Below are 72089 nucleotides of genomic sequence, written 5' to 3'. Positions count from 1 at the left end.
GCGCACCTAAAGGAACTTGAGGGAGAGCAACAAGAGCACCCCAAACCCAGTAGGAGAAGAGAAATAATAAAAATCAGGGCAGAAATAAACAATATAGAAACCAAAAAACAGATTAACAGATCAAAGAAAACAAGAGTTGGTTTTTTGAAAAAATAAAATTGACAAACCTCTAGCCAACGTTCTCAAAAAGAAGAGAGAGACCACTAAATAGACAAAATCATGAATTAAAATGGACTGATTTCATCCAACCCCTCAGAAATACAAGCAATTATCAGGGAATAGTATGAAAAATTATACGTCAAAAATAGGATAACTTAGAAGAAATTTACAAATCCCTAAACACACACTACCAAAATTCACACAGGAAGAGATAGAAAATCTGAACAGACCCTTAACTAGTGAAGAAATTGAATCAGTTATCAAAAATCTTCCAACAAGTAAGATCCCTGGGCCAGATGGCTTCCTGGGAAATTCTACCAGACATTTAAAACAGAATTAATAGGGGCACCTGGGTGGCTCAGTCGGTTAAGCATCCGACTTCGGCTCAAGTCATGAGCACAGAGTTCGAGAGTTTGAGCCTCACAACTGGTTCTGTGCTGAGAGCTAGCTCAGAGCCTGGAGCCTGTTTCAGATTCCATGTCTCCCTCTCTCTCTAACCCTCCCCTGCTCATGCTGTCTGTCTGTCTCTCTCTCGGAAATAACAGCAAAAAATAAAAAAATAAAACAGAATTAATACCCATCCTTCTCCAGCTATTCCAAAAAATAGAAATCAAAGGAAAACTTCCAGAATCATTCTATGAAGCCAGCATCACTTTGATTCCCAAGCCAGACAGAGGCCCAGCCAAAAACAGAGAACTACAGGTCAACATCCTTGATGAATACGATGCAAAAATCCTCAACAACATACTTGCAAATCGAATCCAACAGCACATAAAAAGAATTATCCACCATGATTCAAGTGGGATTCATTCCTGGGCTACAGGGTGGTTCAATATTCGCAAATCAATCAATGTGATACATCACATCAACAAAAGAAAAGATAAAAACCATATGATCCTGTCAATAGATGCAGAAAAAGCATTTGACAAGAAACAGCATCTCTTCTTAATATAAAGACCCTCGAGAAAGTTGGTATAGAAAGTAACTTAAACATCATAAAGGCCATCTATGAGAAGCCCTTAGCTAAAATCATCCTCAATGGGGAAAAACTGAGAACTTTCCCCCTGAGATCAGGAACACGACGGATGTCCACTCCCACCTCTGTTGTTTAACATAGCACTAGAAGTCCTAGCATCAGCAATCAGACAACAATAGGAAGTAAAAGGCATCAGAATTGGTAAAGAAGTCAAACTCTCACTTTTCGCAGATGACATAATACTCTACATAGAAAACCCAACAGACTCCACCAGAAACCTACTAGAACTGATCCATGAATTCAGCAAAGTTGTGCAGGGTACAAAATCAACGCAAAGAAATCCGTTGCATTTTTATACGCCAATAATGAAGCAACAGAAAGAGAAATCAAGAAACTGATCCCATTCACAATTGCACAAAAAAAAAAAAACCATAAAATACCTAGGAATAAACCTAACCAAAAATATAAGAGATCTGTATGATGAAAACTATAGAAAATGCATGAAGGAAATTGAAGAAGACACAAAGAAATGGCAAAACATTCCACGCTCATGGGTCGTAAGAATAAATATTGTTAAAATGTCATTACTACCCAAAGCAATCTACACATTCAATGCAATTCCAATCAAAATTGCACCAGCATACTTCTCAAAACTAGAACAAACTATCCTAAAATTTGTATGGAACCACAAAAGACCCGAATAGCCAAAGTAATATTGAAGCAGAAAACCAAAATGGGAGGCATCACCATCCCAGCTTTTAGCCTCTCCTACAAAGCTGTAGTCATCAAGACAATATGGTATTGACACAAAAACAGAGACCTAGACCAATGGAATTGAATAGAGAAACCAGAATTAGACCCACAAATGTATGGCCAACTAATCTTTGACAAAGCGGTAAAGAGTATCCAATGGGAAAAAAACAAACAAACAAAAAAAACACAGCCTCTTTAACAGATGGTGCTGGGAGAACTGGACAGCAACATGCAGAAGAATGAAATTAGATCATTTTCTCACATAAACTCAAAATGGATAAAGGTCCTGAATGTGAGACAGGAAACCATCAAAATCCTAGAAGAGAAAGCAGGAAAAAAACTCCTTGACCTCAACCGCAGCAATTTCTTACTTAACACATCCCCAAAGGCAAGGGACTCAAGAGCAAAAATGAACTACTGGGACCTCATCAAGATAAAAATCTTCTGCATGGCAAAGGAAACAATCAGTAAAACTAATAGGCAACTGATGGAATGGGAAAAGACAGTTGCAAATGACATATAAGATACAGGCCTAGCACCCAGAATCTATAAGGAACTCACCAAACTCCACACCCAAAAAACAAATAATCCAGTGAAGAAATGGGCAGAAGATATGAACAGACACTTCTCCAAAGAGGACATCCAGGTGGCCAACAGACACATGAAACGATGCTCAGTGTCCCTCATCATCAGGGAAATACAAATCAAAACCACACTGAGAACCACCTCACACTGGTCAGAGTGGCTAAAATGAACAAATCAGGAGACTACAGATGCTGGCAAGGATTTGGAGAAATGGGCACCCTCCTACACTGTTGGTAGAAATGTAAGCTGGTGCAACCCTTCTGGAAAACAGTGTGGAGGTTCCTCAAAAAATTAACAGTAGAACTCTCCTATGATCCAGCACTGCTAGGAATTTACCCAAGGGATACAGGAGTGCTGATGCATAGGGGCACATGTACCCCAATGTTCATAGCGGCACTCTCAACAATAGCCAAAACATGGAAAGACCCTAAGTGTCCATCAACGGATGAATGAATCAAGAAGATGTGGTTTATCTATACGATGGAATCCTACATGGCAATGAGAAAGAATGAAATCTGGCCTTGTGTAGCAACATGGATGGAACTTGAGGGTGTTCTGCGGAGCGAAATAAGTCAGGCAGAGAAGGACAGATACCATATCTTTGCACGTATAGGTGGATTAGGAGGAACTTAACAGAGGACCATGGAGGGAGGAGAAGGGGAAAAATAGTTGGGGAGAGGGAGGGAGGCAAACCACAAGAAACTCTTGAATGCTGAGAAGACACTGAGGGCTGATGGGGGTGGGGAAGAGGGGAAGGGAGGATGGGCATGGAGGAGGGCACTTGTTGGGATGAGCACTGGGTGTTGTAGGAAACCAACTTGACAATAAACTTTAAGAAAAAAAAGAAGAAGAAAGGTAAAGGAAGAGAGAAGATACAAATGAGAGAGAAGGGGAGAGGAGTACAGATAGGGGAAAACAAACTAGAATAAAATCGGCCTGGGAGACAGGATCAGCAGATGCTCAAGGAAATATATAATTAATTAATTAAACTGGTTTTGTTAATCTTGGCCTCTCTTTTTATCAGTGGGCACTACCTGTTATCACTGCTCTTTGAGATGCTGAGTAGGTCTTTAGCATGGAGTCATTAACTAGCACCTGGAGTCTTTAACTAGCACCTGGGTTTCCTTTAAAAAAAAAAAAAAAATTAAGCTCTGAATGGGTTCCATTTTCTCTTGCTAAGGCACAACATTACATCTGCAGGAGGAAATGATTCTCTTAGCACCCAGGCCAGAGATTACTGGAAGCAGTAGTTCTCAATCATGGCTGCATGTTAGAATCACAGGGAGAGCCTTAAAATAAAATACTGATGCCCTCTCTACCTTGGATTAATTTAATCAAAATCTCCCAGGAACCACCCCAAACAAGGAAATCTTATGTGCTGGGTGAAAAAGATTCTTATAATGTAGAATGGCTTCTGGAGCACAGGTACATAAAATTTTTATATAATTACATTTTGTTTTGTCTCTGTTTTCAGCCCGGTTCCACAGGGAACAAATGAGTTTCTAATAACCAAGTGTAGAGACATGTTCTCTTTGTAGACTTGAATGTAACCTTTTTTTTTTTTTTTAAATATAGTATCAGCATAAGAGGAGCCAGGCAGCTGAAAAAGACATGCTGTAGCAAGAATTCTACATGAAATGAAACTTAAAGCATAGTTTGGCTTCACTCTCTCCACTGCCAGGCCCATGCCAGCAGTACGACTTCTTGCTTGTGATGCCTCTGAAGTTGTCATTTTGTGTCCAACAAATGAATTTTTCAGGGATAATGTGAAGGTTTCAGAGAGACTAAATTGTACTTGCTAAAATTATCAAATTGGGAGAAAATAAGTCTTTCAGGGAACTGCAAGCCGTCAGAGAATTTTCTTTCAAACTGACCCTCTGTCCTCTCGTCTCGTTTGAAAACTCCCAGAGGCTAACAGGCAGTTACTGCTGACAGGACCCAACACTGAAAGAACCATGACGTCTTTGAATATTAACTGTACAATGTTGGAATCAACAGGCATCAAGTTCAGTTATCAGCTCTAGGCCTGGTGTGAAGATTTTCAAAGAGACAAGGTTCAGGAAGGGATCTCATGCAGCCATGTGGTCCTTTACTCTGCCTGTTTGGAATTAGTTTTATTTGCTTAACCATCACTAGAGCTTCACTCACTAACAGGAGACATGGTTCCTGCCCTGGAAGAGGTTCAAAATTAGAAAGAAAAACCAGAAATAGGAGCGCCTGGGTGGCTCAGTCGGTTAGGCGTCTCACTTTGGCTCAGGTCATGATCTCACGGTCCATGGGTTCGAGCCTCACATGAGGCTTTGTGCTGACAGCTCAGAGCCTGGAACCTGTTTCAGATTCTGGGTCTCCCTCTCTCTCTGCCCTTCCCCAGCTCATGCTTGGTCTCTCTCTGTCTCAAAAATAAATAAACATTAAAAAAATAGAGATGAAATAGAGATAAAACAGGTAAGGCATGCTGTCCCCAGTGTAAAGAATGGAACTGCCTTTTGAGCTTCCATCAGAGGTTTCAGGTGAGACTGACTGGCACTCTCAGCCATGGCAGATTCCTCTTCCAAGAAGTAAAACAGGTGTTTAACAATTTTCCTGAAAAATTTTTTTTTTTAATGTTTTATTTATTTCTAGGAGAGAGAGACAGCGTGAGCAGGGGAGGGTCAGAGAGAGAGGGAGTCACAGACTGAAACAGGCTCCAGGCTCCGAGCTGGCAGTCAGCACAGAGCCCGACGCGGGGCTCGAACCCACAAACCGCGAGATCATGACCTAAGCGAAAGTCGGAAAGTCGGACGCTTAACCGACTAAGCCACCCAGGCGCCCCTGAAAATGTTGTTTAAAATAAATGTGGATCCCAAACTTTCCCCCAACCCATTCCCTTCTTGAGCTCAATGAAAGAAAAATAATCATTAGCACCGATTGTCTTCTTTTACCCCCAAAGAATGCCTCTTAATCCCTGACAGGAAACTGAGAAATGCCATGTTACAGCCCACCAGAAGGAAATGTCTCAATATGGCTGAAATCACATGAATTTCTTAGAAGGGGGCAGGACCGGGCATCTGCTCTGGCATACTACAAACAGCAGAATGTTAAGTGTGTGGGAAGGGGGTTTTAGGTGAAGCAGACCCATGTCTACACTGGAGCTAGTTAATTTCTCCAAGCTCAGGTGTCTCATCTGTAAAGTATATACAGTATGATTATTTAAATGAAAGGATCATGGTTGAATATGTTCAGTTTAATAACGAATCCAAAATGCTCATCACAGTGACTGGCACAAAGTTAATGTGCAAATTATTCATTCATTAGCTGAGTATATAAAATGTCCTACGGGCTTGGATAGTAAACCCAATAAACAAAAACCCCCGGCCTTCATATTGCTTATCATCAATGGTTAAGTAAATTGTTTTAGATGGTGACTTGCTATGGAGAAGCTAAAAGGCAAGAGAGCAACAGGGAGTAAGAATGATATGCAATGCTAAATAGACCTTACTGACTGGCAGTAAGGTTTTTTACATACGAGTAAAAAACTGAAGAGATGAGGGAATGAGACATGCCGAGGAAAAAGTCACTGCAAAGGCCTACAGAAAGAACCCGGTCTGGTGTGTTTGCAGATCAGCAAGGAGGTCAGTGTGGCAGGAAGAGGCAAAGTACAGGGTGGAGATGAGCTCTGGGGGGGTGAGAGTTTGGAGACTAGCTAGGGCTCCAGAGCATGGCTTTTACAGAGTGAGTTGGGAAGCTGCTAAAGAGGTCTGGGAAGACAGGTGACATGATCCGATTTATGCTCTAAAAGGATCACACCAGTGCCTATGTGCAGAAGAGACGGAGCAAGGGGAGGTGTGTGCCAAAGCAGAAATAAAGGAGTTTAAGACACTACTGCAGTACAAAGGTGTGCGGTGATGACAACTTAAAGCAGATGGCAATAAAGATAGTGATATGTGGTAGGATAGTCTGGATATATTTTGAAGGTTCAGCCTATAGGATCTGCTGATGAATTAGATGTACAATGTGAGAAACAGACATCAAGGATGACATTTAATATTTTAGACTAAGCAATTCGAAAGACTGCCTTTAACTGATGGCAAAGACTCAAGGACAAGCAGATTGAGGGAGAACAGGCCTTCAGGAATGTAAGGAGCTCAGTTTTGAATGCCTTAACTTTTATGAGCTTTCTGCATATCCAGTGGAGATATAAAGTGAACAATAAACTATCTGAATGTAGGACAGAGGGATCAGGAATGGACGCAGATGTAAACATGGTCATCACCAGTACACAGATGCTCTTGGAAATTAGGCGATTAGATGAAATCATCAAGAAAATAAAAAGAAAGGGAAGTCCATGAGATGCCCTGGGGCACCTCAATGTTTAGAACTCAGGAAGGGGACAAAGGACCATCGAGGGTGACTAAGAAGTGGTGGCCAGTGGAAAAAAACATACAAGATACGTAAAAAGTGAATGTATACAAAATATGTACAAATACACACAAAACTGAAATTTCCTTTAGATCAAATCCATTCACCTATTTGTGCATGTATACACACATCTATTCATCTAGTGTGGCATAACATTTTAGAACATGGATGTTAGAGTGAAACATACTTGGATTCAAATTCAGATTCTTCCACTACACAGCTCTGTGATCCTGGTAAGTTACTTTAACTTGCTGAGTCTTTACTTCCTTGACTCTCAAATGAAGAGAGTAACACCAACTTCACTGGACTGTGAGGAATAAATGAGACATTGCCTATGAAGTATACAGTCTGGTACTCCAAAGTTTCAAAAAAGAATGGCTACAGTTTCTATAAGTATTGCTCCTTGAGTACTTTTTGAGCACACTCCCAGTGGATGCAAAAAACTCCATGTCAAGCCCTGGATAGAGAATAAAATCTAGCAGAGTAGAAGGTGATACATGAAAATTTAAAAAAGAGTATATAGGCCAAGGTCCTGAAGACAAGCTCTTTGGGAGCAGTGACCTTTTCTGATTTATACCATATTGTTATTAACAAGTGGGACAAGCACAGCCTCAAGTGTTTCGTGAATGAGTAAGACTAACATGAATTGTCACAAAGTTTGTGGCAGACCAATCACTGCAAGTTGTAATGAACAGAAAACACTTTACTCATGAGATGGGAAGAGAAGTTTTTGGTGAATTTTTCCCAGTGAATGAACCACAATTTACACAAACAGGCCAGATGAAAAAGGAAGGAAAGTGGATTACTCAAATTCATGGCAGCTGAAACTACTGAGCAAGTCTTTGAACCTAACTAGAGAGAGGATCCTGTTGTCTTGCTACATCTTATTTTAGGGAGGTTTGTTTTGTTTCATGTTTGTCATTCACAAAATGCAGCCTCCTTAATGAGGGGATAATAAGAATATAAACAAGCAGTTGTTGAGGTCTGACTGTTCCAGGCACTCCTGTAAGTTACATATATGCAGTTACTGATCAAAAACGTTCCTACAAGATGAAAGCTATTATTATTTCCACTTAAATGATGAAGAAGTTGGTAAAGTACAATTTTAAGTGGTAAAGCTGGGACTTGCACCTCTACCCTGCAGCTGAGGCCCTAACAATTCCAGTGCATCCTATAGAGACCCTTATGAGTCCTTAGGCCAAATACTGATAATTTCCAAAGAACCTGTTAAAGTAAGCCATAAAACAGACAATGTAGTCAAATTAATAATAAAGATAATAATATAATTTTTCGGACTTGATTTCAAGTAAATTGCATTACTTAGAAAGTTGGTTTCATGGTTCAGAAGAAATTTGTGAATACTTGAATGAATGAAATAATCCAACACATTCCTCAAGTTTCTGAATCTCTGAGTGAAGCTGAGTGTGTCTGTCCCCACACTATGTAACATCAGAGCTTCTCTAGGTCTTTCTTTTCCATAAAGGATAGGAATCATTACTACTTTTGAAGACTAAATGGACATCGCCATTTGTTAAAAGGACTTTGAAAAACATTTGCAACTGTTTTGGTAAAGCAGCTTCTATACAATACTACATCACCTTATAGCAACACATAGTGACTATTAGTATACATACAACAGGAAAAGAATAATATAAAACTAATGAAAGTAACTAAGCAAAAAGCCATACATATCTGTTTTCCCTCACAGTAATGGGCCAGAATAAAGATGCCACACCAGCCAACTCTGCACAACCATTGGGAGTTAGGGCAGACTATGCACATGTATGCACTGCCTCTAATAGCATGTTCCTTGGTACATTATCTTTCAGGTAATGGTCCAGAAGCCCAAGAAGGTGAACACTGCCTACTTACTAAGTCTTAAGACTCACAGGAAGTTTTCTTTGAGGTGGGGAGTAATTTTTCCCTAACGACCTACTAAATGTGCAGATTCATCAAATACATACTACAATGCCAGCATTACCTGGATTCCAAAACCAAAGACACCATTGAAAAAAAATGAAAACTAAGGGCCAATATCCTTGATAAACATAGATGTAAAAATCCTCAACAAAATTTTATCAAATCCCATTCAAATATTCATTAAAAGGATCATTCACCACAATCAAGTGGGATTTAGTCCAGAAATGCAAGGATGGTTCAATATTTGCAAACTCAATCAACATGATACACATTAACAAAATCAAGGAGAAAAATCATATCACCGCCTTAATCGATGGAAAAAAAGAATTTGACAAAATTCCACATCTTCTCATGGTAAAACTCTTAACAAAGTGGGTTTATAGAGAACATACCTCAATATAATAAAGGCTATTTATGAAAAACCCACAGCTAACAACATATTCAATAGTGAAAAACAGAGCCTTTCCTTTAAGATCAGGAACAAGACAACAATGTCCACTCTTGCCACTTTTACTCAACATAATATTAGAAATCCTAGCCAGAGCAATCACACAAGGGGAAAAAAAAAAAGAAAAGAAAATATAAGACATCTGAATTGACTTAGAAGTTAAAGTGTCACTCTTTTCAAATGACATTATACTATCCAGAGAAAGCCCTAAAGACTTCATATACACATATATGTATATATAATGTTATATATATATTAAAATAAATGAATTCAGTAAAGTTAGAGGATACCCAATCGACACCCAGAAATTGGTTGCCTTTCTATACACTAAGAACAAAATTGCAAAAAGAGAAGTTTAGAAATTCTATTTAAAATTGCACCAAAAAGAACACCTAGAAATAAACCTAACCAAGGAGATAAAAGACCCATACTCATGTAATATTTTGTTAATTTATTGTTAAGTTAGCTAACATACAATGTATACAGTGTGCTCTTGGCTTTGGGAATAGATCCCCATTATTCATCAATTACATATAACACCAAGTACTCATCCTATTAAGTGCCCTCCCTCAATGCTCACCACCCATGAAAATAATTGAAGATAACACAACAGATATTCCATGCTCATTGATAAGAATTATTAAAATGTCCACACTATACAAAGCAATCTAGATTTGAGGTAATCTCTCTATCAAAATGCCAACAGTATTTTTCACAGAACTAGAACAAATAATCTTAAAATTTGTATGAAACCACAAAATACCCCCAAATACTGTCTTGAGAAAGAAGAACAAAGCTGGAGGTATCTCAATCCCAGATTTCAAGATATACCACAAAGCTACAGTAGTAGTAATCAAAACAATATGGCATTGACACAAACATAGACACATAGATCAATAGAGCAGGATGGCAAGTCCAGAAGTAAGTTGATGCTTATACAGTCAATTAATCAATGACCAAAGAGTCAAGAATATACAATGCAGAAAAAGGAGTCTCTTCAATAAATGGTGCTGGGAAAACCAGACAGCTACACACAAAATTAATGAACCTGGACAATTTTCTTGTATCATATACAAAAATTAACTCAAAGGATTAAAGACCTAAATGTGACACCTGAAACCATAAAACATAGGCAGTAATTTCCAGACAGAATAAAACATAAATAAAACATAAGCAGTAATTTCTTTGACATTAACCTTAGCAACATTTTTTTTTTTATATATGTCTCTGAAGACAAGTGAAACAAAACCAAAAAGAAACTATTGGGACTACATCAAAATAAAAAGCTTTTTCGCTGCAAAGGAAACCATCAACAAAACAAAAAGGTAACTTATTTGATGGGAGAAGATATTTTCAAATGATATATCCATTAATGGGTTAATATCCAAAACATATACAATTCCACACCCCAAAAAATAATCCCATTAAAAACGGACATAGGACTTGAATAGACATTTTTTCAAAGATATAGAGATGGCCAGCATATACATGAAATGATGCTCAACATCACTTATCAGGAGGAAATGCAAATCAAACCCACAATGAGGTATCACCTTACACCTGTCAGAATGGCTTGACTCAAAAACACAAGAAATAACGAGTGTTGGCAAGGATGTGAAGAAAAAGAAACTCTGGTGCACTATTGGCAAGAATGTATTTAAGTTGATGCAGCCACTATTGATAATAGTACATAAATTTCTTTAAAAAATTAAAAACAGAACTACCATATGATTCTGTAAGTTCACTGCTGGATATTTACTTGAAGAAAACAAAGACACTAATGCAAAAAGATACGTGCATCCCTGTGTTTGTTGTAGTATCTATAATAGCCAAGATATGGAAGAATCCCACGTGTCCATCAAAAGATGAATGGATAATGATACAGTGTACACACACACACACACACACACACACACACGAATACTACCTAGCCGTACAAAAGGATGAAATCTTGACACTTATGACAACATAAATAGACATAGAGGGTTTTATGATAAGTGAAGTAAGGTAGAAAAAGACAAATACCATATGATTTCATTTACATGTAGGCTCTAAAACACACAACAAATGAGTATAAAAACAAAATTCAGCAAAAGACCCACAAATACAGAGAACTGATGACTGCTGGAGGGGAGCGGTGTGGAACGATGTTGAAAATGGGGGAAGGGTAGTGGAAAATACAGACTTCTAGTTATAAAATGATTAAGTCGTGGGGATAAAAGGTACAGCATAGAGAATAGCATCAATGGCATTGTAATAGAGTTGCTTGGTTACAGATGGAAGCTACCCTTGTGGTAAGTGTAGCACAACAGACTTGTCCAATCACTGTGCTGTATACTTGAAACTAATGTAACACTATGTGTCAACTGCACTTAAGTTGTTTCAGGTTCACAGCCTTAAATAAATTAGCAGCATTAAATAGTTTCTGATTTGAGAAGTGATACATGTGCACAATAGAACATTTGGAAAATGGAAATAAACACAAAAAGATGTGTCACCCATATTGCCACTAGCTCGGAGTAACTCCTTAGATTCACAAAAACTTTAAACTCCAAGTACAAATAGGTGAAACTAGCATCAGTGATTTGGAGAGAAGCCAGGTGTGGCACAGTGTACCATCCTTTAGTGTTCTTTTAACATTGCTATAAAGTTTTGTGAGTCTCTTTTTAATGGGTAGGAAGATATCAAGGCTCAGTCCTAATTCTTCCTACAATGAGAAAATGACAGCTCAAAGAAAGCGAAGGACTTACTCAAGATTAAACAGCTGCTTGTCTATCAACAGAACCACTGCTGGGCTTTCAAGGCCAAGTTCAGCAATAAATTCTGTCTATTAAACCATGCAAAGTGAAACCTGATCTTTACAGACCCATGACCTTTGGTCTGTATGGTGTTTTGTTTTTGTTGCTTTTCAACAGTTTCTTATAAATTGGAATTATCGTAGGAAGGGAGGAAGAGCTTCAGCTTTGAGTTAGAAAATTTCAATGAATATTCTTTCCAGACACAGGCCCCTCATGGGAGCCAGAAGACAGTGACAAGTAATGCTTGCGAAGGACCCTTGGTATCCTCCCCACTTTCCTTTAGACCTTGAAATCTAATTATCAACGATTTATTGAGTGCTTAATACATGTCAGCCACCATACAACACATATGTTATCTAATTTCATCCCTATGATAGCCTTGTGTTCTATTATCATCTCTACTTTTAGAGGCAAAAATAGAGGGAGCACATTCCCAAGTACCCTAAAAAGTAAATGCTGAAATTCAGACTTGATCCTAGGATGGAAAGCCTAACTCCACAGTCTCTCTGCTTCCTTCTGGATGCTGAGAAGGATGAACTCTTCCAGTATCTTCTACCATGAGTATCCTTAAAAGCCTTTTAGTATTGAGTTACTATTGATCACTATGGGGAAAGCAGTACAAAACCAAAAACCACCAATAGTGCTTGGGACCTATAGAGTACTAATTTCAAGGTTCAGCAACCCAATTTAGTAGCTGTACATCCTCACCTTTGGTAAATCACTTGAATTTTGGAGCCTAATGTCCTTTTCTGCAATTATACCTTCCTCAAAATTCAATAGCCTGGAAAATGCATCATTTAAGTCTGTATACTTTTGAAAGTGAAAGGGAGTACTATTAATTATTAATAATTTTGGTGGGACAATAGATATAAAATAGGACTTGCAGGGACCAATCAGTATATACAATTCACTGTAGATAACTGTGTTAAAGAACCTGGTCCACCATATGGCATATAACTGAGAGCCATGGTAATATAGATTCCTTTCTTTTCTGTACAAATGGAGTATCAAATAGCACAGATGTTTCCAAATGGGGGCAATTTTGCCTCTTAGCTTTCTGCAATGTCTGGAGACATTTTTAGATGTCAGAAGTGCATGCTATTGGCATCAAGGGGATCGAGGTCAATACCCTATACTGCTCAATACCCTATAATGCACTGGACAGGCCCTGATAAAAAAGAAAAATGAAAAAAGAAAAAAAAAGGCAGCAATCATACTAAGGTTAAGGAACCCTGAAACTGCAGTTTTCATTAAGGCAGAAAACAGAGTGAAGAAGGTCTGATATCAAAGAGAGAAGCTTAGTTTGCTTCTTGGTCTTACCTTGGATCAGCCCAAACATGGTGCTAATAAAATCAGTCCCCTTGGAATTCAAGTGAAATCGCACATTTTTTGATAGTTTAACTACTATAAACAAATTTACAAAGAGGCCTGTCACCACTCTGAAAGTATCATCTCATATCTCCAAGGTAACTTGCGATGCAAGAAAAGAGGCCAAGTCCCATGTACATAACGCAATCTGCAAGCATTCAGAGAACAGTCGCTCGTGTGCAATCAACACAGGTGTTTCTCTAAAGGTATGAAATCATCATTAGCAATAATAAAGCTTTCATCTGACTTGCCTTCCCTGAGCCTTGCTCACATGATAAAAATAGGTTGAATTTTTAAACCTTCTGCCTAAAATCAAGCGACTACTTGGGGGACCATAGTTTTTTGAAAGAGAATGAGCAATTATCCACAACTGTATGAGCCATAATTAATTGATCATTCACTCACATTTTCACACTCTCCAATAAGCATGAAAGAGATATTAAAGTTTTAAAAGCTCTCTTCGGATTGACACCCCTCCCCTACTCCCACCTCATCAAGTCAATAGTCACTATTTAACGTTGTACCCACGATGTGAGGGCTGGCTCAAGAGACTGGCTCTAAAACTGGATGTGTAAATACATTTATCTCAACTCTTACAGAAAATGTAGCTCATTAAAATACAGTTGCAAGCAAAACATAATCCCTGTTTCTCTGTAATAAAGGCAGGTTGCAGCTTTGGGTACCTTTTGGAAGGCCTAAAAACTCCAGGAAAGAAATATAAAAAAAAATTTTTTTTGAAGTCCTAACTTTTCCTCTATACTACTAGCCAGCAGATCCCTACCAGAAAGGATTCTTTTCCCTGATCATCTTAAGGGTGAACCAGATCAAATATCTCCACAGATCACTGCTGTTTGATAGAACGTCCAGCTGGTCTACTGCATGGGCTCCCAGGTTAGTGGTCATTTTTGGGCTTCTTACAGTGGTATCTTTTTCCAGGCAGGAAAGGGATGAAAGGTTCATATTCAGAGGCCCTCCTACACAAAGATATCTTTTCTGACACAAGTCTAGTTATTAAGGCATACAAGTGGAAAGAGATGAGAAGGAGTGACGTCTCCCGGCCATTGTGAAGCAGTGTGTTTTGTGTGCCTTCCAGCATGCAATGACTCTACTCTCCCCATTCTTCCATCAGAGTAAACCATAGTCCTCCTGGAATGGTGGAAATTCCTAACCCCCAAACCCCACATACACACAACCTTTCTTCCACCACTGGATCCTAGCAGGAAAGGATGCAGTGTCAAAATACAGCAGTGTTGTACTCACTGCTTGGAGGTCTATGTTCCCTGTGTAATGGTTCAATCATTTAGAGGAAAAGAAGTACTGGATCTAGTTCTAGAAAGCCTTTAATCAGATTAACATACCCCAGGAGGTAAGAAGACTGATTATAATCATTCTCATTTAAAAGAGCATGAAGATGAGACTCAGAAAGGTTAAGTAATTTGTCCAAAGTCGCACAACTAGTTTGTGGTAGATCTAGGACTCGGGCCCAGACATTTTACATCAAACTTTACTATAGCTCCCTCCTATGCCCCCATGGGAATAAAGCTTTCCCAAGACCAATTAAAGCAGAAAGTAAAGTGAAAACTTCTCAACTGCCTTCTGATGACAAAGTCATCTTGAGTAGAGAGTGGGAGATGTCCAAACACTGGCGATACTTGAAATCTAATACAAGAGCTGAACTGGAAGCAGCCTGTGCAAATGAGAAATGAACAAGGATCGTGCCACACTTCATCCATCTCTAACTCATACCATTTGGTAAATAATAGATCTAAGCATTCCTGCAGTAACACACTCGCTAAAAATTTCTAAGTACAGCTGAAGAGTCCCTAAAAATATACATCTCCTCTTGCACCAGCTTGTAGGGAAACAGCATCATATTGCAAATGCATTGGTTTTACCTTTATGTCAGCAGCCAAGTAGCTCTTTTGCTACCAGGCAGTCAGGATCTCATGTGCCTGCCAAATTGAAACAGCCAGTGACAACAGCCAGACTGACAGAGTGGAAAACAGCATACCCTAAAGAATCCAACAGTCTCCTAATCAGAAAGATCAACCCCAAACATCACACAACTACTAGAGCCATAACAGCATTAACAGCTTGTTTCCAGCCACTATCCGCTTAACCGATCAGTCTTTGTACCCACCGGCCAAAATATTTCCTATTGTTACGTGTCCTCAGACACAGCCTTTACTAGATGGCAGGACCTGAAAGTGTTTGATCATTCATTTATTGAATGTGTATTATTGAAACCTATTCTATCCTAGTCCCTGGGCTAGAGATACCAAGAAAAATTAGAAAAAACATGTGATCCAAATATCTTACATAATTAAGGAAAAGACAACATGCAAATATTTAATTTGAATACTCTGAGGTAAGTATGGTAAGTTCAAAACAGAAGTTAGGACAAAGAAAGGAACGACTGTGCTTAGGATGTCAGAAGGGATGATGTTTAAGCAAATATTAAAACAGAGAAATTAACCAGGTGGGCAAAAGATGGAAGGATCTTCCTAGCAGATGGAACAGCATGTGCAAAGGCACATGTTCTAGAATTGTTAAGAAGGTCAAGAGGCTTACAGCACAGGCTATGAGTGGACAAATGATCTATCATGGCCAAGTTTTGTCATCCACTCCACAGAACTATTATCTTTTCACACTTTACCTAACAGATAATGGAAGCTATCAATAGTAAGGAGAAGATAGTCAAATTTTTGTCAGTCAGTCTGGTAGAAATGTGAGGAACAGGTACAATATGCAAATAAGACAGAAGAAAGAGAAAGTTGCCAAGAAGGGTGCCTAGAATGTAGTAGAGTTCAAAGCCTGAAAGATGTGGAAAACACACACAAAAATAAACTAATATAGAATATGTTCAAAGAGCTCTGGGTATATATACATTTTTTCATTTAATGCTATAAGGCAGGCAGTATTATTATTTGCATTTAACTAATGAGAATACTATATCAGGTATGAAAAAGAATTAGAGATGTTCATACAATTTGGAGGACTAAAGCAGTACAAGCTAAGATGATCTCAGACTATAGCAGTAAAGTCAGTTAGTTCAGAAGCTCACCAGGAAACGACTCAAAGTGTAAGAATCTCTGGGTAGCTCCTACCATTGCCTGAAGCTACAGCAGCAAACAGGTCACTCTCAAGAGCTTATTGGAAAACTGCTGTGGCTTTCACCTCCACCCAAGTGTCCACTATAAATGCTTCTGGAAAACAGTGGCTTCTCCTCTCCAGCCTCTCAACACTTGTACGAGTGCCTGTAATTGGCTGCTTTTACCCCAAAATCCTACAGAAAAAGGGAATTTGGGGAAAATTTTCCTTCTCTGTAATATGGTGAAGATAGGGCCTTTAGGAGGGGCTGATGGTACTGGTGCCAGGTCTACCACAAAGAATCCAGTGTAGAAAGTGAGGCACAGAGGGGCACCTGGGTGGCCTGGTCGGTTGAGCGTCTGACTTCGGCTCAGGTCATGATCTCAGTTTGTGAGTCTGAGCCCCACAATGGACTCTATGCTGACAGTTCAGAGCCTGGAGCCTGCTTTGGATGCTGTGTCTCCTCTCTTTGGCCCTCCCCCACTTGCACTCTGTCTCTCAAAAATAAATACTACATGGCAATGAGAAACAATGAAATCTGGCCATGTGTAGCAACATGGATGGACCTTGAGGGTGTTATGCTGAGCAAAATAAGTCAGGCAGAGAAGGACAAATATCATATGTTTGCACGTATAGGAGGATTAGGAGGAACTTGACGGAGGAACAAGGGGGAGAAGAAGGGCGGAAATGGTGGGGGAAAGGGAGAGAGGCAAACCATGAGAGACTCTTGAATGCTGACAAAAACTGAGGACTGATGGATGTGGGGGGAGGGGGGGATGGGCATGGAGGAGGGCACTTTGGGGATGAGCACTGAGTGTTATGTAGAAACTAATTTGACAATAAACTATTTGTAAAAAAATAAATAAATAAATAAATAAATAAATGTAAAAAAATTTTTTAAAAAAAGAAAGTGAGGCACAGAAAGTTGAGGTGACCTTATGGAGAATTAAATAATTTTCTCAGGCTGACACAGCTCATTGGACCTAGGCATTCCAAATACAAGGTTTCCCTATTTAACCACTATGCTGACATGAGAAATTAGGGAAGAGACCAAGGACAGCTTGCAGGTTTCAGATTGAGTAACAGCTTTACATGCTGGTAAATTAAGACTGTTTTAATGTTCGTTTGCCCACAAAAGCCATATGAAACAAGAAAGAAAAAGTACTTACAAGCTACACAATCTTCACCTTAATGGGACGTCAAAAAGCACTTAAGTAATGGTCTCTGGACCTTGAAATTGGTCAGCACACCTGCGACTTAGTGACCTGGAGAGAGTGCCAAGACAAACCAATCTGAAAGCTCCCCTAAAATCTGCTCAACAAGGGCACAGCAGAGGTGTTAGGGTCAGGGCCTCGAAGCTATTCTTTCCAATCTCAAGGAAAGGTCACCCTACCAGTTCCAGAATCAAACAATTTTCCAGTAAGATTACTGTAAAATATTACTGCTACTACTAATTATACATTGAATAGGATATTCCTACCTTTCACAATAATGTGGTTTTTCCATTTCACTGTCCTTTACTCAAAGCTTTCACCTTGATCAAATGGCTAAGGGACATGAATTTTAAATGCCTCAAGGCTCAAGGAAAAACAAAGGAAATAGATTGCTGTAGGCTTTTCATAAGTTTTGAAATAACTTATCATAAATAAATCCAGTATTTATACTCAATTGGGATCCCATATAACGCTTCATTCATTCCTGCAGTGACTGCACTACACCAGACAGTGTTGCAAGAGCCAAAGCTACAGAGACAACAAAGGCAAATTCCAAGAGACCAAGGAGCAACAAACTCTTTCTGTAAAGGGTCTGACAGCAAGTCAGGAAGCCTGGGTGGCTCCATTAGTAACTGTCTGACTCTTGATTTCCACTCAGGTTATGATCTTACAGTTTGTGACATGGAGCCCCGCATCAGGCTCTGCACTGACAGTGCAAAGCCTGCTTGGGATTCTGTCTCCCTCTCTCTCTGCCCCTCCTCCACTCTTGCACACACCCTTTCTCTCTCATACACACACACACACACACACACACACACACACACACACACTAAATAAGTGAAAGCTTTAAAAAATAAAAGGTCAGATAGCAAGTTATTTTTGGCTTTACAAGTCATGATCTCTACTGCAACTACTCAGCTCTGTCACTGTGGTATGAAAACAACTGTAGACAATGTAAATGATATTTTAATACAACATATTTAATGATAGGTAGCTGGTTAAATTTAGGCAGGAGGCTGTAATTTACCACACTGGTCCAGACCACTAGTTTTCTTTCCTTTTTCCTTTTTTTAATGTTTTTTTATTTATTTCTGAGAGAGAGAGAGACAGGGTGAGCAGGGGAGGGACAGAGAGAGAAGGAGACACAGAATACAAACAGGCTCCAGGCTCTGAGCTAGCTATCAGCACAGAGCCCGATGCGGGGCTTGAACCCATGAACCATGAGATCATGACCTGAGCTGAAGTCGGGCACTTAACCGACTGAGGCACCCAGGTGCCTCAGACCACTAGTTTTCAAAGTATAAACCTTCAATAAGAAATGTCAGCATCACCTATGAACTTATTAAAAATGCAAATTATCAACCCCTTCCCTAGACCAACTGAATCAGTAATTCTGTGGTTGAGCTCTAGAAGTCTGTTTTAATAAGCCCTCCACATGATTATGATACAAGGTAAAGTTCAAAAACTACCGTCTAGAAGAGAACTGTCCAATATGGTAGCAACAACCAACCATTTAAAATTCCAGTTCTTTTTGCATTTGCCACATTTCTAATGTTCAACACCCACATGTGGCTGCTGGTTACCATAATGGACATATTCCCCTCGCTGCAGAAAGTTCTATTGGATAGCACTGGTCTAGACAAACAATTTGCCAGGTATCATTATACATGCAACAAGGTACCAAACAGAAACAAAGCATGAAGTTAGGAATGGTTAATTCTGCATAGGGGAAAGGAGAGGGTCACTGAAGGTTTAATAAGGATGGGTCTTACGTGTAGCTTGGAGTTTTTTCTGCTGGTAATACAGAGTGGGAAACTACAGTGTGCAAAAGTAACTTAAGGTAGGAGCACAGCATGTAGAAAGGGCATGTTTTGTTACAGGAACCCAAATTTCTTCACCATGGTTAGAACAAAGAGTGCTTGTGGGTGAGAATGGAGAAAGGAAACTAGAAACACAGTGGAACTAAATCATGGCACATCTATGTGCCTTTCTTAGGGATTTGGGGACTTATTGGCTACAAAAAGTATGATTGGTTGGTGTTCATAAAGTGATCCCAACCAATGTTTCCAAGGCCTAAGAAAGTGTAAGCGATACGTTTATTTATTGGATATATCCGAAAGCTTCTCTAGGTAACTCGTTTATCCTTAGCTGTTGGAACGGAGATAGTCTGTGAATTAAGCCAAAACTGATTTGTCCTTAAAAAGAATGTAATTACATTCACTGTGCCCTGAATGGCCCTGTCAGTCCTAACACACAATGTGACTAGAAAGGTTAGGTTCTGATATATTATCTGGTATCTATCTGTTAGCGTCCAGTAAGGCCAATAAGCACCAAAAAAGGAGAGCGTCTTTCCAATGCAGGATCTGCAGGGCACAGTTACTTTCTGCCAATACTGGGAGCACACAGGCAGACTCGTACAGGATCCTACAGCTTTTGTTCAGACACAAAAGCTCCACACATTATATCCACAGAAATGAGGCCTACATGGCCATTTATGTAACCAAATGATCACCCGGAAATGGTGACATTGCCAGCTTAGTTACCAGGAGGTTTTTGGGAATGGAGAACATACTGTGTTTCCAACAGGATGTGCCTGTGTAAAAGGGGCCACTGTCATGTTTTACTTAAATGCAATGTTCACACCTGTAAAGAAGAACCATTTAGAGGAAAAGCACAGATGGGGCTCTGGAATCAATTCTTCTTGGGAGGGGAAGGGGGAAGGGGGGTGGAGGGGGATCTTGAAAATGGGCTTTACATTCCATTACAATCCTAAGGCACTTCAGAAGCTACAGACCTTTTTGCAACCACATTGATTCATCCACAGGACAAAAAAAAAAAAAAAAAGAAGAAGAAGAAAAGAAAAAAAAAAAGCTGTGAAGCAAATAAAACCACCTCCGAGCAACAGGTTATGGCATATCGTGAAAGGAAAAAAGAAGCATGACCTTCAAAAGCTAATATATTGTCAGTCCAACACAACCTGAACAGGTATTTATCACCAAGGTCGTTCCCAAGTAGGAACTGCTATCACCACAGGAAAGCAAGTGCTGATTTGCAGATCAAGTCCTGAGCCCATGATCTGCTCATACCAAGTTACACCAGCAGTGAATTTCAACAGCAGGAACAGATATCTTCCTCCCCTTCTGGGCTCCTCACTGACAACTTGCTTCATTCACAGTTGGGTCTCAGAGGCTTGTTCACTCTTCATACAGACATCCAGCAATAAATAGAACTAATATATTCATCAAACCCCTTGATGTTAAAGCTTGAAAGAAACTGAGCAACACACTCCCAGAATAAGAAAAAAGGAGGGGGAGGAGAAATGAAAATGGTAAACAGAAAGAAAATTGTTCAAAAAATAGTTACCATAAGACAAATAGCACTGATATAAAAAGAAAAGGTATAGAGATCTGAAAAAAAAAAATGGGAAAAGTTCTGACAAATGTAATGTGAAAATTCAGCTACAGGAAATGAGACCCAAAATCAGAGTTCTTTTTTCAAAAGTGCTTCAAGAGGTAGATAATAAAATATTACAACATGGGAAGGAAGGGGGATAATCTAGGACTTTCCTTAAATGTGTTTTATTATATAAATTGATTGTAAGATTTTAAGTTCAACACACTAGGTAAACAAATTAATTGCTTTTCCAATCCTGACTTCTTAATTAAATCAATGATGTAAAGTCTCTAATACAGAAATGTGCTAGACAAAGGATTCACAAATATGTATAGAATATAGTCTCTGCCTTCTTGGAGCTCACACTCTCCTGAGATTAGAGCAATCTACAAGCAAATAATTACATAAATAGAAGTACTCCAACCAAGAATTATGCATACACTGAATTATGGGTTCACCAGCCCCATGAATGTAAAACTTACCTGGGAAGTAAGCCTGTCTAGTGCTTCGTTAGAAAAATTTCCACCTATAACACTAGCATTGTGGGGCTAAGGAAATGGTACATTAAACTACATTTCTTCATTAATCTTGCTCCTAGGGAGGCTCTTTCCTAGTTGTTCAAACAGAATTTACAGTGTGAATAGGGAGAGGAGATAAGGCAACAAAGTGAACAAGCTTGACTCTACTCCAAGAATTTCCATGTGTAGAAGCTAGAAAAACCTGCAGGGGACATGGCTTGACACATTCTGGCAAGTAGAAGAATCTAATCATGGTCAAAGGCATTGAGAGCACAGGCAACCCCTGCTCAGAACCCCAGCTGCCTATTTTATCAAATCCAAACAAGTCATTGAGTTGATGAAGTTGAATCAAACTTAAAATCCCTGTCACTGTAGCCAACTGAGAGCTCCCATCTGACAAAGCTAGAATGATTAGAGCAACCAAAAAATGTAGTACTGGATTATAACCCAAAGTTTAAAGATATATATCTATGAGTCTTCTTCCCCAAACATATATCCCTAGTCTTAAAATGAGACAAATATCAGAAAAGCCTCCAGTGAGAGACAGTCCATGAAAAACCTGACCCGTACTCCTCAAAACTGTCCAGGTCATCAAAAACAAGGAAACTATCAACTACTGGGGCTTCCAGTCCAAGATGGTGACATAAGAAGCCTCTGACCTCCCCTGTATAGAACATAACGAATCATACCTATTTATAGAGCAATTTCTCCCGAAGAAGAGCTGAAGGCTGACAGAACAGCTTCTGCTCAATACAAGAGAGACTGCGACATGGTAATGAAGAGGCACCCCCCACCCCTGATGCTGAGAACTGCAGCAGGAAGGGTTAGTACTGAGGGACTAGGAACAGATTTGCCTGTCCTTGAGCACAGAAAAAAAGCTAACGTCTGGAAGAGCAATGAGTTTATAAAAGAAGCATCCCTTAAATAATTTCAAACTGTGGAAGAACCACTGGAACATGCTGTGGGTCAGAAGGACTGGTGAGCAGCATGCTTAAAATTCCCCCTCCCTAATGAAAGCAAACACCAGAGCAGTAGCTGGATGCCATGGCTGGGTTGCCAAGTCAGCCAGTGCTGGGTCTCTAAGTCACACCAGCCCTGTACACTCTTAAAATATACAAGAACTACTATATAGAAAAGCCAGCCCAGGGGTGCCTGGGTGGCTCAGTTGGTTAAGCGTCCAACTTTGGCTCAGGTCATGAACTCACATTTCATGGGTTTGAGCCCCACATCGGGCTCTGTGCTGATGGCCAGAGCCTGCTTCAGATTCTGTGTCTCCCTCCCTCTCTGCCCCTCTCCTGCTTGCACTCTCTCTTTCTCAACAATAAAGATTGAAAAAATTTAAAAAAAAAAAAGCCAGCTCTAAAACTCTGTCAAATGGCTGGGAGCTGCTGGAACTTCCTCTGGATGAGAGGGGCTGGCAAACACAATTTACACGTACCATCCACCTGGAAAACACACACCAGGGCAGGATGTAGGCACCCTAATCAGCCTGCTGCCTTAGGGTCCACGGTGCCTAACCCATACCAGGTCCCAGCCTTCCCAACAAGGTGGCCACAGGGCAATTCAGACAAGATATCCCTGATCAGCACTCACCAAAACTCCAACTTTCAGTGTCAAGGTGACACAGGAACCCTGGAACATTCGAGGACACACCATTTCAGCTTCAGATGCTTGTAGGGCACCCCTGGAACAAACTACTCCCAAAACTCCCAGCTTACACCTGAATTGGATCCAGGTGTCCTGTCAGGGTGCCACTTGCATGGGGCACCCCAAGAACACCCAGCTTATACCTGGTTTGGGTCATGCCAACCTACCAGGAAACCCCCAGCACAGAGCACCCTAGTACACCACTGCCTGCACTAGCCTAAGTTCCAGTTGTACTATGGGACACCTCCGCCTCCACCCACTTTACCTTCAGTGGTCTCACCAAGGAGCCTCAATATGCAGAGTCCCAAGACACCCCAGCTCACATCTGCTTCATCTTCAGCTGTTCTGCAAGGGCACACTTTGCACAGAGGACCTATGCACCATATCAACTCATGCCCACTTCATCTTTAGCTGTCCTGCCATGCCACTCTCAGTATCAAGAGCCCTGGGACCCCTCAGCTTGCACTCACATGAGGTGCACCTGTCCTGCTAGGGCACCACCTGTGCAGAGAGTCTCAAGACTGCCCCAGCCTGCACCCACTCCCAGACCCAGCAATCTCGCCAGAGCAGACCCAGCATGGAAGACTCGTGACCCACAGCTCTGCAAACCACAGCTCCCACCAGCCAGCAGAAGTGACTAAGTGCACACTGTCTACAGAAGGAATGACCATATACAAGACCATTGCTTCAAGTTTAGAAGAACTGTTCCACCTAATTCATAGAAACACAGAGAGTCAAGCCAGTGAGACAGAGGATTATGCTCCATAAGAAAGAATAATATAAAACCTTAGAGAAAGAACTAAATAAAATGAAAATAAGTAATATTCCTGATAAAGAGTGTGAAGTAATGATCATCAAGAGGCCCACCCAGGCTGGAGAGGAGAGTGGAAGAACTCAGAGAGAACTTCAATAAAGAGAATTTTTTTTAAACATTCAGAGGTGAAGAATATAATAACTGAAATGTAAAATACACTAAAGGGAATGAAGAGTAGACTACCAGATGCAGAAGAATGGATCAGCAATCTAGAAAACAGGGTAATGGAAAGTACTCAAACTAACCAGCAAAAAGAAAAGAAAGAATTTTAAAAAACAAGGATAGGTTAAGGGATCTTTTGGACACTATCCAGTGAACAAATATTTCCAGAAGGAAAAAAGAAAGAGGAAGAAAATGTATCTGAAGAAACAGTAGCTGAAAACTTCGCTAATTTAGGGAAGAAAATAGACATCCAGGTTCTAGAAGAACAGAGTTTCAAACTAGATGAAACCAAGGGAAACCACACCACAACACATGATAATTAAGTGTAAAAGGTTAAAGATGAACAGAGAATTTTAAAAGAGCAGGAGAGAAGCAAAAAGTTATGTACAAGGGAAACCCCATAAGGCTACCAGCTAGCTTATTTTTTAGCAGAAACTTTCCAGGTCAGAAAAAAGTAACATGATACATTCAAACTGCTGAAAGAAAAAAAACAAAAAACCTATAACCAAGAATACTCTACCCAGCAAGATTATCATTCAGATTTGAAGGAGAGATACAGTTTCCTAGACAAACAAAAGTTAAAGTTGATCACCACTAAACCAGCGTTACAAAAAATGTTAAAGGGTATTCCTTAAGTGGAATGGAAAAAGGAAAAATTAAAAGAAAATTATAAATGAAAAGATGTAAAATAGGACAGTACATACATAAAACATGGAGAAGAGCTAATAAAGATTTTTGGAATGTCTTTAAGTTTCAGTAACCATCAACTTAATATAGAATGCTATATATTTAGGAGGTTATATATAAACCTCATAATAACCACAAACCCAGAAGCTAGAATAGATATGCACAACATAAAGTCATACATACTACTACAGAAACTCACCAATCACAAAGAGAACAGGAGAAGAACTACAAAAACAAGCAGAAAACAATTAACAGAAAAGTAAATTGTTCAAATGATGACAATAGTACATATCAATCAATAATTACTTAAATGTGGGGCATCTTGGTGGCTCAGTCTGTTGAGCATCCGACTCTTGATTTCATCTTAGGCCATGATCCCAGAGCTGTGAGATCAAGCTCCACATTAGGCTCCACACTGAGCAGGGAGCCTGCTTGGGACTCATTCATATTCTCTCTCTCTCTCTCTCTCTCTCTCTCTCTCTCTCTCTCTCTCTCTCCCTCCCTCCCTCCCTCCCTCCCCCCCCTCTGCCTTTCTCCCCCACTCTCTAAAATCTGAATAATAATAACTATTATATATATATTTATTATATATATGTATATTATTATAATTGTATGTTTTACTGTTATGTTATAAATTATAATGTTTATAATATTATAAAAACATAAATGGAGAAAAATGAAAATAAGATGCCCCAAAATATTTGGGACACAGCAAATGCAGATCTCTAAGGGAAGCTTATAGCAACACAGGCCTACCTCATGAAAGAAAATTCGAAAATATACCATCTAACCTTACAACTAAAGTTACTAGAAAAAGAAGAATAAACAAAACCCAAGAGGAGGAAAAAATGAAATAATAAAGATCAGAGCAGAAACAAATGACACAGAGTCTAAAAAATATATACATCAATAAAACCAAAAGCTGCTTCTTTGAGAAGATAAAAAAATAGATACAGTCATCAAGAAAAAGAGAACTCAAAATCAGAAAAAGGAGAAATAACTGACGCCACGGCTATAGAAAGGATTGTAATACTATAAAAACTATATGACAACAAATCAGACAACCTGTAAGAAATGGGTAAATTCCTAGAAACACAACTCTTCCAAAACTGAATCAGGAAGAAATAGAAAATCTTAAAAGACCAATTACAAGTAAAGAAATTGACCTGGTATTCAAGAAACTTCCAAAAAAATAAACCTCGCAAGAGTAAATATTTTCCTCAAACAATTCTAAAAATAGAAGGAAAGTTACTGACTACTTTCGATAAAGTGGGCATTACTCTGGTCGCAAAAAGCAGACAAAGACACCACACAAAACAAGAAAACTACAGTCCAATATCCCTGATCAACATACATGCAAAAATCCTCAAAATATTCCCCAACACCATTCAACAAAATATTAAAAGGATCATTCACCATGATCAAGAGGGTTTATTCTGAGGATGCAAGGATGCTTCAGTATTTGCAAATCAAACATGACATACCACATCAGTACAGTGACAGATACAAATCATAGATCTCAGCAGATGCAGAAATAGCATTTAACAAAATTCAACATCTGACCTGGATAAAACCTCTCAACAAAGTACGTCTAAAGGAACCTTTGTAAACACAGTAAGGCCATATTTGAAAAACCCACAGCTAACATCATATTCAGTGATGAAAATCGGAGCTTTTTCACTAAGGTCATAAACAAGACAAGGATGTCGTCTCTTGCCACTTTTATTCAACACTATCAAAATTCCTAGCCACGGCAATCAGCCAAGGAAAAGAAATAAGAGGCGTCCATAGTGATGAGGAAGAAGCTATACTGTCACTTATCTGTATGATGCTATAATAAAAAACCTAAAGACTCTACCCAAAGAATTATTAAAACTGATAAAGTTGCAGGATACAAAATATAAATATCAGTTTTGTTTCTATACACTATTAACTAAGTGGCAGAGAGAGAAATTAAGAAAACAATTCCATTTACTTCGGTACCAAAAGAATAAAATATCCAAGAATGAAATTAACTAAGAAGGTGAAACATCTGTACTCTGAAAACTATAGAAAGCTGATGGAAAAAATTAAGGACAACACAAGCAATTGGAGAGAGATCCCATGTTCATGAATGGGAAGACTATTATTAAAATGTCCACAGCACCCAAATCAATATACAGATGGAATGCAATCTCTATCAAAATATCAACAGCATTTTTCCCAAAAGTAGCCCAAATAATCCTAAAAATTGTATGGAACCAGAAAAGACCACAAATACCCAAAGCAATCCTTAGAAACAACAAAGCTGCAGCTATCACAATCGCAATTCCAAGATACACTACAAAGTTGTAATAATTAAAGCAGTATGGTGCTGGCACAAATACAGTCACATAGATCAATACAACAGGATAGAAAGCCCAGAAAGAAATTCATATTGATACAGTTAATTAATTTATGACCAAAAAAAGCAAGAATATAAAATAGGAAAAGGGCAAAAACATTCCTTTCAATAAATGCTGCCGGAAAAACTGGACAGCTACATGCTGAATGAAGAATGAACCTCGACAACTCCCTAACACCATACACAAAAATACACTCAAAATTTATTAAAGACATAAATATGAGACTTGAAACCATAAAAATCCTAGAAAAGAACATAAGCAATAATTGCTTTGACATTAGCCTTAACAGCATTTTTCTACACATGTCTCCTGAGGCAAGGGAAACAAGAGCAAAAAGAAACTATTGGGACTACATGAAAATAAAACGCTTTTGCACAACAAAGGGAAAAATAAATCAACAAAACAGCAACCTACTAAGTAAGAGAAAATATTTGCAAATAAGATATCTGGTAAACGGTTAATATCCAAAATATATAAAGAACTTATATGACTCAATACCAAAGAAAAACACAAACAATCCAATTTAAAAATAGCCAGAGAACCTAAACAGACATTTTTCCAAAGACCTATAGATGGCCAAAGGAAACAAGAGGCTCACTAAGACTAATCATCAAGGAAATGCAAATCAGAACCACAGTGAGAGATCACCTTACACTTGTCAGAACAGCTAAAATCAAAAAGATAAGAAATAGCAAGTGTTAACAAGAATGTGAAGAAAAAGGAACTCCCATGCACCACTGCTGGAAATGTAAATTGGTATAGCCATCTTCAAAAATACTATGGAGATTCCTCAAAAAACTGAAACTTAAAATGCCGTATGATCCAGCTATTCCACTACTGGATATTTACCCAAAGAACACAAACACTAACTCAGAAAGTTCTAGTCACCCTTCTGGTCACTGCAGCATTACTTCCAACAGCCAAGATATGGAGCAACATAAATGTCCATCAGTAGGTTAAAGGATAAAGAAAACGCCATATATATAGATATGTACGTTCACACACACACACACACACACACACACACACACACACACACACACAGAGGAAGATTATGCAGCCATATAAAAAGAGAGATTTTTCTGTCTGGCTTGGATGGACCTGGAGAGTATTATGGTAAGTGAAGTAAGTCAGACTAAGATAAATATATGATCTCACTTATCTGTGGAATCTCAAAACCAAAATAAATGAACAAAGAAGCAGAATTAGACTTATAAACACAACAAACTGATAGCTGCCAGAGGGGAGGGGGTGCAGGGATGAAGAAATGGGTGAAGGCTAGTGGGAGGTACAGGCTTCCATTATGGAATGAATAAATCATGGGGATAAAAGGCACAGCCCTGGGAATGCAGTCAGTGATACTGTAATGAATGTACAGTGACAGATGGTAGCTACACTTGTACTGAGCATAAAATAAGGCATCGACTTGTCAGATCACTATACTGTACACCAGAAACTAATGTAACATTGTGTTAACTGTACTCAAAAAAATAATAATAAAAATTAAAAAGGCTTTACTACAAAAAAAAAAAAAAGGAAGGAAACTGCTATATCACAGGAAGCATAAGGACAGATGGTGACTAAATAGAAGTGGCATCCTGGATAGGATGGGGTATTGTAACAGATAAAGGGCAGTAGATAAAAACTAAGGAAATCTGAATAAAGGTTTAGACCTTAATTAATCAAAATGTATCAATATTGTTTAATTCATTATAAACAAATGCACTATGAAACAGAGAACTCCAAGGGCTATCTTTGCATTGTCTCCTTGAATCTAAAACTATGCTATAATAAAAAGTTCACTTCAAGAACAAAAGGAAGAGGGCTCAGTCGGTTAAGCGTCCAACTTCAGCTCAGGTCATGATCTCATGGTTCGTGGGTTCCAGCTCCACATCAGGCTCTGTGCTGACAATGAGCTCAGAGCCTGGAGCCTGTTTCAGATTCTGTATCTCCCTCTCTCTCTGACCCTCTCCTGCTCATGCTGTCTGTCTATCTGTCTGTCTGTCTGTCTGTCTGTCTCTCTCTCTCTCTCTCTCTCAGAAATAAACAAACACTTAAAAAAAGAAAGAACAAAAAGAAGGAAAAACATACTCAGATGATACTGCAGGACCATTTAATCCTCACAGCAACCCAATGAGATGGCTGCCACAATTGTCCCGATTTTGTAAAGGAGAAAAGTAAAACAGAGAGAGGTTAAGTGGATTCAAGGTCACTCAGTGGCAGGGTGTGGATTCAGATCCAGTCTGACCTCAGACCAAGACTTTAGTCACCACTCTGTACCGATACTCTATACTATACTAAAACTGTTTTCCCTTCTGCGTGCACTGTTCAGACTCACCCCTTCCAGGGAGAGGGCTTTCTCCAGCTCTCCAGCCCAGACTACTGCTGTTGAGTGGCCCAGGCTGAGATTTTCCTCTATCAGGGTGCCACCTTGGTACCATTCCCACAGCTCTGTCCTCCAGCCACCTATTTTTATCAAATGCCTTATGATTTGAAGCCAAACTAGCCCCTTTCTATACCCTCCCTAACCCCACATTTCTCTATTTTTTTCTAGCACTAATATCCTCAGCACTGCTTTTCTAGACCATGGGAGAAAGAGAGAAGCTGAGTCAAGTGAGAGTCTACTTGAACATGGGGTGCAAGCCAGCAGTAATAAGGTACAGCCTGGGCTCTGCCTGAATAGAGGGCACACAGAGAGCCTCAGGGGAGGATCCAAAGAATGAAAAGTTGATTCTTACAGACAGCAGCCAAGACTTTCATGCGGAATGAGGGCACAAGGGAGATTCTGATACCCCTAACTCCAAGATAATGCCTACTTGGGGGGGGGGGTGGCACCCAAGGGAAAACTTTGTGGAACTGAATGCAAGGCTGGCAAGGAAAACAGCTGTGAACCTAGAACACAGGCGATAGTTGGGGTATGCTCTTGGGGCTGGAAAAGAAAGAGCAGAGCAGGGGAAGGTTTGTAGCCCCAGGATGCTTGCTGTAAAAAACAGAGTATTCTGGTTATAGGAGAGTGTTCTTCTTCCTTTGGTGTGGCAGCAACCAAAAATTAGAGTAGCTACAGTGATGCTCAACTTGGGGGTGGCCTGTGTCCTTTGGGCTCAAATCTCAATATGGAAGCCAGAAGAGACCCAGGTCCTAACCAGCATTCTCTCACCAGGGTGCCTGGAAGCCTAGCCTCACCAGTAGTGGAGGGTGCAGAAATTCCCTGGAAAACTAGAAGGTCCTGGAGTCAGAGTTGCTCCAATTCTCTGAACTGCATCTCTTCAACAGTCAGGTGGCTGTAATAACTACATCTTGCAACGTGGTTGTGAAAATTAAATGACTTTGCAGATGTAAAACAGTGGTTGGCATCTAAGAAGGGCTCAGAAAACATGAGTTTTCTGCTCTTCAGATTACAGAGATGACTGACTAGACTACGAGAAATAACTCCAGACGTTGAAATCGAAGATCAACGTACTTAGGACTTTTTACTGCATCCCCATTATGCACTAGATCCTGGAGATGTGCAAAAGCACACATAGCTCCCGAGTTTAGGGAGCTCCGTCTTATGGGAAAGTCAGACGATAATCAACAAACCATGTACATGAGGGTGTTGGCTATGAAACTGACACTAAGGACTCTGCCTGTGTGATAGACATGAGGGTGGAAGCCAAAGATCCCCCATGGAGGGAAAGACTTGATGCCCAGATGCAGAGATGGTGGCGAGTGGACGGTCTCAGTGGTCAGCTCTTCCAGGGTCCACCTTGGCTGCTCTTCAGACACTCCCTTCCCACGGCAGCCTGCTCTGGAGACAGGCCACATGGGGATATAAATGGCCAATTGTTTTGGTCTAACATGGCACCGCTCTGATGTGTAGTATTTGCTCCAGATAGTTGTCATTTTGGAATGATAACTTCTCCCTCTGCCCAATCCTGCTTCCTTCCTTTTGCTTTCATGGGTGTTGATCCCCAATCAACATTTTACACCCCAAATTCTGTATCAGTGGTGTCTGCCTCCAGAGAGCCAAACCTGTGACAGGAGGAAAGGGAACTGGTCTATACAACAGACAGCAAACATGCCTTGACCAGACTGGGGACTACAGCAACGCTTCACTAAAAAGGAGATTCTGAAGTTGATTTCTGCAGCATAGTTAAATCTTAGGAAAGCTAACAGAAGGCAAACAAGGTTGACACCAGAGACCTAAATGTGTGAAATCCACATTTGATGGGAGAGATTAGCCATCTGGAGAAATAAATGTTAAGAATTCTGTAAATGAGTGACTGAGGAACTCAAGAGCACCAAAAACTCCAATCAAGGTGATTTGGCAGTAATTTCCAGGAATGAGAACTACAGTGTGATTGTAATTGACTACGCAGAAGGAAGCCTCATCAATGGCAGTTCTCCTTGTTGAGTGAAAGACCTTGAACAGAAAGGGGACTGGGAAGCCAAAGCCATCAAAGTACTCCAAGGAGGCCATGACTCAAGCTAGGCAGGTTGGACTTGGGTGAAACTTTTTAAAAACTGATCTGGGTCAGGAGAAGACTGGAAAGGTGTACTTTTACCAACGTTAATTTTTCCAGCCAAAAATATGTCTTGTCAAGCTTTGTGATGCCTCACTGTTCAAAAGAGGCCCCCAGACCTACCTCCGCTTAGCCGATTTTTAAGGCATACAGCTCTAGGTACTTTACATACATTAGATTGTATTATTTACCCACATTTCTAAATGTCAAGTATCACTACTTTGATTTTGAGGAGGATCAAATCCAAGGTCCTAAATTTAAATGATTTGTCCTGCAGTCTTAGCTGTTAGGTCAGAGCATGGCATTTTGAACCAGCTCTGCTGTGCTCCAGTCTTTGGCGATTACAACTGCACACTCAGCCATAGTTCAGCCCTTTCAAACCTCACCTGAGGTTTTCTGATAATTCTAGTTTTCTGAGAATGGAGGAAAGGGAAGGGGCAGGCAAGGTTGGGGAATAGTTAGCAACCTGAATCCTCATTGACTGTAAAAGAAATACAACAGAAAATAAAATTGTATACAGGACAGCAATACAAGTACATCATGAAGAAAAATAGTTCATGAACAAGAACAAGTTCAAGAACAAGAAGTGTGAACGTATTATGATTTCTTAAATCTTCTGAGTCACCAAACTCAGCATCCACATTTGTCAAACTTCAAATATCCTGATCTTCAAGCTCAAGTTGTTTTCCCAATTTAAAGCATAAGCAAAACAGACTAAATCTCTCAGGTTTATAAAATCCTGGAGAAAATGAAAAAGTAATATATTTAAAATTTAGAATTACTAGGGAGCCTGGGTGGCTGACTCAGTTGAGCATCCAGGTCATGATCCCAGGGTCTTGGGATCTGGCTCCACACTCATGCCTGATTAAGATATTCATATTCTCTCTCTCTCTCTCTCCCCCCCTTCCCTTCTTCCCCACACTCCTCTTTCTCCCTCTATCCCTTTCCCCCACTCACACATTCTAATAAAAGAATAAAGAAGAAGTAGAAAGGAAATTTTTATCTCCTTTTGTATTCTCAAAGTTTTGTAGATGTACGTAGTTATTTAATTCAGAAAGAGGTGAAAGGGAGCCTCAAGGAAAATAATGGTGCCTTTACCCACTATGTCATTTAGTGCTCCTACTTAGATCTGGTCCAGACAAACTATGGGTCTGACCCATTTATTCATTTGAAACATTTTGGGGGAAGAGGGTAGTATATAGATACAAGAAAGGAGAAAGGAAGAACTTCCCCAGAGGGGCTGAGAATGTTGACAGAGACATTCAAAATCAACTGTGAAACAATGTGTGGTAAGTTCCATAACAGAACCACAAGGCAAAGCACTAGGTCAATGCAAGGAAAGGAGATTGAGTGCACCCGAGAAGGTGCCCACCGGTACCAGAGTAATCTGCACGGAGTCACAATGCTGGTAAACAGGGCATGATTCCATCTCTGCCATGTACCACCTCCCGATCCGATTCGGAGATATAGGACTCTATAAAAACCAGTTTTGATAGATTCATTCAATATACTCCCCCCCCACCACCCCTGGCAATTAAAAAGCTAGATTACTACTAGAACCCACTTAGCTTTGTGACACATAATTACAGAATTAGATAAGGACCAGAGAAGAGCAAACTCCATCTTCACCATTAACTGGTAAGTGGGATTTCAAATGAGTTGGTTAATCGTCTTCAGGGGCTTGGAGTCCACACCAGAAAGTGGTCATTTTGGATGAATCATCTCCAAGGACCTTTCCAATCCCAACAGTCCATAAATCTATGAAATACCAAAACGACTCTGCATCCATAATAAACTGTTTTTTTTTTCTTCTTGAAACTCCATCTACATGTTGTTATTATCCAAGACATAATTCTACCTGGAAATTTGGGAGAGGGAATGATTATCACTATCAGCCAAAGACTGTGCTAATTTTTGTGGGGACAGAGGACAAATGTGACACGTTGATCCTACCTTCAAATAATTATTGCCTAGGTGAGATGGCAAAGAAACATTGATATCAATTCATGAACAACCAAAAGGTAAGAGAAATGACGGAAGCAAATAGTGGAAAATTTTTCAAAAGGAACTTCTTAGGGCAGGAGTGGAAAGTGGTGAGCAATAGATGGTTTCCCATGATAAGCCATGTCAAACGATGGGGCTTTAAAACATACATTTCAATAGAAATTAGTGTGAAATACCGTGCTCTACTTGGAGAACAGAATATTCATATAGCACAGTTTCAAAGGCAAGCCAGTCGATCCATTCTTCTAAATTTCACACTTCCATTCCTGGATTCAGCCAGAACAGGAAATAGCTACAACCCCAGGGCACAAGGAAAGAACTGGGAAGTGGGCAGGGCTCACTGGAGGGAAAGGGAACTCTCATGGCCACTCAGGTGCAGCCACCCCCTGATAGGGTCGTGTGTTGTCCAGAAGACTCACCAGCCTACCCGAGCCTGCTGTGAATAAAATCTTCCTCAGAGCACATGCCTGTCAAGGAATCCTCTGATCATTTTTCCTTCCCTTCAAGGTGAGAATATGCTGGTCTGTCTGAGATAAATGCCTGAGTTGCCTGACAGTTACTGTAAATTATTGAATTGACATTCTGAAATACCTTGTATAGTCACGTTCTATGAGCATGTCAAATATAAGCCTGTCTGTAAGCGATAGAACTCTTCGCCCCAAACTGGCAAAATCAGATTTCTGAGGCAACAAGATGCACACTCTGCGCAGTAGTGATTTGCCCCAGAGGAAATGCCACCTTGCGTGTGATTTCTGCAATCATTTCCACCATCATGCATCTTTCGTCTTGTGATGCTCTCTGCTTCACTGTGAGCCACAGGTTTCTCATGCAAGATATTATAAAGTCTGATCAAGGCTTGGAGTTTTACTGTTCTCACCAGTGTGCACCATGAACACAGGCAAGGGATCTCCACCTTCGTAACCTCAGCTTTTGTGCTCCAAGAAACAGAAGACCGTCAACAATCATTAGTGACTGAATAAGTGATGCTAAATGCCAGGAGGCTACTGAGATGTTGATGTGAGACGATCGTGGAGATTAATGCCAAGGAGTATGCTGAAGCAGGTGAACTGGTGCACCAGGAATTTTGCTGGTGGCAGCTCTAAGCAAGAGATGATGATGATAATGTAGAAACTAATTTGACAATAAACTATTTGTAAAAAAAAAAAAAAAAAAGAGATGATGATGATGATCAGGACTGATTATAAGTGGCTATAATGTTTACAACAATAACATTGTAAGGAAGTATAATATACTGAGAATGTAAAGGAAGTATAATCGTTTGGGAATATACCAAATACATGGAGGCTCAAGGAGGTCAAAGTGTTATCAACATCCATCTCTCACCAAATGAATTCTCACATTTGCACCCTATCCTGTGAGCCTGCTTGGAGTCCATCGAGTCCACCTTCCGTGGCATTCTGAATTGCCTCAGTTGATAAGACAATGAGGACAACAATATTTAGGAACTTCACCTTTCCCTGCACCTTAAATTCTACTTTCCCTCTCAAATTCCCTCTCAAGGTTAGTGAATTGGAAAAGCAGGCACTACAATACAACAGAAAGACGTCACTGGCTCAGGCCCCCACAAGGAGAGCTCTTGAGTCTGTCTGTCTCACACTCGGGCATAGGACACACGTGAGGGTGAGCATAGCTCTCCTGACAAGTCAGCCTTTCCCTATACACTTGCACATCTCCCCACACTTCTGTCCATAGCTTTTGTTCCCTATTGGTTCTTTACCCACATTTTTCATTCATTTACTCATTTCTTTCGCTTATTCAACATTTTTCAGCACCTACTATGTACCAGGCTCAGCAAATTTAAAAATTACTATAATAAGGGGTGCCTGGGTGGCTTAGTCAGTTAAGCATACGACTTTCGCTTAGGTCATGATCTCACGGTTTGTGGGTTCGAGCCCCGCGTCGGGCTCTGTGCTGACTGCCAGCTCAGAACCTGGAGCCTGTTTCAGTCTGTGTCTCCCTCTCTCTCTGACCCTCCCCTGCTCGCGCTGTCTCTATCTCTCTCTCCTAGAAATAAATAAAACATTAAAAAAATAATAAAAATAAATAAAAATTACTATAATAAAACGGCCTTTGCACCAAGACACTCATAGTCTTGATTCCATCCATATATAAGAATCTAACACATTCCAATCAATTTTAAAAATTGTCCAAGATCCTTTAATAAAGAATCACGTAGACAAAATACCTGGATAATTCAGTCAACAAATACTACTGAATCTCTACACTAACTTATTAGTATCCATTGGTCTTCTGGACAGGAAAGCTTTAGGATACAGCTCTTTCCCCTTGACGTATTTTTAGTGTAATAGGTTAGTCAATTGCACACATAGGAAACAATAAGTAGTGGAAGAAGTTCCAGAATGTGTGATCCAACCTCTACTTGGGGGGATTCAGAGCTATAATTGCCGTAGGAGTTGAGAGAAGGCAAGTGGGAGCTGTTTCGAGAGAGCTGGTGAGTTCAACCTCTTCCACTAAGAAGCTAGAGGTGGTTTATCTCACTTCTCTGGGCGTCTATGTTTCCCATAAAATGAGAAGGTTGGCTTAAATCATTGCTAAAGATACTTCCAGCTCGAAACTCCTCGGTGGGTCTCCCCTACAAGTCACAGAAGGCTTCGTGTTGGGGCATGAACCTCATCCGCATCTTTAGAAATACACACATTTGTTTCTTTGCATTCAGATGTGCATCTTTAGCTATATATCCAAAGGGTCAGAGAAGTCACTTTTGATCATAGGCCACACCTTCATTTTAAAATATGCTTGCTTTTAAGTGGGCATCTTGATCCTACTGTTGTTCTTTGAGAATCGTAGGATGTGACGAAATTGCTGCTTAATCATAACGGCATAGCACCTAAATTGCAAATGAGTGCATGCATCCCTCTCATACAAAGCCAGCACCGAGGCACCAAAAGGATGGAATCTGGCTGCCCTGTGGTGAACCAGACAGAAAAAAATTTAAGAGAAGGAAGAGAATGCCGGTGAGAAAGACTGGCAGGAGTGTAAAATATGCATGCAGAAAGCTCCCAACAAGACTTATAGCAGTTAAAGCAGAGAGCACCCCCAGGCTAGCAATAACTTTGATCCCAATCATTTCTGCAGTTTCTCACCCCGTGTCTGATAAATACACCCGGCTGTGAATGCCCAAGCCTATCAATATGCCACATGTTAGCATGTCTTCTGGGGAGAATATATCACAAAGAACTGACATTCATAACAAGTTTAAAGGTTCTAGTAATTTCAAATACGCCTGCCTCCACCCCAAACAAAATGTAACCAGACAGTAAGAGGATAAGGGGGAGGTGCTGAGTTGACTGCTCTCTCTCGTCTCCCGAGTTAAGGGACAGGATGGAGGACTACATCTGGCACACCATGCTGCTTTGATCAAAAGAGAGCTGTGAACTTCTGTTGTAGTCCCAAAAATAAAGCAGGACCAGCCCACCTTCACCAAGCATCCTTGTATGTAAATATGTCACCTGCTACCCCACCCACAGCTTGACAGCCATTAAAATTAACTCTGACCTGGCAAACCATGAGAGACTCTTGAATGCTGACAAAAACTGAGGACTGATGGATGTGGGGGGAAGGGGGGGATGGGCATGGAGGAGGGCACTTGTGGGGATGAGCACTGAGTGTTATGTAGAAACTAATTTGACAATAAACTATTTGTAAAAAATAAAAAAATAAAAACATTTAAAAAAAAATAAAAAATAATAAATTAAAAAAAAAATTAACTCTGACCTTAATTTTTGTGTTTTGCTTCCCCAGTGATTCATAGTGTTAAAGGCTGCTAGAGATGATGTTTATTTCACTCAAAGACCAAGGAATTTACATTGGCTTAGCCCGCCCACCTCCCTATGAAATTATCAGAGAGCAAGAGTCATGCAAGGGGCGATGACAAAGGGAAAGTAATGCCCCACAGTGGACAGTACTCCACTGCAAAGCTTTTAGATGAATGCCATGGAGTTAGTGGTTTCAGCGCAAGAGAAGTCTGGGGATCTTAACCTGTTCTAGCTGGCTGCATCAGAGACTAGGTCATGAGAAGCTGTAAACATTGCAAAAAGAACAGTCTGAGGACCAAAGATGGCTAGACCTGTTCAGAGAGCAAGGCCAGGCTCAGTCGCCATTTGGAGGGAAGACAAGGCCCAATGACTACAGTATGACCCAGTCATGTTAATGATCTTGCTTCTCGAGAAAGATCCAGAGGGATGTGGAGAGAAGGTCAAGACCTCCATTTCCTGAATCTCCCATCAATAATGGAGATTCTGCTTTTAGAGGCCATACTGAGAGCAGGAAGGCTTCTTGCTGACTGTCTACACTTGATGCCATTCTGACTCTTCGCTATTCCAAGACAAGCACTTAATTAAAATGACTTTTTTGAGTGCCACCAGGAAGAAAACACACAAAACGCACTCCATCCTAGTACTTAGCCAGATACTAGGTACATACTCCTTTTTTTCAATCTTCCCCTACAGTCTATGAGGTTAGTACAGTTACACGTATTTTATAAAGGAATTATGACTCAAGGTTAAGTGAGCTGCCAAAGGCCACTGGCAACTGACAGAGGTGGACCTCAAACCCAAGTAGGTCAAGCCCAAAGTCTGCTTCACTGTCACTCTGTCTTACTAGCATCTTAGGACATGTCTCCAACATCATGAAAAACTGTTAGCCAAGAATAAGCCCACCCAGCTGGCACCCGCCACTTTGGTTTGTATCTCTAGAGCATCCGTCACTGTTAAGTTTGCCTCTGCAAATTAAAGTCATTTGAACTGTGATGATTCAAGCAAGGCTGCATAGACAATATTAAAAATGAAATGCCATTGTGATTTAATGAGACATCAGAAAGCTTTTAACCTCAGGGCTGCAATAACGGTACCGTTAATGCCGACACTCATAAACACCGTCTTTAGCGAGAGGAGATTGGAAATACATGCTACTCATTCATAAAGACAAGGGCCAAGAGGCAGCAAAATGCCAGTGATCAGGCAGCAGTACCCCGGTACTGTGAAGTGGGCTCCAAATGCCACCAGTCTGATGAGCCATCAATGTTCCTTTCCCCGACTCTGACTCTGCCAGAGTCCAGCTCAATGGCCACACACAGTGGGAATGCAGACTGAGACCACCACACTTACCTTCTGCCCCCATTACCAGCTGCTAGGGCAAAAAAGGAAGGAAACTTTGGTGTTATCTATTTTATTAACACAGAGAAAAAGTAATAGTCCAGAATGCTCGGGAAATAAAATATTACTTTAAGAAGCAGCTTAAATGAGAAGTTGCAATAAACCTCATTTTAATCTTACTGTGGAAAATCCTCATATAAATGTATGTAACCACTCCTAAGCTCCAGCAAATACCATAATAATAAAATACAAGCTCATAAGAATAACACGACTATCCTCACTCGGAATATGAACCCTCACTTTCCAGGGCTGTAGCTAAAGTAAATTTGCGAAAATAGATTTGGTATATTCTGATTCCAGGACATACCCTAGATAGTTTTTAGATGGATGTCGTCTTAATTAAATTTTTATAGGAGCCTGTTTTCTCATCATCTGCTTCCAAAATAAAAGTATGGAAAAAATTAACTGGTTGACAGATTCCATCAAGGTAGCTGTGGTTCCTAGGCTTTGAAGTTTAGCAGACTGGCAACAGGCACTTCAGAAAAAGTTGTTTTTAAGTAATATAGGTCCTACAAATTGTAGCTAATATTCTTTTTGTACCGTAAAGTTTTAACATACCATATGTTACCACTATCATTTTATTTTAAAAAGGACATTTTAAGGCAGAAACATAAAAGATGATCCTTCACTTTACGTTTAGCATTAAGGAACTCACTTTTTACTCTTATTTTTCTCATGTGATCATGGGCATGTGAAAACAATCAAACTGGCACTGGCCCAAGCCTGGCATTTGAACATTTCCATGGGGAGTTTGGAGCCAGCAATCCTGCATTGGAATCTCAATTTTCAAATTAAATAACACTATATAACAGTGGCTCCTCTGATGCTCTGCCTTCCTAGGACACCAGGGATAATAATACCCCTCCTTCGTGGTGGAGCAGGGAGTATAAATAAAGTAAAAATATAGTAAAAACATAAAGTATAAATAAAGGCAATGAGCAAAAATACTTTATAATCAAAGGTCTGCATCGGTGTTCATTATTATGTTATTATGTAAACTTAGCATGCCATTCTAATTAGATTTTATTATCTATCATTTCAATTAGTATATCCTGACCACCTATTTTGTACCACAAAGATGGAGAAATGGAAACAGAAACTCCACGGTCACAAGTGCACATGGTTGACAGGCAGGATAAAGTTCAGTGGAAACACAGGGGGGAAGACAATCAGCTCTGCAGGTGGGATCATAGAGCACTAGAAACAGATGTCCCAGATAAACCTGGGTCCCTCCTTTCTCGTCACGTCCATCATTCCAACATCCAGGAGAAATATCGGTCTACATCTTCTACTTAAACACGTGAGCCTACAAAGTTTAGAGGCAACTAATTTAATAACATAGAAAACGCAAAACCAGGTTTGGCATCACTTCTTGTAGTCTGTTTCTCAGAGTCCAACATCCTCAGAGTTGGGAATCCTGGACCCAACTCATCCTGCAGCTTAGATAATGGCAAATCCCTTCCAGCTTCCCTGGCACAAGATCCACTGTCTATGCACCAACAGAGGTCAGCACAAAGGGTGTGAAGAAGGAGCTGGAGTCCCAGCTGTCTCATTTATGGGCTCTCTGACCTTGAGCAACTCACCTGCCCTCTCCAAGCTTTGGTCTTTGAGCCATAAAGACTGTGAGCTAAATGACCCTGCCAGCCTCAACTTTCCAGGCTGTCCAATGCACAAGGTTAATGTGACTTAGAAAAATGGAATTTCAGTAATGACTGCATTGCTGATGCTCTTTGGGCCTGTTCTTTCCGTAGGCTGTCTTGACGGAGGGGTAGCCAAATATGTCCCCACTGTCAAATAAGGGGGAGGGGGGGCAGGGGATCAATAAAGCTAAATGAAAAAAATATAGTTCTATGTCTATAGGCATGATATATAGAAAAGTGTAAAGACTGTGGGGGCCTCCTAAAGTCAGGGACTACATCTTAACTACTTTATTCCCAAATGTATTCCAGAGCCTGGACAAAGGAGATGCTCCACACATGCTTGTTCGATTAATTATTAATTAATGAGAATAGATAGGACATTTTAAAATACAAAAAGGACCAATTCTCTTAGTGGATAAAATATTAATTTAACACTCTTCTATTTGTGGTTAAAAATTACAGTCATGCTTTTGAGGATTCAGGGCAACACCCTAGGGACACAGGAATTTGGGAGCAGTAGGAGAAATTCTTAGCATTCAAGATTGCTCCTGGTGTAGCCAAAGGTTGCAAGAGAGTCTGCTGCAAGTAGGAGTGGCAGAGACCGCATGTGACAGCTGTAAGAGTCAACAGGATGGGGAGAAGTGCAAGTTAAAAGACAGTACGCCTCACCAGAGTGACTTAGCAGAGGAGGAAAGATCCCCGCTGGCTGAGAGCCATAAGATTGGGTAACTCTCGCAGTCAAGCAGTCCCTGAACTGTAACACCCTCTGCCACACGGAATGTGACGCTCTTTGAACAGAGCAGAAAATAGGACTTTGGGGAGGGATATGGGAGGGAGGTTTGGTGCAAATCTACAGGACTTTTCTGGCTGAAACAGTCCCCCTGCTGTGTACTCTTTATTAATAGTAAAGCTTTCTGGGACAAATAAGATCGAATAAACCGTCCAGATAAGCAAGAACACCTTCCATTCCCCCTGCCCTCCAACCATCATCATTTCCCATTCACTGGTATGGGTACAACAGTCATCCAAGACAGAATGGTCAGAATGTGCAAATATCTGCAAAGCCTTTCCTTTTGTTAATTTATACAGGTAATTGTCATAGCATATTCTTGCTCCGCCTCCATGTTCTTCTGATCTAAAGCCTTTTATGGCCCTAATAGGTGACTAGAGTCTCATCAGAAATATGACATGCACAGACACTGGAATGGTTGGGAAACGTGTGGAGAAGCAGTCTGTCATTCCTGGTAGCCATGGAGATGTGCCAGTCAGCTGTCTTCAAGAAAGATCCTGCTGTTTAGTTGTGAAAAGCCCAGTTAGACAAGAGCCCCTCTCCGCACAATTCCACATCAACAGCACTAGAGCTGAGGCTACATTCTTCCTGGGAAGCCTCCAACCAGGGTCTGAGTACTGCAGAAGCACAGAGGCCATTTGAGACCAGCACGCGATTCTTTCTCTCCCACAGTCTGTATTTGGGATTTCTCCCCTGACCGGCCAAGACTCCACCATGTGTTCTGTGGCTGTCCCTGCCCCATGCTGCTGCTTCTCCAGTTTTCACAGGCCTTTCCCTCTTCCCCAGTAAGTGATTTTCCTTCTAACTGGATCTCAGCATCTGCCTCCCAGAAAACCCAAATGACACACCAGGAGTTTTTGAAATGTGACTCCAGCTGGGGGTGCAAGTCTTAATTGGAGCCCCTTTCCCTGCTGCCCAAGGCATTTCCTCCAGCTCTCATTCCTAAGATTTTATAAGGTGTGAATCAGACAGCAGGCCACTGACTTCCCCATGCTCCCAGAAATATAAATTCTCTAAAGGTATTCTTGAGAAGTTCTTCTCAGTAGGCTCAAGAGGAAGAGGAAATCCTCCTCTCCCTCTCCCAAAGGTAGAAAAGTTTAACAATGTTGTCAAAAAAAAAAAGGCACCCTGCAATTTTTTATTTCTTTCTTTCCCTCTCCACCCTTTTTAAAGAGATGCAGTGGGTGGTCCAGACGACGTCCCAGGCACCACCTAGCCCTTCATAAGTCCTACTTAACTGGTCCAACATCTCACTCTGGTAACAGGGAGTTATGACCTTTAATTCTGTTCTATGCCTGTGAGCTTCCTTCCATGGGACAGAAAGAGTAGTGTTTTAACATTCTGCTACATAAAGAACATTTATGTCCAGAAAGAAGGGATATCAAAAGCTTCACCTTCTGCTGTAGCTTGTAAAAAAGCAATTTGTGTGATCTATATAAATGTACTCAAATGCACTCTGTTGTTAGGAACTGGAGGCATTACAATGTTTTTTCCTATGGAATTTCTTGCTTTCAAAAAAAATAAAATTTTAAAAGTTAATAAGAGCTATCTTTGTCTTTCCTATGTTTTCTTTAGCTTTTTTATTTAAGTATGCATGTCCATAACTGCTAGGAGAAAGAATATTAAGAATCCAAAGCCTAAGGGAAAAAGAAAATCCAACACCTTCAGAGGATTCTGGCCAAAGATCAAAAGCCAGTAACAACTCTGAGGCTCTAACTCTGATCCCCAGAAGACATGATTTGGATGACTGGACAATTCAAGACGACGTTCTGAAGTAGGTTACACTCAAAAACATTTTCAGAATGATCTTAAAAGTCAACATCCCTCACTGCTGGATTAAGGTTTTTATTCAAGGTCAAACAGTAACTCTGAATGTCAGGTGATTAGGAAAGAAACGTCTCCCAAGGCCAGATCTACATCTTTCATTGTGATTTAGTCAATCACTGCCAACACCTTTTGTCCAACTCCATCTATTTGCCCTCTGGGGACCTGAGGGACATCATCCATCAACACTCTAAACATTGCCACCCAAACACACACACTCATAGGCTTCACATGACCTTCCAAGTAATCAGATATAATTAGCAAACACACTCTGGAGTATCGCTGTCCTCTACAGAGCAGGTAATATATTAGAAGTGAAAACTTTGATACTATAATGACCAGAAGAACAGCAGAAACCATTCTTATTTGAAGCTGAGACATTTCCAGTTAAACCAGAAAGAAATTAAAAAAAAAAAAAAAAAAAAAAAAAAACCTATGCCCTTTAAAATTTAGAGAGAGGGGCGCCTGGGTGGCTTAGTCGGTTAAGCGTCCGACTTTCGCTTAGGTCACGATCTCGCGGTTCGTGGGTTCGAGCCCTGCTTCTGGCTCTGTGCTGACTGCCAGCTCTGAGCCTGGAGCCTGTTTCAGTCTGTGACTCCCTCTCTCTCTGACCCTCCCCTGCTCACGCTGTCTCTCTCTCTCCTAGAAATAAATTTAAAAAAATATATTAAAATTTAGAGATAAAACTCAGGCAAGGGAAGTTGGGGCTTTCTGCAGAGGTGTCAAAGTTTTATCAGTGAGTTTTTAAAAAGAAAACAGAACCAAGTCCAGAGGAAGAATATTAGTAAGCATGTGATGCTTTCTTTAAAAAGTCATCTGTTTTCAATGCCACCATTATTGTTAAGCTTGTAGAGCTAGTACCAATTTAGCCACCTGAGGAAGGGGGACTAATTTTGAAGAGTGAATCCAATGGAAGCTCCTCGGCTCCCCCTTAAAGGCTTCAGAGTCTGGCTTTGGAAATATAAATGGCATGAAATCAAAGAGCATTCAAACTGGAGGCATGAATCTTTACGATGGAGCATCTAAAGAACGAGCTGAGTGTTTCTGGTTACATGTGCCACAGTCACGAAAAATGTCATACAACAGACAGAGTACTGCCAAGATCCCAGTAATGACCATTTAGGACCAAAGCAAAGCTGTAGACTAACATCAGGAGGAAACGGCATCATCACATGTTAAAGCCTAATGGAGCCGTAACTCTTTGGAGAGCACCAACTGATGGGCAAGGAGACAAAGCATCATAACAGAACTAAGCAGCAGGCTGCAGTACATATTTTATGTACAGCATTCTTCCATCACAGGGTTTCTGCCCATCTTGCAGGCTGGGCACCCGAATCCTGGCATTTGACATCCATCACTGGTTTAAGGTAGGGACAGAGCACAGAATATACCCAAAACCACCACAGAGTCCAAACTTGGACCCCATGAGTCTTTTTGCAAACCTGAGTCTAGCCTAAGATATAACAGAATCCCACTCTGTTGACGTGTCAAGTTTACTTTATTGTTTGTCAAGTGATGGGAGGCATCATCCTTGGTCTGGTTCCTACTAAAAATGTGTATTTCATTTTAAGCAAAGGCGAGATTATAGAAGAAGGAAACGTTCCATAAAAATAGCCTTTCCAAGAAGGAAAGACATGCAATTTTCATCATCCTTGGAATTACACAGATTGAATTTAATCCAATCTCCTCTTACAGAGAAGTATATGCCGATGGCAATTTTGAAGCGCACTCATTAGACTGCCAAGTTAATAATGCTGACCAGCAGGGGGATGGAAGACAGTGGGTGTTTTCCTACGGGTCAGCATTATTGACCAAACCAAAGCTGTTAAATTAGCTGCCGCTTCGGCTCGATAGCTCACAAGATGTATTTTGTGTCATGGGGTTTACACACCTAGGACAGAAGATTAATTTTGGCAATAACAGGACCAGAGGTACGTAAAGATGGTAGAGGGCAATGTGTGCTGTGCTTAATGAAAATTGTCACCATCGTCTCTGCGGGAAAAAAAGATGGTAAACTCAGAGTATAAAAATACATCCTTAAGAAAAAACTTCAGAAACAGCAACAGCAAAGAAATCAGCTACAGCTAAAAGAAAATGGAAAAAAACTTATGTTCTCTGTCCTGAATCTCTTAAATGCAGGATGGTTTCCATTCTCATGGAGGATCAGTCTATCAAAAGTATTGGAAGAAAGGGTTTTTTTTTTTTACACATCTAAATGACTGTTTATTGAAAACAATACACATAAATAAAACAATGAAAATATGTATACACATATACATGCATATATATATTTATGTGCATATGCATGCGTGTGTATGTATCTCCAAAGAAAGGTATTTAAGGGCTTTAGTTAACATTCTTATAATTTAAAAAAATCTGAAAATATCAAAAAAAGAAACAAGATTGTAGCAATCAATATAACAGTTTGCATTTTGCCTCTTGTTTTCTGGCTTTCCCATAGGTATAAGTAATGTATTTAAAATAAGCTTTCTATTATTTTAAAGTGGGTGGCTCAGTTGGTTATGCATTTGACTCTTGATTTCAGCTCAGGTCATGATCTCACGGTTCGTGGGTTCAACCTCCACATCTGGCTCTGCCGCCTGCTTGGGAGTCTCTCTCTTTCAAAATAAATAATAAACAAACTTGAAAAAAAATGAATAAACTTTCTATTGTAGAATAATTTCAAACTCATGTAAAAGTTATGTAGATAGTCCAGAGAGTTCCTAAACACCCCTAATACAGTTTCCTCTCATGTTAACATCTTACGTTACCATGGTAGATTTGTCAAAACAAAGAAACCAACATTGGTATCTTAACTACTAAATCAACTCCAGACTTCATTCATATTTCACTGTTTTTTCCACTAACGCCTGTTTTTCTGTGCCAGGGTTCCATCAAAGGTAGTATGTTGTATTTAGCATTATTCTCTTTTTCAGGTTTATTCAGGAAAATGGACACCTAATTTGACCCCAGTTCTCCGGGTCCTAAAGTACAAAGAAACTGCTGAGCCCTCACGTCTCATTCTTTAGCTGTCGGTGATGCCCGACATCTAGTCTTGCTGTATTTCACTAATATGACTGACTTGGTGTCAGGGTACACACATCTTAAATCCAAAAAGGAAGCCATCTTCACTATGTTATTGAATTGTAAATCAGAAAAATACTGTTGGGGCCATTTGGTCATACAATTTTTTAGTAGATAAATTTTGTGAACTATTTCTTGATGTAGTTTTCCTCTTGATAATCTAGTTTTGTGGTGGCAGTTTTTCTTCTCCTATAGTTTTTCTCATCATTAAGGATAAGAGTTTTTTGCCAAAGCAAAATGAAAGGTAGGCCTAGGAGGTAGGAAGACAAAGTCTCACATTGGGGAATTTCCTACTAGATAGAAAGAGGAAATTGAAGCTTTTCCAGTGGGGGCAACGTGGGAGTGGAGGAGATTCAGAGAGGATACATGAAGAATGAAGGCATTAAGAATCTAATACCCCCCACTCCTTAATTTTGTAGGGGCACATGCACCAAGAAGATAAAAACTCTACACAGACCAGGATTCCTGGGTGGCTCAGTAAGTTAAGCGTCCAACTCTTGAACTCAGCTTAGGTCATCATCTCAAGAATCGGGAGTTCAAGCCCCATATCGGACTCTGTGCTAACAGTGCAGAGCCTGCTTGGGATTCTCTCTCTCTCTCTCTCTCTCTCTCTCTCTCTCTCTCTCTCAAATAAATAAACCCCACACAAGACAGAGGAAAATACAAGAACAAAGAATTCACTGCTCAGCTGGCATTTGCAAGTGTGGAAGGCGATCCTCCTACAGTGAGCCCCCACACCAACAAAGGAAAGTTGCTGGTAAAGAGAAACAGCGACTTGGCATATTTAGGCAGAAAGAGGATCGATGGTTCCTCAGATTCCAGGTTTAAGCAGGAAGGAATCCACAGTTTCCTGGGTCCCTACCCATGAAAAGTTTACACAGCATGCTAGCTGGTGAGATCATCAGGAAGGGGCCACAGGAGTGAGGGGCAGAATCATCCAAAAGTGGGCTGTCCAGGCAAGTGAGCAAATGGGAGCTACAATTTGGTCTCAGAGAATCAGCAGCTCGAGTGACAGCACAGGTGGGAACAATAGTCATCAAGATGGAAAGGCTCTCTGAGAGCACTCATCTTGCACGGAAACCTCCACCAGGATGCAGAAGAACAGAGACCACCACCAAAAGGTCACGATAGGCTACATCTTCCCCGAGGTGAGATAGAATAAAGCAGCCTGGAAGAATAATGCTCAGACCAGACACCCCAACTCATCTGCCAGCAGAACAAGTAGGTGTCACCTTGAGAAGATGAAGGGAAAGGGGAAATGTCCAAAAGCTGTGAGAGCACTATTCTCTTTGAAGAGAGACCCAAGGACTGGCACTTCCTCCTTCCTTTATCAAGAGTAAGTCATGGGAATTAGATCAGACTGAAGAACATAAATTCTCATACAGCAGTCGCCACTTATCTGCAGGGAATACATCCTGAGACCACTCAGTGGATGCCTGAAACTGAGAACAGTATCGGTATCCATAGATAGTAAGTTTTTTCCTCTACAGACACACCGATGATGTTTATCTTAGAAAGCAGGCACAATACGAGATTAACAATTAGTAATAGAACAACTATTATACACTATAATGAAAGTTATGTGAACGTAGCCTTTCTCTCAAAATAGCTCATTGTACTGCACTCACCTTCTTGTGATGATGTGAGATGCTAAAATGCCCACGTGAGGAGATGACTGGAGGTGAATGACTTCGGCCTTGAGATGCAGTGTTACGGTACTATTGGCCTTCTGACGCTACATAGGGAGGCGGATCATCTCTTTTCAGATTCTGGGTGACCACGGGTAAGTGAAACCATGGAGAAGCAAGGGTGGGGCTACTGGACACGGAATCGTAGGGCATTCATTAACTTCAACTCTGACACCCAAGGATTACCATATTAGGATAAACCTCAGTAGAATGAGCAAAAAATCTCTTATGTTGTCCTTTCATCCAAATCTCATTCACTCTTCAACTCACCACCCATGTAGTTCAGCCCCCAGTGACCTAACATGTGTCTGAATTTTCTCTTCCACTGAAAGTCTGTAGCATTCCAGTGAGCCTGATGACCTCTAAGGAAGTGATTTACGAAAGATAGCGACCATATCTTCCTCCTCTTTCAGTGTCCTACACTGCCAAGCATGGAACAGGGCAGCACATAAATATGTGCTAATTGACTTAGTGAGTGACACCCAGTGAGGCAAAGAAAGATGGGTGAAGGGACAGCAGAAGGAAGAAGTGAGATAAGGAGTCACCGTGCCCTTCTGGGATGTGGAAAGTAAAACTATTTATGGAAGGTGATTTTTTTTGTTTTTTGCTTCCTCTGACTCTTAGTTATTCACAGTTACTGAAATTAATAACTATGAATCACAGGAAAAGGATGAGCCAAGTTAATTCCTCTGGACAATTCATATACACTAATGCCTAATGTGATCAATTTTCTTCGCAGCAATTAGGAGTGAAAAAAGTAACATGAAGTCTGTGGGATACCAGCCTCCCTGTGGTCCTCGTGGTCCTAAAATAAAATATTATGTAAATGAGCAGAAAAAGTTTTGAGGGGGGAGAATCCATGAACCCGGAATATGCCGCATGGCAAAGCAAACTTCTGATTACCAAACATCTACTCTTCTTATGGTCTTTTTACATTGACCTCCTCCCCTTTGAAGGTCCAGGGTCCTATCCCATCCCTTAGGGACAGTATAAAACCCTCACCGCCTCACCTGCCCTTCATTGTCATATCTTTGGGACTCCTATATGTTACAAAATTAAAATTTGTTTTTCTCCTGTTAATCTGTCTTCTGTTGACTTACCTATTTGACCAGCCAAACAACCGTGAAGGGAAAAAGGAAGGATGTTTCTGCCCCTACAGTTTCCACCAGGGTAGCTCTCCTGTTGTTATTTCGGGATCCGAAGAAAGCATGGTGGAATACGGCGAGAGCAGAAATCCAGGGCTAATGTGAACGGTGCAAATAAGGTCTGATAGCCGCATGGCTGAATGTGTTAGAAACAATAATTATTTATGACACTTTCTGCAACACCCTCCAAAGCATATGGTTACCTTATTACAAATTAAAATTCACTTTCATATAAATCTCAGCAGGATATTACACTGAAATAACTAATGTAACTCCAGGGGACAACAAATAATTCCAGTTTAGCTCCTCTAAGGCCTGGCACTTGTAATATAAAATTTAAACTAATTCACTTGTAAGTACAATGGCAGATTTGGAAAACGTGGGCCATTGCCTGCAAGCGTGGGCATAAATATTCTCACTGTACCACTCTGGCAACACCACTTTGGGAGACTTTTACGTCCTCCCCACAAATTTCCACTGCTTGGCTTTACGTTTTTCAGTGTGGGAAACTTTCCGTTCATGAGCAAATGCATTGGCTGTCCTTTCTTACTTTTAATTGTGGGAACTTAGAAAGCATAGCTTTTAGCCGACTGGCTTTCTGCTCTTTCAACCACAGTGAACGGTAAATCAGATCATAAAAATAAGCCTGCTACTGTGAGCCTGTCCAGGCACTGAGGCACTACAGATAGTTCCGTTAGGTATCGCCAAGGTTTGATCACATTTCTTTTTTTGCGGTATTCGGCTGTACAGGGAATCTTCATGTTTTTTCATGACAACGCTCAGTGCTTATTTTCAAAACTGGCCTGCTGAGTTGGTATCATGATTGTTTTTGATGGTGTGCCCTACGTGGGGGAAACGGATGCATGTGTCTCTAGGCCCGGCATCCAACTGCTCGGCAACAATGACCAAGTAAATTAGACCCCTTAAAAGTTGTGTTAATTAGCCCAGGCATTATGTGTAAGCTAAATAGAAATTATAGGATTGCCACAGCTTATTTATCTTTACATGATTATCTCTGAAGAGATGGAAAGATATAGGAATCACACTTATTTCATAAAATTCCACTGAAGATGGAGAAAGTGGTGATTGCTGCCTCAAAGAAAAAATGTAACCAAAGGAAAGCCCTCGTTTCCTGTACTCACAAAGCACTTCTGGAACCAAATGTATGAATTTTTCCCCTCACACTGATCAATTCCCCACATACCAGTTGGAGCTCCTCAAATTCAGTTCTGACACTATCTACCTGGAGGGAGTGTGGTTCCCACAGGTTGAGTGGGAACCTGTCTGTGACACCGATAGCAAGTCCAGACTGACTGACAGGCTATCAGTCGGGGATTTTCCACCACCTCTTCCCTTGAGGTTGATAATTTGCTAGAATGGCTCCCAGAACTCAGAAAAGTTGTTTACTATTACTTATTAGAAAGGATACTTTAAAGGATAGACATCAACATCCAGATGGAAAGATGCACAGGGTGAGGTGGGGAAGGGTCCCAAGCACAGGAGCTACTGTCCCCACAGAATTTGGAGTGTGCCGCCTTCCTGGCACGTGTTCTTATTCACCAACCCAGAAGCTTTCCCAATGCATTCAGTTAGTTTCCTTTTTTTAATTTTTTTTATGTTTGTTTATTTTTGAGAGAGAGGAGAGGGAGACACGGGATAGGTGGGGGGGGGGGTGCACAGAAAGAGGGGGAAACTCAGAATCTGAAGCAGGCTCCAGGCTCCGAACTGTTAGCACAGAGCCCAATGCAGGGCTTGAACCCAAGAACCGGTAGATTATGACCTGCGCAGAAGTTGGACACTTAACCGACTGAGCCACCCAGGTGCTCCTTTTCAGTTAGTTTCTTACTGAAGCTTTAACTTCCAGCCCGTCTCCTATATAAAAGGTTGTATGGGACTGAAAATTCCAGCTGTCTAATCAAATGGTTGATTTCCCTGGCAACCGGCCCCCACCCAGAGGTTACCAAGGAGCCCAGAGCCACCAGTCATCTCATTAGTATAGAAAAAGACATATATCACTTTAGAAGATCCCAAGGGTTTTAGGAGCCCTGTGCCAAATGTGCCAGGAAAGGAGAGGGGCAGAGAACAAATATGTATTTCTTATTCAGGCACACTGGCTCATACTGATTTCTCTCTTTTTTATTTTTCCAACAAAATACATTTAAGTATATTCTTCAAGACTCTCTTTGGTGGCCAATCTATTGGACACTAGCAAATGGCAGTCCACAGCTGCCATGTTTAAGTAAGAAGGGATTGCAAGTTCCCTCATGTGAGGAAACAAAAGCCTCACCAATATCCTGGCCACAACCCAGTATTGCCATGTACTCATTTTGTCAGCAAACAGGAAAAGGCACCATCCCTAGGCTCATGAGTGCCCTCAAGAAACTCATGGTCCACAGCAGGGAATAAGGGTCACTCATCAGTCATAACATCACAATTATGGGAAGTGGAATTTTAATGAGTAGAACATATAAAATAGAAACTCGGTCAAGAGGGGCGCCTGGGCGGCTCAGTCGGTTAAGCGTCCAACTTCGGCTCAGGTCATGATCTTGTGGTTTGTGGGTTCAAGCCCCTCCTCAGGCTCTGTGCTGACAGCTAGCTTGCCTCTCTCTAGCTGACCCTCCCCTGCTCACGCTGTCTGTCTGTCTGTCTCTCTCTCTCTCTTTCCCAGAAATAAATAAAACATTTTTAGAAAATTAAAAAAAAAAGAAGAAACTCAGTCAAGAGAATGCTGAAGTCTGTCTGGGGGAGTCAAAGAAGGCTTCATGGAAGTGGCATCTAAATCCAGTCAGAAATATCATGTAAGCATTCTCCAGGCACATAAGAGGAGGGCATTCTAGGCAGAGGGAACACCCTTCCCTCAAAGCTAAGGCACTGATGAGCACCATGTCTCTAACTCAGTCTTTAAGAAGTGTGAAAAACGACAAGTCAGCTAGAGGAGTAGCAGTCATTCTGATCCAGTGGCAAGAGCCTCAGACATGGGACAGGTACCAGAGATTCCGCTCCAGGCTGTACGGATCACCCAACACCTTAACCCACATCAGGCCAGAACAGCCACCATCTTGTGAGTGACAAACTACAAGGAACACCCAGCTTCTTCTCTGGATCTCCTTTCCTAATCTAGAATATGAGCAGATTGAGCCAAATAATCTCCAAGGCTCTAAATTTCCAAAAAGCATTCAGCCCTCTGGCAGACTACAAACCCTAGCTTCCAGCATCCTAGACAGCAATGAAATATGCAAAGAATCCAACTTACAGGAAAGGCCAGAAATTAAAATCACAGTCTAAGCAAGAAACCCAGAAGCCCAGTCATATTTGTTAGGTGTGAGCGCAGTAATGGAGATCACATTTAAATGAAAACAGTCTCCTGCCCGGCCTCCTCATCTGCAAAGCCCTGTTTATAGAGCTGCCCCAGGAACTGTTTTTACTTACATATTCAGCAGCCTGTAACTCTGAATTAATAACCTTGCATGTAAGTATCTTTGTCTTCATAAAAATGTTACTGGGTTAAATAAAAATATTTTCAGCACTTTTTTTCCTGCGCTCTACACAGGCTTCGGAGGAAAAAGGAAGGAGAGGGGTTGCCGTGCCCTTTCTGCACAATACCTATCACCTTGGGAATGCGATTCTCCTCAAGTACAACACTTCTGGGGGAACGAAGAATAAGAGACGAGTTTAATTTCCTTCTGCCAAATTAACTTCCTCTGCTGCTGCGAGTAATGTGCATAATGATAAGCTTAGAGAAGGGAAGCCGGTGTGGAGTAGCAAGCTTCTTCCCCAGAGCAGGTTCAAGAGCAGCCACTCCTCAGGCCAGGAACTAACCATTCATGTGCTCCCGAGAGGTCAGTGCCAGCGCCAATAGCTATTTCCTGAAGCCCACGCCACTTCATACAAACAACCACCCTGACGCTGGTGCCAATGTGCTGGCCTGGCCCAGAATGCCTCTTCTGTTGTCTTTTTGTTGTTATGTAGGGCAAAGAGCTAAGGATTTTGGAATCAGAACAATCTGAATTTTTATTCTAGCCCTGACTCTAGCCAGAATGGGCACGTGACTTTGATTTCTCAGAGCCTTGATTTACGTCTCCTTAAAATGGGAGTAAGATCATCTACCACACACAGTAAATGGGAAAATTAAATGAGAACATCTGTACAAAAGTAAGAAGGCACACAATGAAGGTTAATTTACCTTGTCTTTCCCTTCTTGAAAATACACCTTAGAGGGCCACCTTGGTGGCTCAGTCGATTAGGCGTCTGAGTTCGGCTCAGGTCACAATTTCAAGGTTTGTGAGTTCGAGCCTCACGTTGGGCTCTGTGCTGACAGCTCAGAGCCTGGAGCCTACTTCAGATTCTGGGTCTCCCTCTCTATCTGCCCCTCACCCACTCACCTTCTGTCTCTCAAAAATAAACAGACATTAAAAATAATTTAGAAAAAAACCACACTTCTGGAGTCCCAGTAACAGTCAAACAGTAGATTTATACCATCAGCCCAGCCCACTAATCTGCACGAACAAAGACCATGTGTTACAACAAAACCATCAGTTGCCAGAAATATTGCTATCAAACAGAAATAATGAGACAGCAGAAGGCATTCTAGGTACGTACCCCCTCAATAGGCAAGACTTCCCTTTCCTTGGGGTGGCATATGGCTCTAGGCTTTTTCACCAGACAAGTGGTCACTTGGACCCTCTCTGAAGAACTTAAGATTATTTCCTTCCTAAAAAGCTGGAACATATATGGAGAAGCTGGACATGTTGGGCAAACACTGGAGTGGTTTCTCAGGAATCAGAGCCTAGTCTGTAAAATACTGATCTGAGAAATCCAGGAGCGTAAAGCACCAGAAGACGGGCACAGCCAAGAAAGCAGCTGGAACACAACAGAGAAGAGAGCGCCCTATGATGTTGACCAGGACTTTCCCTCTTAACCAGAATCAGTCTCAAGGCAGAAGATAGAAAGAAATCAAGTTCTAGATTGTTACAAAAATTAAAAACAACTGGGTGCCAGATATGCTTCTCCAGGTTCTCCTGCCCCAAATCACTGCACCTCCACTCCCCTCCCTGCTCTGTAGAAGCAAAGGATTACGGAACAGGGAGATAGGACGAGGTGCTGTGACTCATTACACTGGGGGAAATGCACTGGCCACTTGAGGATGCTTTTCAGGAGATTGAGGGCACTACCAAGGAGGAGAGGCTGGGATATTGTTGCTCAGCTGGATCTACTTATGCAATGAACTTACTCGTCTTCTCTGTGCCCGAGCAGAGGGAGGAAGGGCGCTGGAGAGAAAAGGCGGGGCAGAAAGAGTGACTAGCAGGGAAGCATCCCAATAATACTGGTTCCAGCATGACGAGAATGCAGGCCTCCTTGGCGTCCAGTGAACGTGTGAAAGGTAGCCAGACCTGAGCCATGTGGGCTGGGCCACACCCAAGAGTTGCCATTTGAGTAAAGAGACCCTGGCAGCAAGAGACTATCACAGTGTTCAGCTCAAAGAGGGAGAAGAAAGGGTGTGGCAGCCAGCTAGGAGAGGCGAGGCAGAAGGGAATCTCCTGCGGTGGGAGGGAGGCCCAGGAGACCTGCCACAGACCTTACACAGCCTCATGGAAGGACTTGGATTTGGATGCCCAAGAAGAGGCAGAGTCAAAAAGCCAGGATATACTCTCTTCGGCCAAAGCTTAAGCAGTGCCCACAGGAAAGGAAAAAACATTAAAAGGGAGAGGAGATTCCAGTCCCAAACTAGATGGAGTTTTTTACACACAGAAGTCTCTAGAAAACTATGAGATCTGCCCAGGATGCTGTGAAGTCAACAACTGAGCTAGTGACTGGAGTTGCTTTTCACCCCAACTGATTTCACACCATTCAACTGGCCAGTTACATCCAATTCTCCCTAATGCTGGACGAGTTCAAGGCCTAGAAAGGTCAAAGGCAAGAAGGCAGGGGAACAGAAAACTTAAGAGCAAAGTGGGAGAACCAAGACCATTAAAAACAGCTCCAATGCCCAGGCCTTGTTTGTATTAGTCACCTTTTTTGCAATGAGTGTGTGAATAGGCTTCCCCTTTCAGCGCAGAGCTGGAAGGTGTCCTTGCCCAGGGATGGGGCCCACCTGGCTTATATGCTGCAACCAAACCACTGGAATGACACCCCTTTCTCAAGGAGCCCCAGGCTTCACTCACCTCACAGGCGTTTAGAACCACAGACCACAAACCATCTACCCTCCCCTTCAGAAGCTGCAGAAAATAATAAATGAGAGGAGTCTATGTCACACACACCTAGATTCATAACCAGTTCTGCCACTTGTTGGCTGTATGAGTATAGGCCAGTGACTCAACCAACATGTACTTCAACATCATGAAAGGGCACTACAGATGAGGAAACTGAGGCTCAGAGAGGTCAAGCACTTTGACTGAGGCTAACTAGGTAGTGGGGAAGTCAAGTGGACGATGCAGATCTGCTCAACTCCAAGTTCTGTGTGCTAGAAACTCGAGAAAATAACAACCCTCCCTCAGGTGTTCTGACAACCCAGTAAGACAAAGCTCTAGATACAAACATGTAAGTATCATGAGCATAAGATGTCATCAGTATTATCTACAGATGAAAATAGGGCTTGTGGGATTAAACTCACAGCTATTATTTACCTTGATAGGTCGTTCAATTCTGACTCAAGTGATGAACGTCTGCTAAGAAGGAATGTTAAGTCCGAAATGCACTTCACCCCGATGTGATAAAATAGCAAGGAAATCAAGGAAAGAAATTGCAAGGGGGAATATATCGAATTAAGGAAACATTTCTTTAAACAACAGGGGATTCCAAATGCCAAATAGCAGAATGAAGATACCACATCATAGTTATATTCTCTAATAGAAGATATAAGTGCAGCTCAAACCAGACGGCTGAGTGGGCTTGATTACTAGTCCTTACAAACACAGACAAATCCAAATCTTTCTTATACCTTAGTTTTATTTAGGTGGGAAACAATAGATCATAGTTTTCAGAACAAGGAAGTCACTTCCCCAAAATAACCTATGCCCTGGAAAAAGGCAGGAACTCCATTATATTAAATGTCTTACGCATTACTCAAACCCTTTACATGTGTTATTTTACCCTTAGAGCAGTGGTGCAAGTGCTATTATTAGCCCCATTATTCAGATGAGAAAAAATGAGGCACAAAAGTTAAGTACCTTGCCCAGCATTCACAGCTAGTAACTGGTAGAGGAGAGACTTAGACTTGCACACTCTGTCTCTAGAAACTATTGCACACAATTTTCAGATAAGAATATGTATAGCACAGGATAAACCAGTTGAGGAGGGGTGCAAAGGGAGAATAAGAACTAGAGTGAATCCGGAGGAAACTCTACCCTGAATAAAATGACTTTGGCCTTTTTCATTAGAATTAAGAAAGAGGGCTGCCTGGTGGCTCTGTCAGTGTCTGACTTCAGCTCAGGTCATGGTCTCATGGTTCTTGAGTTCGAGCCCTGTGTTGGGCTCTGTGCTGACAGCTCAGAGCCTGGAACCTGCTTCAAATTCTGTGTTTCCCTCCCTCCCTCCCTCCCTCCCTCTCTCTCTCTGCCCCTCCCCGATTCATGGTCTCTCTCAAAAATGAATAAACATTTTTAAAAAAACTTTTTTTTAAAGAATTAAGACAGAAACCTCACAGGGGTGAAACACCGCCTATTAAAAAAGTCATTTTGATTATCACCTGCCATATGTCAGAGATTATATGAGGCAAATATTGCATTACATGTTCCAGTTTTCTTCTGGATTAATTTTTTTTAAGTTTATTGGAGAGAACATGTAAGTGGGGCAAGGGGAAGAGAGAGAGGAGGGAGAGAATCTCAAGCAGGCTCTGCTGTCAGCAGAGGCCAGTGTAGGGCTCAATCCCACAAACCATGCCATCATGACCTGAGCCGAAATCAAGAGTCAGATGCTTAACTTGCTCTTAACTAATTCTTTAAAATGCTTAACTCTTTAATCCCATTAAACTTTTTCTGTAATTTTTTTTAATTTTATGCAGGAAAATGATTTTATATATAATGCTATGAAGGTTACAAAATTAAAAGTATAAAAAGAAGAGCCACCAGGTCATCCCTGAAATTTCTAACTCTCTGAGACAGTGCTGTACTTCCCTATCATTCTGGTGGGAAGGCCTATATGATGTCTAGAGTCATTTTTTGTACGTATATGTGCTTAAGAAAGGTAAAAAGCTACCCAAATTTCTAGAACAGTGGTGCCAAGTGTGTTCCTGCCATCATGAACAAGGGAAGATACTGTATCATCTGAGAACATATAAAAATGCCACATTATCAAGCTCCAAATTATAACCCTAGACCAATTCAATCAGAAACCCTGGGGAGCCCAGCCGTCGGGCCACGATGATGATGAAAGCTCAAGTTTGTGAGCCACTTGTCCCTAATAAAATCAGAGACAACTGGGTCCTTAAGCAGGTCCTGACTGCTTAAGACTGCAGTTGCCAAAGGCTCACAGAGAGAAGATACAGGAAGATAAACAAGGTAAGCATCTCCCAGTTATGGAAAAAGGGGACAGTGGCCAGTTGACAAGTGTCATATTTCTGAGTCATCTTACCTTCATTTCCATCTGGAATGAGGACAGTCAACTCCCTGGGAGATAACTAGACATGAGGAAGGATTATAAAATGGTAGAACATGAAAGGAGGGTCCTGGAACCCTGAAAAGTCCTGATCAAACACCTACTCCTTTGAAACTAGCTTGAGACACTGCACGGCCGGCAGTCCTGGGACACCCTGGCTTCCAGAGGAGAGCTCCAGGGCCATCACAAGAGTCGAAGGCAAACTCAAAGCCTGAAAACTGTGCCAAGAGGCATCAAACACAAGTCTCTCTAAAATCCCCTGTGAGGCAGAAAAGTCTGCAGGCAAGACTTGTCCCACAGCACACTGATTCCAATTTCCTCATGACAGAAGGAAACAGAGGTCAAAGACACAGAAGTCTTTTGGTAGAGCCTCACAAGATAGTGGCAGCAATCCCAGAAAATGGCACCATTTTGAGCCAGGACAGCATTGATTTTGCAACTAATCGAGGCTCCTCTTTTGCTCAATAAATTTGTACAGCTCAGTTTTACTAATTACATAAGTCTTATGGGCAACAAGTTCAGGTATAAAACTTCCTATCTTTCTAATCTAATGATGATTTCACTGCCTCGTGGGATTTTAGTTTAAAATGTATTTTTCCTCTTTTACTATACTTTTATATTCTTTTATGTTGTTTCACATTCTTGAAATGAAGCAGATCTGTCCAGGGAAAAGCAACTATCTGGCCTTATCATCCTCCTAATGACACATCCATTCTTCTCATTCACAGGTACTCAAGACTACTGGTGTAATCATTCTGGTAAGCTGACCAGGTAAATCAGATTTAAAAACATACGCTGCTAACATTTTCTAGCAAATAGAGCTGACCTAATCAACCCAGAACCTTGAAGAAGCCAGTGACGAGAAAAATCACTAACGTGGCCAGTATAGCATGGGCTTTTTTTTAATTCACTGAAACCTGGTTTGCAACCAAAGAGATGCTATTTGGGGACCCCAAGAAGAAATTTAATCACTGGGTCTTAGTGACCAAAGCAATTTAATGTACCTTCAAAACTAAGCAAATTACTCCCATCTCCCTGCATATGGCCCATCATCATAAATGTTGGCCATTAGGGTGCCACGTGATCCTGCACAGACCACCAAGGGGACATAGGATGGTGATGACTCCTCACTAATGAACTGAACAGCCTCCAGTAAAAGTCAGGCAGACGCCCAGTCCAGGGTAAAAAAGAAGATGGCTATAAAGATCATAAAAATGTACAGAGAAGAACTCCCAACTTTGCAACATTTAGAAAACATAGTATATCATACTCTAAGGGGAGGACAAGGGGAGAAGGAAGGGAAGGAACTTTTTAGTTCATTAGTCAGTTTCTACATCTATCAGGCTCCGTACTAGATAGTTTACTGCATTATCTCACTTGATTCCAACCTATGTAGTAGAAATGCTAGTTTATTTTGCAGATGAGGGCACCAAAAACCTACAGATTTCAAGTAATTTGCTCAAACGGGGTAACTAAGAAGCAAGGCCAGGATATATCCAAGCCTGTCTGTCTTCAGAGATCATGCTTTTTCACTAAAATTAAAGATCCAAATATTTGTTACCTAATATGACAAACATTTCATTAGGTGCTAAGGATACAATGTTCGGGGTGGGGGTGGTATTTGAATGAATGGAATCATCAAAAAATCATGCACACAAATGCACGATTAGCACCATGAGAGGACAACACAGCAAAGACATATGGCACTAGGAGAGTATATATTGGCAACGTGACCCAGGTGGTGAGTTCTACAGAGAAGATGGTACCTGATCTGAGATCTGAAGAAAAGGCAGCAGATAACAATGTCCAACTTATAAGGAACTGGGAAGGGATGCCGCATGCAGAAGGACTGGCAGATGGTTAGAGACAGCTGGTGGGGGTGGAGAGAAATGGGGAGCATGGTGCCAAGTGAGACCAGAAGACAGATTCTGAAGTTCCTTGAGGCCTGCGATAAGGACACATCTTTCTCCTACAAGCAATGGGGATCCATGTGCTAAGGCTAGGGAGCACCATACTGTCAGTTTTGTATTTTGAAAAGATTACTTTTCAGAATGAAGGTAAGAGGTTACTCCCACAGTTGGGATCACACACACGCACACACACACACACACACACTTACACACACCTGGGTCTAAAGGGAATGTGAGCACAAGTTCATGGATTGAAAAGACACCCAGTAGATAAAAATCAAGCCAACTTGGTGATGGATTGGACACTGGAGTGAAGGAGAGGAAAGCATTAACAATGTCTCATAAATCTGTGGCTTGTGTAACGGGATGGCTGGTGCTGTCATTCACCGACAGAGGAAACACTGGAAGAGAGCAGGTGTTCTGGGGGAAGATAATACATCTGTTCTGGCCACACTGCATTTGAGGTGCCTTTGAGACATCTGAGTAGAGCTCTCAAGAATGTAATTAGACATGCAGGCATAAAGTTTAGACAGAGATCTCAGCTGGGGGTCCAGAGTGTTATTCATTCATCAGAGCTAAACAAACAAGGCACTGACAAAGATGAGGCGAGAGAGGCAGGGAATAGGGACAGAGCACAGACAACATCTAGGAGCAAGCCTTGGGAGCACCACCATTGAATGGCTGAAGAAAGAAACAGGAGCCAAGAAAGAGCAAGGATTCCAAGCGTCAGGTCACAGCAGCGTGTGTCTTCAGAAGGTGGAGGTGGGGTGAGAATTGGAAAGGGTAGAATGCTACTGAGGGCAGTACTATGAAAACCTACCAAGGATGAACACCCACAGGCTCACTGAGGCTCAACAACTTGTCCATAGTAACAAAGCGTAACAGGAGCCAAGACCCAAACAGAGCCCAAGTCTTTCTGATCCCCAAGTGTGCTCTCTTCTCACTACATTATGCTAAAACAGGGAAAATCAAGATTACACCTTAAAATAACATAATTAGACCTGACCTTCTCTGAAGGTGGGATCTGAAAAATATTTACCAAAACAAAGTAACTTGGTTAGGTTTTTTTCCACTTAAAGAGACTAAATAATTAACCACAGAAATCCTTCAAGAGGTAAGTGCTGCCCTTCTAAAATCATTTGACTAGTCAAAATTACACACACACACAACTATTTAGAAATGGAAAAATCACATTGGCCTATTTTTTAGAGTCTTCTAGAGCACTGTCATGACTGCTATTAAAATATTCTGGCTTTAATGCTGGTCGACAGAGTCTCCACTTTTAGTTCTGCCCTTAGTGACCCTACGACCTTGATCAAGTCATTGTTAACATCCTGTTATCTCATAGCAGCATCTGCTCAGGCCATCATGCCACCTAGTCAACAGGTAAGGCAAATAAGGCACCTAGGGGTTGGATCACAAGGCCTGACAGCAGTAATGGGGGGGGGGGGGGACTTAAATCTAGTTCTCCTAAATCTTCATTCAGTGCTTTCACCACATAATCATTATAAACTATATCATGTTTATAGTTCCCTCATCTGCAAAATTCAAAGACATCACAGTAAAGGACAGGTGTTGTCTTTTCCTCCTCAAAATCCACCCTGTGCTTCTTCTGATAAAACACCCTGACATCCTTTGAATAACCCACACGACTCAGTGGAGGGGACCCCTCCTGTGCCAGGCACGAGACTGTGCCCCAGGACTGGCTGATCAGGATACCACAGCTTCCTGGATACCATGAGTGGTTCAGGGCCAAATATCAGACCCAAACCACACTACTGAGACTCAATTCTTTGACTTGTGCTAAAATGAGTGGGATCGCTTATAAAGACAAGCTTGAAGCTGGTGGTAGCAGTGGAAGAGATCTGTCTGTGATTAAAAACAACAAAATCCAGGGGGAAATAGAAACAGTCCTGGTGACATTGTGTGAGCTCTGGATCCAGCCTCCCCTGAAGTTATTTGTGTCCATAAAGTCTCTCTGCCTATACCATTTTGAGTTTGGATTTCTGCCACTGGCATTTCAAAGAAACTTACTCAGCACACTTCTACATCCCCACTGGGTCCTTATTTCGTGAGTTTCCTAGAGGGAAATTCCCTGGCAGGCAACTCTGAATCTAATACACATCTAAATTATTAGTTTATTGGTATAAGGAAAATCATAGGTGAATATCAGAATAGAGTCAAGACAAGTGTCACAGGCTTAAATGAGTTTGCCAAAGGTCTAACGATTTTTAAAAAACTATTCATATAATTAAGACAGCAGGTCTATGGGGCACCTGGGTGCCTCACTCAGTTGAGCGTCGCAGTACAGCTCAGGTCATGATCTCACGATTTGTGAGTCTGAGCCCCTCCTGGAACCCACTACTGTCAGTGCTGAGCCCGCTTCAGATCCTCTGTCTTTCTCTCTGTCCTTCCCCCGTTTGTGCTCTCTCTCTCAAAAAATAAATAAATAGGGTTGCATGGGTTGCTCAGTCGGTTAAGCGTCCAACTTCAGCTCAGGTCATGACCTCACGGTTCGTGGGTTCGAGCCCCGCATCGGGCTCTGTGCTGACAGCTACCTCAGAGCCTGGAGCCTGCTTCAGATTCTGTATCTCCCTCTCTCTCTGACCCTCCCCTGCTCGCTCACTCTCTCTCTCGCTCTCTCTCTCAGAAATAAAACATTTTAATAAATTAAATAAATAAATAAATGTTAAAAAAAAAAAGTACAGCAGGTCTAATGTGGCACTGTGCTGCTTCAAAGACGAGAGGTACTCAGTAGGCACCAGTAATAACCATAGTTAAGAACTTTAACTGCTTATCTTCTACCACTTGCCCACATATAATTCACATTCTAGGTATAATAAACTAACCAACAGTATTTCAACATCACACCATGCCCTACTCACCAGTCTATTTTCCGCCATATCCATTGATTTGCCTTTGAGATATCCAAGATACCCCAAGTGAGCAATTCAGGGTCCCTACTGAAATTTTTTTCTCAACTTCTATACACTCCTCTAAAATCACTTCTGAAATGAAAAAAGAATTTGCTGAATCAAGTTTCAAAATACAGACAGCTTTCCTTCTCTCTGACATCCTTTTTCCTTCCTTTCTGCCCCACAAAATACTACTCAGCCATTAAAACTCAGTTTTCAAGTGTCTTGTGTGAGACAGAATGGTGGTTTCCAACAGACAACTATCCCAGGTTCTGTCTTAGTAACAAATAACCCCAAAATCTCAGTACCTTAAATAACCAAAGTTCATTCAACTCAAATCACATGTTCACTGCAAGTCAGCAGAGATCCCAGATCACTTTAATCCTCCAGAACGTGGGTCGGCAAGGCAGCCCTTATCTGGAACTGCTGGTTGCTACCACCAAATGGAAGGAATTGTAAATGTTCTTACCCAACAATTAAATATTGTGGCTTGGAAACTACACACCTCACTTTCACTTATAACTCCTCCCTGCTTACAACTCATTCCCTGGCAAACGGAAGGGGGTAGAACCAAAAATTTTTGGCAAACTGCTCCCTAGCTGCACATCAGAATCCTGAGGTCTGAGAACTGCTGAGTTATCCAATAGCCAGACTACTGGGTAGAGAATCAGCAATGCAAAGGCATAGGGAGAGAGAAATAAATTTGAAGACAACCCTGATATATTCTCATAGTTCTTAAAGGATTATCCTGAAAAAAGTTGAGATGATCAGAGGACTTCTTTATGATTATTTTATAATTTACAAAAATATCAAATTACCTATGTAAGACAAACACCACAGACTTCTTGGTGGCCAGGGTCTCTAAAGATTTTACTGTGACTCTGGGTCAGAGAAGGACCCTAAAAAATGGAATCTTTGCAGAACTTCCCAGGAGCTTCTGCTGCTTAGCCATTCAGGAAACACAAGGATGAAAGAAGAGGTTTGCAATGGGCTAACCTAAATGTCAATCCTAACCCTAATCCTGTTGGGATTTAGAGACTCGTCTTTATTTTTAAGTTTTTTTTTTTGAGAGAGAGAAAGACACCAAGAATAGGGGGGGCATAGAGAGGTAGAGAGAGAATCCCAAACAGGCTCCCCACTGCCAGTACGGAGCCTATCACAGGGCTCATCAAATTCAGGAAACCTCAAGATAAAACCAAGAGTCAGATGTTTAACTGACTGAGCCACCCAGGTGCCCCTACATCCTCATCATTAAAAATCAGAACTTTAGAATGTACTGTATAGTGTAATAGGACCATTAGATACTAGGATATATGTAAAAGCATCATACACATCAATACAGTATCTGATGTGTAAAAGGGAATATGAATCTCCTTTCTTGGTAGGCTCAGCATCTGGGAGAATACTCAACAAGAAGTGCTCAATAAATGCAGAGAAAGAAAATAAGGGATGGAAATCAACTATCCAAAACATTGAAAATATCAGTGATTCAAGTATTTCGATTTTAAGTCATTAGATATTCAGAAAACTGCTATGAAGAGTACTAGGTAGTGGAGAGGCAATAAGGAATAGGACATCCTCTCTGACTTTAGGAAGATCCCATTCTTCCTTTGTTGTGTGCCACTTAGGGGAGAAAATCCCAAGTGGTAAGTAGGGCAAATAACTTCCAAAGCTGTGTCTTCAAGTACACACACCTACCATTATGAATCAGAGACTTGGAATCAATGGCCACCCTGGCCTTGTGAGTATTCTCAACCAAGTATCTTTTTTTTTTTTAATTTTTTAATTTTTTTTTTTATTTATTTCTGAGAGACAGAGACAGAGACAGCATGGGCAGAGAAGGGTCATAGAGACAGGGAGATACAGAAAACGAAACAGGCTCCAGGCTCTGAGCTGTCAGCACAGAGCCCGATGCGGGGCTCGAACCCATGAACTGTGAGAGCATGACCTGAGCTGAAGTCGGACACTTAACTGACTGAGCCACCCAGGCGCCCTTCAACCAAGTTTCTCAACCCAGCAGAAATTCAACAACAAACATGACCATGTGTACCCTAAAGCCAGAAAATGAATTCAGGAATTCAAACCAGATTTTTAGCAAGAAAGGTGCACACAAGGGGCTGTCCAAGACATTCATTCTCCTCAGATAATCAAAAGGCCCGATTAACCAGAATAAGCCATTCTCTGAGCACATCATTAATCTGCTTCACTGTGTTTTCATTATTTACAAGTTTAAGGTTCCTGGTTTAAAGTAAATAGAATTTCAAATCAAAGATTACTGCATTCCTTTGGGAAACATTATAAAATATGCTATTTATGTAGAAGATAACACAAGCAGGCCCAGGGTTATGGGAGTTTTTTCTAACATAAAACACACACCTTCCACTCAGGAAAAGTTGATACTTAGAGTTTCTTATCATTTTAGTAGACCAGGTTTCCTTTCATGGTAACATCGGTTGTCATCTAAATGAAAGCCACAGATTTATGATGTTTGGCCCTGTTCTAAATGAGCTGAAGGGAGATTTATAAAGCAAATAAATGAAGATTTACAGTTCCTTTCAGAGAGCAGCTAAAAATTATGGAAAAACTCACTGACCTTTCCAGAGAAGAACTTGGTTGCGTTGACCAGAAATGAAGCGCAACCATGAGGTTTCCAACTATTCCTTTAATTTAAATCCTTAAATTCCTTTGTCTTTCCTTAGTAAACATGGGGGGGGGGGGGGGAGGCACTACTCCATTTCCTCTTTTTGCAGTGGAACTATATGTAGCTATTATAAACACTGTGACCTATCACACTAAGCATCAGTGATGCTGATAATAATTAGAAAATGAGGAATTGGGGGAATTAGAGAGCGAAAGGAAATGGAGCACATGGTGAAGCACGAGTAGCTGACTTTGTAGGGTAACGTATGGAGGAAGATGAGGCAGAGGACTTCTGGGCCTTGGTGGAGGAAAGAGGGGATGACAGTGAGAAGACAGACAGGTCTAGGTCAAGTATTCAGCCAGGTTCTTCCAGGAAGTTCTTCACAGGGAGGAACTGGGAAAGGGATCTAGCAAACAGGCAAGCATCTATGACAGGGAACTATTCCTTAGCTGTGTAGCCTAGGATCGTGAGGCAAGTGTTGTCCAAATTGTTCCCTATCTAAGGTGTCCAAATTATGCTCCCAGGACCCACTACAAGAAATGTGAAAACAGCATTTAAACAAAGCTCATTACATTTTATTAAACTTCTCTGAAACCCGCTCTCCACTTTTGTTCTTTTTTTTTTTTTTTTTATGGATACAAACGCATCTAAGATGAGGGTTGTAGGCATACCATTTGTTAACAGTGTAACCTTGGGCAGGTCAATGATCTTAATGGGAATATAGGAATCATAGTACTCAGCTTGGGTAGGTGGGAGAGTTAAAGGAAACAACACCTACAAAATGCTTAGCACACTGACTGTCATTGAAGAGGTGCACTGTGCTCACCATTTGTCTACCATAAGGCTGAAATCAATCTAGAGAGAGAAATGATGCAGTTTGTACAGAAACAGCTGGATGAGGCAGAAGAAGATACAGGGTTAAGTACAACATCTGAGCCTCAGTTCACTCCTGCAGAGCTGAGAACTAGGCGTATGGACTTAAAGAGGCCTCACTCCAAGACTTAACTAGCCAAGTAACCTAGGGTAAGCCTCTTAACTTTTCTGAGCCTCAGTTCCTCATCTGTAAAATGAAAATATTAATATTTTTATTAGGGCATGGTATGAAAAAGGTAAAATAGCATGTGAAGTATTTAACATAGAAAGTGTATGAAAAAAGAGCAGCAGCCATAATTGCTGTGGTTCATTCATCTCTTTATGCACCCAACAATCACTTATTCAGAAGCTGCGATGTGCCAGGTGAGGCTCACTGCTAGAAAGTCCACAGTGAAGGGATCAAACAAAAATGCCTGACCTTGAGGAGCCTCTGCTCCACGCTAATACAAGCATCTTGTATACTTTAAGTATTCAATAAAGGACGTATGTTTCAAAAGAAAACAACATGAAAACAGCTATAAACTTGGATTAAGATTTAATTTTAATTGGGTTGAATGCATGGCTGTGGATCCTGGGCACACCACTTTACCCATCTGGACATTTGTCTCCTCATCTACAAAATATGAATTAGAATTCCAATCGTATGGGAGTTCATAGGAGATCAAGGAAATAATGTTTTTTCAAGCGGTTTATAACCTACAATGCACACACAAGCTTAATGATCACACATTCAGGATCATCACACCCAAACTTTAACAAAGGAGGGAAAACATGATACACTATTCTCTTCTTAATCATTGTTCACAAAAATTAAATGTATAATGCATAGATAATAGTATGAAAGGGGTGCCTGGGTGGCTCAGTCAGTTGAGCGCCCAACTTCAGCTCAGGTCATGATCTCGTGGTTTGTGGTTTCGAACCCTGCATCAGGTTCTGCGCAGACAGCTAGGAGTCTGGAGCCTGTGTGAGATTCTGTGCCTTCCTCTCTCTCTGACCCTCCCCCGCTCATGCTCTGTCTCTGTCTCAAAAATAAATAAACTATTAAAAAAAATTTTTTTTAAAAAGATCATAGTATAAAAGATCAACAGATTTTGTAAAGTTTGCACTAAAGTAAGTTCCTTAAACTTTTATAACTCATTATACTCATGTTAGAAAATCCTTACATTTGTAAGGTAACTGTCCAGAGTTTTCTAGGAATCCCCATATCCCCATATTAGAGCCGATAATTATGTAGTAAACACATTTAGAACTATTTTCCACAAGGTGTTCCACAAGACACTAGTTTCATAGACTATGTTTCCCTTGTTAATTAAGAAGATTCCATATACAAATAAGTTAACAGATGCTAAGTTAAACACTGCTACCTAAAGGACTTTCAAAACCATTACAGACAATTTTGGTATCTGGTAGGCAACAGGTTCTCAACATATATTTGAATAAAAAGTCACATTTCCATCCCTACTTAGGACAGATGTAATGAACTTTAAAAATGTTACGTTAAATACTGAAGCATTTAAATTACCCCTCTCGATTTCCACCAAGAGGGGTTCAATACTCAGTCACCAGGGATTAACCACACTAGGTGAGGATATAGATCCCAAACAGCCTGCTTTTAATTCAGTGGGTAGTCTTCTTGGTCGGTTACTATGTTTTGAGAACACAGTTTGTATGAAAATGTACTAAAAATTATGTTTGAAAATTAAAAAAAAAACAAAACAGAACACTATATCTGTATTTGGCTAGAGAGATAATAAAGATTCATACATACGATAAAGAAAGTCTACTTTTTCATCTATACCAGAACTAGTCATACACTAAATGATATATTTCAGTTGTGTCTTCACAGGAGGCTGAGTTCTTATTTGAATGGGCAAGAAGGCTAGTAATACACTTAGATGTGTCCACAAACACTAAAGGAAGTCCTATTTTTTTCCACCTGTGGGAAGAACATTGGTGAAGTAACAGTGAATAATTGCTCACTCTAAATGAATTGCAAACTCATCAAAATGGATTAGGAGGAAAATCCACTTTTTGGAAACAGATGGAGACTCCAGGGATGTAGAAGTCCTAAAACCACTTATTTTCTTTAAGACTTTCAAATTTCACTAAACAGATTCCCTTTGACTATCTACATATCTAAGAGATATTGAAGCCTCAATGTGATACAAAGTGCCCAGTCTCCTTAGGATTCCCAGAAGAGTGGCCCAAGAAGGAAGAGCTAACTAAAAATTCCCAGGGATCCTGAGAATTGCTGTTTATCACAGTTCATCTACAACTGAGAAACAATGCTTGGTTTCCCGGACCACTGTAAATACTGAGCTCGTGTGTCAGAAAGACAAATCTACATTAATAGAAAATATTATTTGTGTGTAAGAAATTTGCCGTAGACCAGAACTGGAGGAAATGGGACACCTAGTCAGATGTATCTTGATCAAATAAAAATGTATAACAGGAATCAACTGTAGTCATTTTTTCTCTGCGTCACTGCACAAGATTCTGAATTCTTTTCTGTGTCAGGAGGACTTGAGATTAAATCCAGCCTGTGACATTTACTAGCTGTGTCACATTAGATTTCTTTGTTGACCAAGTAGAGACAGGATTAAATAAGTTTAAAGACCTGCTCAGCACACGGCCTGGCCCTTACAAGGTGCTAGGGATAAATTCGGTGAACAAAGCCAACACCAATCCCAGCCCTCATTAAGTGTACTTGCTGGTGCTGGTAAGAAAAATGCTCATTTCCATGTTTCCCTCCCAATCCTAAATAAATACACTTAATTACTTTCTCAAACATGAAACGGAAGTTTGCACAATGCCACAAGCATTGACAGGTAAACTGCAATCTATCTGATATATCCAATTTCTTTAACGAGGCTCAGAAAAGTTCCCGTTTGAGTTCTAAGGAGCCAGGTGTCAATATCAAAAGACAGAATTCAGCAGCAAGATAATAAACATCCAGAAATAAATGGGAAGAAGTCCACAAATCTCTATAGCAGACCCTTTAGAAGCTCTTCACTAACACTGGGCTTTTGGTAAATCCTTTCAATAGTAAAAGGGGGAAGGGAAGGTTCTTGTAAAGATGTGCAAGCCCCATTTGAAAGGCATTTTGAGGCGGCCTTCTCCACTTGAAAAGTGGAAAAGCAATATGATCTCTCTATGCAATATTCAATGTCTTAGTGGAAAGAAGGCACAGAGCACTGAAGTTTATTCATGGAACCATGCCTTTGTTTATTCACTGGTTGATTCAGAGAGGATTCTCTGTCCATCTACTTCCCATGTTCCAGACCCTAGGCTGCATCTTGAGCATACAAAGATGAATCAGACACAATCCTGACCTTTGAGTAGCTCTTAACCTAGAAAAATACATTGAAAAACTAAAATCCTGTGTGATGAGCACTCTAATAAAGGTTTGAACAAAGTGGCAACAGAGCCCAGAGGAGGGAACTGCAAACCCAACCATTAGAGTTTGATGTGGTATAAGTACAATAACCAGAGAACTGATTCTAAATTCACTTTTTATGTAATATCCATTCTGCCCCTCACAGCCAATCAACCAACCAATCCTGTTGATTTCATCTCCTGCCTCTTCCCACCTCCACTTGCACCACGATCTCTGGCCAAAGTTAGTTCAACAGACTGACGACTAGAATTCCCACGTTACATTTTGGCCTCCAATGCAGCCGGAATGATTTTCCAGAAATACCTATTGCATCTTATCACATTCTCTTCTGAACACTTCAAATTCCCATTGCTGCTAGAACAGAATCCAAACTTCATCATGTCTACAAGGCTTCTTAACTCTGCACCTCCCACCCTGGGATCTGGTTAAAGTAAACATTCTATTGCTCTCTGGCACCTCTAGGTCTACCGAGATGCTCCTCTCAACTCCGGCAATGATCTCCTTCTTACCCTCCCCCAAGTTCTGTAGAGTCCATCAAAGTCTCCCATAGCATCCCAAACTTCCCGATCACATAGTCATCATCTTTCATAGTCATTGTTGTCCCAGTCTTCAAGATCCCTTTGATGACAACTTCCACCCTTGTTTTAGGAATTAGTCTTCTCCTTCCTCCTTACTCACTGACATACATCCTGAACCATATAGGACTTAATTATGTGTGATAGAACATTCATTAAAATCCAGTTTTATACTAGATCCTTAGACTTTTTACTCACTTGAGTTCTTGTATCAATTCTTAAAAGAGACTATTAAGTATAAGCACCTTGATTTTACAAAGGGAAAGGCAGAGTAATTGATGTTCACAAAATGGTAGAGCCAGAACTACTAACCCAAGTGCACCAAAACTAAGCCAAATCTCTCCACTGTATCTCTGCTATTTTCCCTAATTATTTGGCGTGTACAATTGTTTGCCCAGACAAGCTTCATCAAGAAGCAGAAGCCACAGCAGGCATTATGCCACTCACCACAGCAAGGACACAATACAAGCTTCCTGAGTTGAATTATTCTCAATCCTATGTAGATATTAAGCATCTTAGAGATAACTCAAGGGATATTTTTTTTTAAACAACGAAAAAGTTGACCTCTACACAATTTCAATTTCCACTCAATTTCAAACCTGGACTTATCCCTGAAAAATGAGCAGGGACTTCTCTTCTTTTTTCTCTTCCTTCTTTTTGCTGCATAAAAATGCTAAAGACTGTGCATTAAATATATGTATAATATCTTTCAAGGAGACACTTAAAATCCTAAAATATTCTAACAGTGAGCCAAAAGATGTTTCAGGGTGATTTCTTAAAGTGAAAGTACATCATTGGAAAATAACCTAAGGCCATCCTCATAGGCTTGGCCTCTGGGTACCACCCAGTCTCTCTGAAAATTCTCCAAACAACAGAGCAAGAAAGATTCATCCGGGGGGCGCCTGGGTGGCTTAGTCGGTTAAGCGTCCGACTTTCACTTAGGTCATGATCTTGCGGTTCGTGGGTTCGAGCCCCGCGTCGGGCTCTGTGCTGACTGCCAGCTCAGAGCCTGGAGCCTGTTTCAGAGTCTGTGATTCCCTCTCTCTCTGACCCTCCCCTGCTCATGCTGTCTCTCTCTCTCTCTCTCTCTCCTAGAAATAAATAAATAAATAAATAAATTAAACATTTAAAAAATTAAAAAAGAAAAGAAAAGAAAAGAAAGATTCATCCGGGAAAATGCCAGGCCCTGGAGCTCTCAGAAGGAAGTCATGGTCAAGAATCAAACATAACACACCAGGAAAGATTTCGGGGAAGGCACCAAGCAAGGCCAAACCAGCATGTCTGGATTATTTCAGTGGTGAGTTATCTCCTCAGTAGCCACTGTGGCAAGCCTGAGAACGTGTGAAGATACCAACTTATTCCAGCAGTGTTGCCTAATGTGGCTCCGTGACTCCAGCATCTCCACAATGTGGCCTCTCTATATGGCTATGAATGTAACTTTCCTAATATACCAATCCAATAATGCCATCCAACCTGAGACCCTCCACTGGATATTTTGTACCCTGTACTAGTGATTTCTGTTTCTGATCATGCATCCACACGGGACAGAGTTTGAGAACAGGTACCTCCTATATGAAAATACTTGCCTATTTTATACATGTATTATACTAATACATCATGTGCATTATAAATCTTAAACCAAAGTGCATGCTACACTGCTCTTTATCTTTTGACCATCAATAAAATATTTTTCTCATCTCTTACCAAGATCTTTACATTCTAACCATGCTAAACTTTGTACTTTGTCCTTTTATATATGCTAATCTCTTGGCTGAGGATGGTCTTCTCTCACACTTCCTTCTAAAACCTGGACTCAGCTCAAACACCCACCTCCGCTGGGCACCCTGTGCAGATTCTAGTTGGCATAAGGCATCACTCCCACTAGTGTGTTCCTAGCACCCGATTCAATTCCAAACATAGAACAAATCCTGCTGTATTTTCATTGTCCAATTACAAGACTCTCTTTGCCTTTTTTTTTCAAATTTTTTTTCCAGTATTTT

This window comes from Hyaena hyaena, unplaced genomic scaffold, assembly GCF_003009895.1.
Source record: "Hyaena hyaena isolate Hyena2069 unplaced genomic scaffold, ASM300989v1 scaffold_116, whole genome shotgun sequence".
NCBI classification, from domain to species: Eukaryota; Metazoa; Chordata; class Mammalia; order Carnivora; family Hyaenidae; genus Hyaena; species Hyaena hyaena.
Note: the sequence above shows the minus strand (reverse complement) of the source record.